This window comes from Myotis myotis, unplaced genomic scaffold, assembly GCF_014108235.1.
Source record: "Myotis myotis isolate mMyoMyo1 unplaced genomic scaffold, mMyoMyo1.p scaffold_m19_p_1, whole genome shotgun sequence".
NCBI lineage: Eukaryota > Metazoa > Chordata > Mammalia > Chiroptera > Vespertilionidae > Myotis > Myotis myotis.
The window spans coordinates 172,761,450-172,833,538 of NW_023416313.1; the positions used below are offsets into that span (position 1 = coordinate 172,761,450).

Sequence of the window (72,089 nt, forward strand, 5' to 3'; positions counted from 1 at the left end):
AAAAATAAAATAAAAAGACCACATGTTAAGACACTAAATAAGTCTTAACAAATTCAAAAATATTTAAATCATATCAAGCATCTTAGACCACAAGGGCATGAAACTGGAAGTCAACTATAATAAAAGCACTCAAAAACATTCAAACATCTGGAAGCTAAGCAGCATGTTATTAAACAATGAATGGATTACCAAGGAGATCAAGCAAGAAATCAAAAATTTCCTAGAAACAAATGAAAATGAACACACAGCAACCTAAAATCTATGGGACGTGTAAGCAGTCCTGAGAGAGAAGTTCATAGCATTATAGGCCTACCTCAAAAAACAAGAAAAGGCTCAAGTAAACAATCTAATCCTATAATTAAGTGAATTAGAAAGAAAACAACAAGAAGATCCCAGAGGAAGTAGAAGGAAGGATGTAATAAAGATCATAGTGGAAATAAATAAGCTAGAGACAAAAAAAAAAAAGATTAATAAACTCAAGAGCTGCTTCTTTGAAAAGATAAACAAGATTTATGAGCCTTTGCCAAACTCATGAAGAAACAGAGAGAAGACCCAAATAAATAAAATCAGAAATGAAAGAGAATTAACTGACATCACAGAAATACAAAGGATTGTAAGAAAATACAAGGAACAACTACATACCAAAACTCTGGACAACCTAGGTGAAATGGACAAATTCCTAGAAAATACACAACCTGCCAAAACTCAATCAGAAAGAATCAGAAAACCTAAATAGGCCAATAACAACTAATAGAGTTAAACCAGTAATCACAAAAATCCCAGCAAACAAAAGTTCTGGACCAGATAGGTTCACAGGGGAGTTTTACCAAACATTCAAAGAAGAACTAACACCAATCCTCCTCAAACAATTCCAGAAAATTCAAGAAGAGGGAAGACTTCCAAGCTCTTTTTATGAGGCCAACATTACCCTAATCCAGGGGTGGGCAAACTTTTTGACTCGAGGGCCACAATGGGTTCTTAAACTGGACTCAGAAGAAGGAGCTGCGGCCGTGTTTCCCGATGTTGCCATGTTAATACTGCTGCTGGTGAAGGAGCGGAGGGGAGAGCAAGAGAACCCTCCGCTCTTTCGGCTCCACGGGCCGGATAGAACAGCCGAACGGGCTGGATCCGGCCCGCGGGCCGTAGTTTGCCACGGCTGCCCTAATCCCAAAACCAGATAAAGATACTACAAAGAAAGAAAATAATAAACCACTATCCCTGATGACCATAGATACTAAAATACTCAACAAAGTATTAGCAAATTGGATTCAGCAATACACTAAAAGATCATACACCATAACCAAGTGGGATCTATTCTGGGGATGCAAGGTTGGTTCAATATTGGAAAATCAATAAACATAATACATCATATAAACAAAATGAAGGATAAAAATCACATGATCATATCAATAGATACAGAAAAGGCATTTGACAAAATCCAGCACCCATTTATGGTAAAAAACAAAAAACAAAAAAAAAAAACCTCTCAGCAAAGTAAGAATAGAGGAATCATACCCCAACATACTAAGGCAGGGGTGGGCAAACTTTTTGACTCGAGGGCCACAATGGGTTCTTAAACTGGACTGGAGGGCCGGAACAAAAGCATGGATGGAGTGTTTGTGTGAACTAATATAAATTCAAAGTAAACATCATTACATAAAAGGGTATGGTCTTTTTTTTTTTTAGTTTTATTCATTTCAAACGGGCCGGATCAGGCCCGCGGGCCGTAGTTTGCCCATGGCTGTACTAAGGCCATAGGTGACAGACTTACAGCCAACATCATATTCAATGGACAAAAACTAAAACCATTTCCCTTAATATCAGGAATAAGACAGAAATGTCTACTCTTATTCAATATAATACTGGAATTCCTAGCCACAGTGATCAAACAAGAAGGAAACATAAAAGGCATCCAAATGGAAGAGAAGAAGTAAAACTGTTATTTTATATATATAGTTCTCTTTTTTTATTGATTTCAGAGAGGAAGGAAGAGGGAGAAAGAAATAGAAACAACAGTGATGAAAGAGAACCATTGACTGGTTGCCACCCCCCCCCCACCCCCCCACTGGTTATTGAGCCTGCACCTGGGCATGTGCTCTTAACTGGAATTGAACCCGGGACCCTTCAGTCTGCAGGCTGACATTCTATCCACTGAGCCAAACTGGCTAGTGCTGAAAATGTTATTATTCACAGATATCATGATATTTTACATAGAAAACCCTAAAATTTCACTCAAAACTGCTAGATTTAATAAATTCTTTTGGCAAAGTAGCAGGATACAAAATTAACATCCAGAAATGGATGGCATTTTTATACACCAATAAAGATCTCTTGGAAAGAGAAACTAAAAATAATCCTATTTACCATTGCAACAACAACAAAAAATATAATACCTGGGAATATACTCAACCAAAGAGGTAAAAGACCTATTCTTGGAAAACTATAGGACATTGAAGGAGGAGATAGAGGGAGATACAAACAAGTGAAAGCATATACCATATTCATGGGTTGGAAGAATTAACATCATTAAAATGTCCATACTACCCAAAGCAATCTACAGATTCAACACAATCCCTATTAAAATACCAATGGCATATTTCACAAATTGAGAACAAATATTCCCAAAATTTATATGGGACCAAACAAACAAACAAAACACACACACAAATATCCTCAGCAGTCTTGAAAGAGAACAAAGTTGGAGGAATCACAATACCAGATATCAAGCTATATTACAAAGCCACTGGAATGAACACAGCCTGGAACTGGCACAAAAACACACACACAAAAAAACAACTGGCATATAGGCCAATGAAACAGAACAGAGACCCCAGAAATTGATCCATGCCAATATGGTCAACTAATAGTTGACAAAGAAGGCAAGAGCATACAGTGGAGTAAAGATAGTCTCTTCAATAAGTGGTTTGGGAAAATTGGACAGGTACATGTGAAAAAATGAAGCTAGACTACCAATTTAACCAATTTACATCATGCACAAGCATAAACTAAAATGGATGAGAGACTTGCCCTGGCTGGTATGGTTCAGTTGGTTGGCCATCAATCCATGGACCAAAAAGTTGCTGGTTTGATTCTCATCAGGGCACATGCCTGAGTTGTGGGCTCAATCCCATATATATAAAAAAATGTAAGCCATAAAACTATAAAAACCCTAGAAGAAAACATAGGTAGTAAAATCTCAGACATTTCACCAATACATCTCCTAGGGCAAGAGAAACAAAGGTAAAAAATACACAAATGTTACTACATCAAACTAAAAAGTTTCTGCACAGCAAAAGGAACCACCAACAAAATGAAAATGGAACCCACTGTATGAGAAAACATTATTTGCTAATGATATATCTGATGAGTTAATTCCCAAAATATACAAAGAACTCATACAACTCAACACCAGGAAGACAAACAATCCAATTAAATAATGGGCAAAGGATCTGAATAGTCACTTCTCCAAAGAGGAAATACAGATGACGAACTGACATGAAAAAATGCTCAATGTCACTAATCATTAGAGAAATTCAAATCAAAACAACAATGCGGTATCATCTTATACCTACAAGTACTGGTGAGGTTATGGCGAAAAGGAAGCCCTAGTATACAGTTGGTGGGAATGCAGACTGGTGCAGCCACTGTGAAAAACAATATGGAGTTTCCTCAAAAATTAAAATTGGAACCACCATTTGACCCAGTGATCCCATTTCTGGGAATAATATCCTCAGAATCCCGAAACACCAATCAGAAAGAATATATGCACCCCTTGCCAGAAGAAGAGAGAGAGCAAGATATTGAAAACCTATTTGAAGAAATAATGACAGAAAACTTCCCCTACCTGCTGAAAGAAATAGACTTACAAGTCCAGGAAGCGCAGAGAACCCCAAACAAAAGGAATCCAAAGAGGACCACACCAAGACACATCATAATTAAAATGCCAAGAGCAAAAGACAAAGAGAGAATCTTAAAAACAGCAAGAGAAAGAAAGTCAGGTACCTACAAGGGAGTACCCATACAACTGTCAGCTGATTTCTCAACAGAAACTTTGCAGGCCAGAAGGGAGTGGCAAGAAATATTCAGTGATGAATGCCAAGAACCTACAACCAAGATTACTTATCCAGCAAAGCTATCATTCAGAATTGAAGATCAGATTAAAGAGCTTCACAGATAAGGAAAAGCTAAAGGAGTTCATCACCACCAAACCAGTATTATATGAAATGCTGAAAGGTATCCTTTAAGAAGAGGAAGAAGAAGAAAAAGGTAAAAATATAAATTATGAACACCAAATATACATCTATCAATAAGTGAATCTGAAAATCAAGTGAATAATCTGATGAACAGAATGAACTGGTGATTATAATAGAATCAGGGGCATAGAAAGGGAGTGGACTGGCTATTCTTGGGGGGAAAGGAGTGCGGGGGATGCGGGAAGAGACTGGACAAAAATTGTGCACCTATGGATGAGGACAGTGGATGGGAGCGAGGGAGGAGGGTGGGGTGGGAACTGGGTGGAGGGGAGTTATGAGGGGAAAAAAGAGGAACAAATAATCTGAACAATAAAGATTTAATTAATTAAAAAAATAAAGAATTGTTCTCTTCCCACAGGCATATCTTAAATACAATAAAAACTATTGGCAATAATAAAAGAAAAAAAAAAGAAAAGAAAAACACCGGCGCTATTGACAGAAAATGTCTAAAGACCGACGTGCCTTTGAAGTTGAAAGAAGGCGGTGGCAATGACAAAATATATCTAGAGAACAGTCATTAACAAGTCCTACCAATACCGGTAGGAACTGCCTTCTCAGTGAAAATTGAGTACATGAGGATGCAATTCTCGAACATAGTTGTGGTAGAATGACTGTTCGATATGAATTTTGCCTAACACTAAATTTCTCAGATGAAAAACCATCTGATGGGAAATTTACTTGATGTTGTAGCAAAGGGAAAGTCTGTCCAAATGATATACATTTTCCAGATTACCCGGCATATTTAAAAAGATTAATGACAAACGAAGATTCTGATAGTAAAAATTTCATAAAAAATATTCGTTCCATAAATAGTTCTTTTGCTTTTGCTTCCATGGGTGCAAATATTGCATCGCCATCAGGATATGGGCCATACTGTTTTAGAATACACGGACAAGTTTATCACCGTACTGGAACTTTACATCCTTCGGATGGTGTTTCTTGGAAGTTTGCTCAACTCTATATTTTGGATACAGCCGAAGCTACAAGTAAAAGATTAGCAATGCCAGAAAACCAGGGCTGCTCAAAAAGACTCATGGTCAACATCAACAACCTCATGCATGAAGTAAATGAATTAACAAAATCATACAAGATGCTGCATTAGGTAGAAAAGAAAGCCCAATCTGAAGCAGCAGCAAAAGATATTGCTCCCACAGAAGTAACAATGGCAATTAAATATGATCATAACAGTGACCCAGGTAGATAGAATTCTCCTCGTGTAACCGAGGTTGCTGTCATATTCAGAAATGAAGATGGAGAACGTCCTTTTGAAAGGGACTTGCTCATTCATTGTAAACCAGATGCCAATAATCCAAATGCCACTAAAATGAAACAAATCAATAATCCTGTTTCCTACATTAGATGCAATGACATATCCTATTCTTTTTCCACATGGTGAAAAAGGCTGGGGAACAGATACTGCATTAAGACTCAGAGACAACAGTGTAATTGAGAATAATACTAGACAAAATGTAAGGACACGAGTCACACAAATGCAGTATTAAGGATTTCATCTCGGAACTCCCATTTGACCCTGTGATCCCACTTCTAGGAATATATCTCAAGAAACCAGAAACAACAATCAGAAAGGATATATGCACCCATATGTTCATAGCAGCACAATTCACCATAGCTAGAATCTGGAAACAGCCTAAGTGCCCATCAGTAGATGAATGGATTAGAAAACTGTGGTACATCTACACGATGGAATACTATGCTGCTGTAAAAAAGAAGGGACTCTTACCATTTGCAACGGCATGGATGGAACTAAAGAGCATTATGCTAAGTGAAATAAGCCAGTCAATGAAGGACAAATACCACATGATCTCACTCATTCATGGATAATAGAGACCATTATAAACTTTTGAACAATAATAGATACAGAGGCAGAGCAGCCTCAAACAGATTGTCAAACTGCAGCGGGAACGCCGGGGAGGGGCGGGGGGCAGGAGGGAGGGGGGTAAGAGATCAACCAAAGGACTTGTATGCAGGCATATAAGCATAACCAATGGACATAAGACACGGGGGGGGTAGGGGAGGCCAGGGGATTGTCAAGGGCGGGGGGAAAAAGGGACACATATGTAATACCCTTTGTAAGACTGTAAGCAATAAAAAAAAATAAAAAAAAGGATTTCATCTCTCTGTGTGGAACACATTCAATCCTATTTTAAATGCAGGAAAATTAACTCAACAGTTTATTGTGGATTCATATTAAAAAATAGAGGCCAATCGGATTAATTTCATCAAAGCAAACCAATCTAAGTTGGTTTGAAAAATATAGTGGTTGAAAAATATAGTGGTTTGATGGATTATCTCAAATCTAGATCTGAAAATGACAATGTGCCGATTGGTAAGATGATAATACTTCTATCATCTTCTGAGGGTAGTCCCAGAAATATGCAGCAGCGATATCAGGATGCTATGGCAATTGTAACAAAGTATGGCAAGCCCGATTTATTCATAACCATGACATGCAACCCCAAATGGGCAGATATTGCAAACAATTTACAACGCAGGCATAAAGTTGAAAACAGACCTGACTTGGTAGCCAGAGTTTTTAATATTAAGCGGAATGCTCTTTTAAATGATATCTGTAAATTCCATTTATTTGGCAAAGTAATAGCTAAAATTCCTATCATTGAATTTCAGAAACATGGACTGCCTCATGCTCACATATTATTGATATTAGATAGTGAGTCCAAATTACATTCCTCTAATTAATTCCCTTTCAATGTGCATGGATTTCATGCACTGGGCCACTGGTTAATTATAAAAATCGTGAAAAAAATGAGAGAAGTTATATGCCTGGAGTGTGACCCATCCACCATGACCTGCCCAATTAGGAATTTATGATCAGATCACCCTGTGAGGTTACTTTCTATAGAACCCCCCCTTTTTTAAACTCACAGTTATAGCTATAATCTTTAATCTTGATTAATAATAGAAATAGTGGCCTATTATAACAAAAAATTTCTAAAATATGTGGCATTAGTTTAGCATAATAGTCATGTAGGAATTAAGGAAGTATATAGTAGGCTGGATAACTGAAGATTCACATTAGGCAGTTGCTATACTGTTACCTACAATACTTTAGGAGGCAGATCAGTACAAGTACATAATTTATAGTGCTAAGGGTAGAGTAATGAAAGCAATATTTTTTTAAAAATATATTTTATTGATTTTTTTACAGAGAGGAAGGGAGAGAGATAGAGAGTTAGAAACATCGATGAGAGAGAAACATCGGTCAGCTGCCTCCTGCACATCCCCCACTGGGGATGTGCCTGCAACGCAGGTACATGCCCTTGACTGGAATCGAACCCGGGACCCCTCAGTCTGCAGGCCGACACTCTATCCACTGAGCCAAACCGGTTTCAGCCAGAAAGCAATATTAATAGTAGGTGTTGGTGACTTTTATAAAAGATTTTTTATTGACTTTTAGAGAGAGAGGGAAGGAGAGAGAAACATCAATGTGAGAGAGAAACATTGATCTGCTGCCTCCTGCACATTCTCTACTAGGGAGTGGGGCATCTGCCTTGACCAGAAATCCAACCGGTAACCTTTTGGTGCATGGGACAACGCCCAGCCAACTGAGTCACAGTGGCTAGGGCTGTTGGTGACTTTTTAAGTGTGATGTGCAAGGTACTACCAGAAAGAGATTAGCATAGAATAGAATTAACTGGTTTACAAACAGAAATGAAAGGGAATAGAGAAAGTCCCACATTTCGGGGCTTTGCAGGATTGGAAAACACATTACTTCCAAAGAGAGAGATGCCTTTAAAAGGCTTTGAGCAAAAAAGCCCTAGTAGGATTTCAACAAAATAACTCAGCTCTTAAGATAAGATCAGATTACACATGGGGTACCTGAGAGCAACTATTGTTGCATATAACCTCAAAGTAGTAGCTATTATTTTTTCCCCCAGCTTTACTGAGGTATAACTACCAAAATATTGATACACTTAAAGTATATACCATGATAATTTGAGATATATATCCATTGTGAAATGATTATCACAATCAGGGTAGTTAATACAGCCATCACCTCACATAGTTACTGTGTGTGTGTGTGTGTGTGTGTGTGTGTGTGTGTGTGTGTGTGTGTGGTGAGAAAGCTTAAAATCTACTCCCTTAGCAAATTTCAGATATACAATACAGTACATATTATGCTGTGCATTAGATTCTTAGGACTTAGTCATCTTGTAATTGAAAGCTTGTACCCTTTACCAGCATCTCCCCAAAGCAGCAGCTATTAAATTGAGAGAGAGAGATTTGGTAAAGAAAGTAGAGAAATAAGACAGCTTTTAGAACTATGTGCCCAGAGGGAATATTGTTGGTGCTTTAACCATTACTCTTGGATATTTATCCACCTTTCTGGGGTGCTCCCCTTGCACCAGGTTTCACTGGGCTTTTACATTCAACAGCCAGGATCTGCAGCTCTTCTTTAAAGAACTACACTTAGGTTATTGGAGTCACTTTGCCTGCCTTCACAGAGACTGGAAGTACCTGGGGATTTCTATGCCCTTAGGGCCAGCTCTTAACCAAGGACTGATAAATGCATGACTGTGAAAGCTCTAATTCCCCTGACTTAGAAGGGAACAACTTTGAGGCATACACTCCAGAATTCCCCTATAGAGTCAGGCTGACACTACCCTCTGGGTTTTGTGTAAAGTTGTACCCTTGCCTATGTGCATATTCAACTATTACTCAAGCTCCAAAGCCACCCTTCAGCTTTGTGATGCTTGTGTCTGGGAATCTTCAAACCAATTTTTTGCTTTGCCAGCTGCTCCCTGTTATGTTCTGCTAATAGAGAACACTAAAGGGAGACTGCAAGGCTGTAGGAGGAAGAAGGGATTGCTCCTTCCTGTTTACTTCTAATTGCTTTATGTTCCTAATGAGGAATAGTGAAGAAAAAAAATGAGTCACTATAGTAAAGCTGCTGAATTACTAAAATCAAGTAGATTGAGGCATGAGGAAACGATTCTGTTCTTGTTTTAACTAGCCTGGAAACTTTCCAATCCTATGTCAAAGCCTGGGTATACATCAAACCTCCATATAACCCTCTATTTACCCCCCAAAGGGGGTAAGTGGGCATCATCTAATCTGTTGAGAGCCTGAATAGAACAAAAAAAGGTAGAGGAAGGATGAATTTGTTCTCTCTGTTTGAGCTGGGACGTCCACTTTCTCCTGCCCTCAGATATCAATGCTCCTGATTGTTGGGCCTTTGGCTTCAGACCAGGACTTATACCACCAACTCCCCTGGTTCTCAGCCTTTGGATTTGTACTGAATTATACCACTGGCTTTCCTGGTTCTCTCTCTCTCTCTCTCTCTCTCTCTCTCTCTCTCTCTCTATATATATATATATATACATATGTGTGTATATATGTGTGTATATGTATATATATGGAGATTTATTATATATAATATATAAATATATAGAGAGAGGTTTATAATATTTTATATATGTAATTTTGCCTTTCTCATTCTTCTCACTTCCTAACAAGAGTGTATTGTACAGTTATTCTTCTTCACTTCTACCATTATATCTTGGGTATAAGTCTGGTGGGAGGAGTAGATTGCTTGTCTTTTTAGTTCAGAGGACATCAAACCAAGAGAATTCACATCTAGATCTGATGGAAAGATCTGTGCACCATCTGGGATTTTAAACAGATGTAATGACTCATGGGCCTTTAGGCTATATCCTTTGGAGATGGATTACTACTGTAAGGGAACAGGAGAAAAACTGATATTTGGGACTAGAAGAGTGGATCAAGGCAGAGACAATTACTTAATTTCCTCCTTTGAACATTTTCCATTCCTCTCCCATTCAAGTGGCAGTATATAATTGGTGCAGGTCAATGGAAGGTCATCAGAAGCAATTTACACCAATGCTTCTTGAAAGTGTGGTTCAGAGAACAGTATCATTCTATAACTTGTTTCTGGTCCATAACAAGGTAAATATAGCAAATCAAAGTGTTTAGAAACTTTTATAGAAATTTGACGTTCTACATTTTGATTGTCTTTTACAAAAGTAATAATCTGCAACAGGATGAAAGTCTTCTTTTTTTTTTTTATATGCCAGGGGAGAGCACAAATGCAGTCTCCTACTACCTCAAATTATGCAGTTGAGTTTCCCACAATTGGGGGAGACACAGGTGTCAGGACATCAGGAATGCAATGGATAAGGCTCACCCTGGGAAAAGCACCTTCATGATTATGGTATCTCCCCTGCCAGGTAAGTTTTGGAAGTTTTTTTTAAAGTGGTCCTTTGCTACAGATAGTTTGAGAAGTCATATTTGAACTTCTATCCTGACCTCTAAACCCTCAACATTTTTTCAAGATCTTTTTGTTCTTCAGTTGGCTAGGCACAGAGGATCCACCAGGGTATTTTGAAGGCCTAGAAGATGGTAGAAGTAACCTGGGTAGAACTAACCTGGGGCTTCTGAATGATGATGGAACAGAAACACCTCCCCCATCAAATACATCAATCTATACTAGACTATGAGGTGAGTAAGAAATAAACCTTAAAATGTTAAGTCACTGAGACTTTGGGGTTATTTGTTTGAGTAGCTAGTATTAGTTACCTAAATATATTGTTACTGAATTTTCCTATGACATTGACTTTAACCTCTTACTCATGATTCCTGAATTTAGATCTTCAGAGCACATCCCTCTGAAAAGCCTTAGAGTCATATATCCAATCACATACTCAATAATCCTATTTGGATGTTTTACAGGATCTAAAAAGTCAACATTTCTAAACCTTAATCTATTATGCTCCTACTTTTTTTCCTTCTCTATTCCATTTTGTTGATCCATATCGCCATCCCTCTGATTGTCCAACCCTGAAACATAGGTGTAATCTCAGTTCACCATAACCAGTCAACCCTGTACTAAGTTCTGATGATTCTATATTCTTTACATCTTCCTAAGCTATTTCCTTCACTTGATTTGTTCCTCTACTCTATCTCAAGTGAGAAGATCTTCTATTGTATACTCCTGGAATTACTTCCTCATAAAATCACCTTTTAAAAAGCAAATATAGCCGAAACTGGTTTGGCTCAGTGGATAGAGCATCGGCCTGCGGACTGAAAGGTCCCAAGTTCGATTCTGGTCAAGGGCATGTACCTGGGTTGCGGGCATATCCCCAGTAGGAGATGTGCAGGAGGCAGCTGATCGATGTTTCTCTCTCATCGATGTTTCTAACTCTCTATCTCTCTCCCTTACTCTCTGTAAAAAATCAATAAAATATATTTTTTTAAAAAAAGCAAATATAAGTATGTACTACCCATGCTTTAAAAATACATCATTTTTTTTTTACATAGTCCTTGAGATAAAATTCATGCACATTAACATAGTGTACTAATACTATGGGTTGGATATTTCAATCTCCATTCTACTCTCCTTCTAATTGGAGATTATCGGAAGCTAAAAGCTATATTCCCCATAAAGCCTTGCCACAAGAGTTGTAGATGTGGTTGGTTCTGCCAATCTGATGCACTACACTAAATTTGGAAGATGAAAATGAAGTAGAAGCTGTCTTCTGTTATTATAGCTACTATTGGCAAGCACGATTATGAAAATGTGAGTGTTAGAGGCAATTGCAGTGGAGTAGCTAAGTTCTGGTATCTACTCACCAGTTCCATGGATGTGAGAGCAATTGAGGCAACATCAATGGCAGCAGCAGCAGCTTCCTGACCCCTAGATCTCAGCTATGAAATCATAGCAATCCCTTGACTTCTATTCCTCCAGCCCTTCCACTAATATTTTATGTATTAAAAACCTTTCTAAAATACCTAAAGTAGTTTCTATTTCCTACATACACATTCTGACCAATTAACATAATATACAAGGCTTTTCATGATCTGGTCCCCATTTTTCTTTCTAATTTCATGATGCTCTTTCCCACTGTCACTCCATTCACATCCACCTCCATACATTGTAGCTGAGCCATGCTGACCTACTTTCAGATCTTCGAATGTGCTGTTTTCCTTATTCATGTTACCTGTCTTCAACTTTCTCATTTATTCAAGATTCAACTTGAACCTTACCAACTCTGGAAAGCCTTCGTAATATCTCTGCTCTCATCTGTGGGCTTGTAGTTGAAATTTCTCATTCTTTTTTCTTTTTTTTTGCCACATAGCATCTGAGTTCATTACATATGCTTGAGACAATCCCCATTCTTATGGGGCAGAGATTTCCACCTTTGTAGAAACTGGATATGCCAGGTTCTTGCTTTCCCACCTCCTTTGTGTTAGGTATGTGCACATGATCTAGGATCTGTCAATAGGACACATCTACTCCAGATTATGAATTAGAAGCTAATGGCATGAAAAAGCCTGTGGTGTGTGTGTCTGTGTGTGTGCGCACATTTGCATACCTTTGACAATGTGTGGCAGTAGAGAAGTCACCTTACCCAGTTTCTACAGTGCCAGTAATTGTAGCAACAGTGGTGTGGGCAGTGTGAGCTTGAGTGTTCATGCTACCTATATAATAAAAGAGAAACATGCAAATTAACCATCCCTCTGCTATGCTCAAGCCACACCCACAAGCCACTCCCACCACCCAATCAGGAGCAAGTATGCAAATTAACCCAACTAAGATGGCAGCAGCCAGGCCACAGAGCTGGAGCAAGCAGGAGGCTTAGGTTGCCCCTGGCGATGGTAAAAGCCAAGCTTCCCACCTGCCCTGGCTAGCCCTCGGCTCCACTCAAGGCTACAAAGTTTCAATTATAGAAGATAAATAAATCCCAGAAAAAAGAAAAAAGGAGAGGCTGGGAGCTTGAGTCGCCAGGGGGCATGGCCAGCCTGAAAACAGTCATCAGCCCCTCATCCAGGCTGGCCAGGCACCCCAGTGGGACTCCCCCAACCTGTAGGGGCTGTGGGCAGCCTGAAAATGGCCCTCAGCCCCTCACCTAGGCTTGCCACACCCCCATGGGGTGAGGGTCCCTGCTGGGGGGCTTGGCCAGCCTGAAAACGGCCCTCAGCCCCTCACTCAGGCTGGCCAGGCACCCCAGTGGGACCCTCACCCTGATCCAGGACACCCTTCAGGGAAAAACAACCAGCCCCCACCCGTGCACCAGGCCTCTATCCTATATAATTAAGAGCTAATATGCTAATTAGACTGGATGGCAGAACAACCTTCCAGAATGACCTTCCGGAATGAACAGTGGGCAGGTGGCAAGGCTGCAGCCAGGGCTGTGAGGGCCGAGGCAGCTGGGGCTGTGAGGGCCTACGCTTGCGCAAATTTCATGCATTGGGCCTCTAGTATAGGATAATATTCTATTATATATGTGTAATTAAAAGGTATAAATAAAACATCTTCTTTACCCATTCATCTGACCTTACCAACTCTGGCAAGCTTTCCTGATATCTCTGCCCCCATCCATGGGCTTGTAGTCGAAATTTCTCATTCTTAGTTTGGATACTTAGGTTGTTTTCATTTCTTGACTCTTGTCAATAATGCTGCAATAAACCTGAAAATGCATGTATCTTTTTGAGTTCGTGTTTTTTGTTTTCTTTGGATAGATCCCCAGAAGTGGAATTCTGGTTCATACAGTAGTTCTATTTGTAATTTTTTGAGGAACCTCCATACTTTTTTCCATAGTAGCTGTACTAATTTACATTCCCACCTAGTGCACAAGGGTCCCCTTTTCTCCACATCCTCAACAACACTTGTTTCTTATCTTTTTGACAATAGCCATTCTGAAACATGTAAGGTGATATCTCATGGTGGTTTTGATTTATATTTCCCTGATTACTAGTGACATTGAGCATCTTTTCATGTAGCTGTTGGCCCACGTGAAACTTGCCTGCTTTTTCAATATTAGTCCAAGATGGCTAGAATTGCAATTTATCAAGTATGAAAGTAGCATTTTAAATGACATATCCGGCAAGCAACACATATGTGAAGCTTCTAATTTTCATAGCACAAAGGAAGTAGTATTTAAAAAATGGGATAGCCCATGTTGCAAATATTTGAGAGCTAGAGTGAGATGGCCAAGTCATTTAAAGTGAGGTTCTCCATCAGTTCTGGAACATCTTTGGCCATTATTTCCTCAAGTATTGCCTCTGCTCCATTCCCTTCTTCCACTCCCTTTGGAACCCTGATTAAATGCCTCCATGTTTCCTAACTTTTTTTTCTCTATTTCCCATATTTTTCTAAAATACCTTCTAATTTGCTGTTGTATTTATCCGCTCATCCTAACTATTCATATATTGTAGCCATTTCTGTACAATATCGGTTCTTTTTCAAATTTGATCACTACCTTTTTGGAATATTCTGATATTTTAAGTTTGTACATCTGTTTCTTCTCCATACCAAGGCAACATTCCCTTTGCTCAGCTGGTTATGAGAGGGTAGGTATGTTTCAGGTTTCTTTTTACATCACTGAAGAAGAGGTCATGGTACGTTCCTACTTTGGTCAGGCCCTAGGTGTCAACTTTTGATTCCTCCATGCATGAGAGTGCTCAAACCAAAGCCCAAATGGGCCAAGATCAGCAAGTTCCCTCAGAGTGAAAGCAGCCTCTGCGCATCAGTGCTTATGTCTCTAGATTCTAGTGTTTTTTAAGATTTTGGCTCAGAATTTCCTTACTACCTTGACACCTCTACAAAGCTTTTATAAAATATAATAATTTTTCCAATATTTTAAGGTGTTATTTTTGCAGAAGGATCAAAAATAGAAATAAAATACATAACTTTAAAAGGAAGAGATGTTTTCTTTAATATGTGTGACTTCTTTTCATATCTGAATTATGCTAGCTGCACAGAGTTGGGAAGCAGCCCCTCCTCTTCACTTTTTTAGAAGAGTTTATGAAGTATTGGTATTAATTTTCTTTCTTAAGTGTTTGGTAGAATTCACCGGGGAAGCCCTTCCAGGCCTGGAGTTTTCTTTGTGGGATAGTTTTAAGTTATACATTCAATCCTATATAATAAAAGGCTAATATGCAAATCGACCAAATGGTGGAATGACCATTCGCTATGATGCATACTGACCATCGGGGCAGATGCTCAATGCAGGAGCTGCCCCCTGGTGGTCAGTGCACTCCCACAGGAGGAGTGCCGCTCAGTCAGAACCCGGCTCACGTCTGGCGAGTGCAGCAGAGGTGGTAGGAGCCTCTCCTGCCTCCAGGGCAGCGATAAGGACCCTGAGGAGTCCTGGATTGCTAGAGGGTGCAGGCCGGGCTGAGGGACCCAGGCCCCCCTCCTACCCCTCTCCCCCCCCCCCCAGTGCATGAATGTCATGCACCGGGCCTCTACTATCTTTAATAAATATACATATACTTAGTTTATTTATTTCTTCTAGGATGAGCTTTGGTAGTCTCTGTCTTTCAAGGAATCTATTTCATCTAAGTTGTCAGACTTATTGGCACGAAGTTGTTCATAGTATTCATTCTATTCTTTTAACATCTTAATAATCTGTATTGATATCTCTTTTCTCATTCTAGATATTGTTAATTTGTGTCTTCTCTCTTTTTTTCTTTTGCTAATCAGTCTGGCTAGAAGTTTATTAATTTTTTTTACTTAAAAAGACTTTTCATGGATTTCTACTATTATTTTCCCTTTTCTATTTCACTGATTTCTGCTTTGGTCTGTATTATTTCCTTTCTTCTGCTTATATTGGGTTTGTCTTTCTCTTTTGCCAATTTCTTATGGTAAAAGCTGATATCACTGAATTGAGACCTTCCTTCTTTTCTAACATAGGCATTTTGTGCTATAAATTTCTATATACAGATTTAGCTGCATGGAATAAATTTGATTTGTTGTGTTTCCATTTTCATTCGGTGCAAAATACTCTCCTTCAGTTCAAATCCTTCTTGATTTCTTCTTTGACACTTAGGTATTTAGAAATGTGATATTTAGTTTCCAAATATTTGGATATCATTAATTTCTCATTTTGGGGCTAGTTTTTTTTAAAATTAAGAGAGTTTATTTTATAAAACAATTTCAGGTTTTCAGAAAAATTGGGCAGGAAGCACAGAGTCCCCAAATAACATTTTTCTCCTTCATCCCAGTTTCCCCTATTATTAACATCATACGATACATTTGTTGCATTGTCTTCAGTTTACATTAGGGTTCATTCTGTGTTGCATAGTTCTAGAAGTTTTGACACATGCATAATGTTATGTATCCATTATTATAGTTTTCTATGGAACAGTTTCACTGGCCTAAAAATTCCCTGTGCTATACCTATTGATTCCTTCCCTCTCCCCCTCCCTAAATCCTTGCCAACCACTGATCTTTTATATATATATATATATATATTTCACTCTATTTATTTAGATCTTTTTTATGTCATTTTTTTAAATTAAATCTTTATTGTTCAGATTATTACAGTTGTTCCTCTTTTTCCCCCCATAGCTCTCCTCCACCCAGCTCCCACCCCACCCTCTGCCCTTACCCCCCCACTGTCCTCATCCATAGGTGTACAATTTTTGTCCAGTCTCTTCCTGCACCCCCATACCCCTTTGCCCCCAAGAATTGTCAGTCCACTCCCTTTCTATGCCCCTGGTTCTATTATATTCACCAGTTTACTCTGTTCATCAGATTTTTTATTCACTTGATTTTTGGATTCACTTGTTGATAGATATGTATTTGCTGTTCATAATTTTTATCTTTACCTTTTTCTTCTTCCTCTTCTTAAAGAATACCTTTCAGCATTTCATAAAATACTGGTTTGGTGGTGATGAACTCCTTTAGCTTTTTCTTATCAGTGAAGCTCTTTATCTGACCTTCAATTCAGAATGATAGCTTTGCTGGATAAAGTAATCTTGGTTGTAGGTTCTTGGCATTCATCACTTTGAATATTTCTTGCCACTCCCTTCTGGCCTGCATAGTTTTTGTTGAGAAATCAGCTGACAGTCGTATGGGTATTCCCTTGTAGGTGACTGACTGTTTTTCTCTTGCTGCTTTTAAGATTCTCTCTTTGTCTTTTGCCCTTGGCATTTTAATTATGATGTGTCTTGGTGTGGTCCTCTTTGGATTCCTTTTGTCTGGGGTTCTCCGCGCTTCCTGGACTTGTAAGTCTATTTCTTTCACCAGGTAGGGGAAGTTTTCTGTCATTATTTCTTCAAATAGGTTTTCAATATCTTGCTCTCTCTTCTTCTGGCACCCCTATAATTCGAATGTTGGTGCACTTGAAGTTGTCCCAGAGGCTCCTTACACTATCTTCATATTTTTGGATTCTTTTTTCTTTTCTGGTTGGGTATTTTTTGCTTCTTCTTATTTCAAATCTTTGACTTGATTCTTGGGATCCTCTTGTCTGCTATTGGATCTCTATATATTATTCTTTATTTCAGTCAGTGTATGCTTAATTTCTAGTTGGTCTTTTTTCATATCCTCCAGGGTCTCACTAAATTTATTGGTGGTTTCTAGAAAATTCTTGAAAAACCTTAAGAGTGTGGTTTTGAACTCTATATCCAGTTATTTGCTTTCCTCCATTTCTGTCATTTGTGACCTGTTTCTTTGTCTCCACATTTTTTACGCTTCCCTGTGTTGGTAGAGTGGCTTTGTGTGCTAGGTGTCCTATAGGGCCCAGTGGCGCACCCTCTCCAATTACCTGAGGTAGACATTCTTGGTGCACCCCTTTGTGGGCTTTGTGCACAGTCTTGTTGTAGTTAAGCTTGATTGTTGTAGGCATCACTGGGAGTAATTGACCTCCAGGCCAATTGGCTGTGAGAGTCAGCTATGTCCACGGTGGGAGAACTTCTGTGCTGAAGACACCCTTATGGGGCAAGACTTGCTTCAGTGGGGCTTTGGTGCTCCCTGAGTCTGCCCCCTGAGTGTGTCCCTTATGGATCTGAGGAGTTGTAATTGGATGGTCCCACTCTGACCACTGGGTACACGGGCTCTTGGATCTAAGGAGGTGCTAATTTAGCCTCTACCTGAGGCTACCCAGCAGGAGCTACAAGGAGATCTGCAGATTCCCCTTCCTTGTTTGGGGTTTGGAGGTGCCCAAATGAGGTCCAGCTTTGAAGCAATGCAAGCTGCTGTGGGGCCTTGGGCCTTCTCTTGGAAGTTCTGGGTCTGTCTGGCCCAGCTGCAGTTTGTTAAGTAATTTTCAGATTGCAAAGGGCCAGGGCATTCATATGCAAAAGCCTCTGCTGCAGTCTGGGTGGGGTGGGGTCTCAGGGAATCAACAGGGCGGAGCAAGCAGCTATGGCTGATCCTCGGCCCTGCCCTAAGGGGTCCCGTGTCTCAGCGTCCTGGTAATCGCTGCAAGCACTGCTGAGAGAAAGCCGCCCTCGAGTTCCGAGTTCTGTCCACTGCCAGACAGTCCAGTTTCTCCCCGTGAGTCTGGGTCCCCAGAGACTTCCCGGAACTGGAGTTCAGAGCAGTTGGGAGCTTGTGACTCCCTCCCGATTCAAAAAGACAGCTGCATCCTCAGTTGCCAGCCCTTGTCTCGTGCGGCTCCGTACCTCTGCACTGTACTTCCGCACCACACCTCCTCTGAGTCTCAGTGTGCTTTTCTCTTTCCTTCTAGTTGTAGAATTTCCACTCAGCCAGCCTTCCTGTAGTTCTGGATGATGTCCGTTTTGTCTTTTAGTTGTATTTTTGAATTTGTTGTGGGAGGCAGCAATTTCCAGTGTTTACCTATGCTGCCATCTTGGCTCTCTCTTCCCAACCACTGATCTTTTTATTGTCTCTATAGTTTTCCCTTTCTGAAATATTGTATAGTTGGAATCAGAGAATGTGTAGTCTTTTCAGACTGGCTCATTTTCCTCAGCAAGGTTCCTCCACATTTTTTCATGGCTTGATAGATCATTTCTTATTATTGAATAATATTCTATTTTTCTGGATATACCACAATTTGTTTATTCATTCACCATTCATTTGGTTGCTTCTAGTTTCTGGCAACTATGATGAAAGCTGCTATAAACATTCATGTTCAGGCTTCTGTGTGGACAATTTTTTAAATCATTTGGATAAATACCTGGACACTAAGAATATGATTTACTTGTCCAGGGTCTTATAGTTAGGGAATAACAAAACTGGAGTTTAAATCCAAACAATCTGATCCAGAGCTTGTCCCCTTAACCACTGTGCTAAACTGCCTTTCAATGTGCAATATAAGACAGGTAAACATAGTAAAGGAAGATTTCACAGATGATGGGGCTTGAGTCCAGAAACTTTCAATGTGGAGTATGGTGAGATGTTTCTTGGAAAACTATAGTGTGGGATCGTGAAGATGGTTGCATAGCAATGTGAATTGCTTAATGCCGCTGAGTTATAAACTTAAAAATAGTTATAATGGTAAATGTTATGTGTATTTTACTGAAATGTAAAAAAAGTATAGTGTGCATGTTGGTTCATGGGTGTGGGAATAAATTAATCTAACTGAAGTTAAAGTTTTATTGAGAGAATAAAAGGCAATAAAATTGGATATGTTAATTTACCACAAAATCAATATGAACTTTTAATTATAGTATAAGGTACTGAGGAATCATTGAAAATTTTAGAAGATGTGATAGACATGAAACCTGGAACTTAAAAGTGTTAGACTGTGCTGTATGAGAACTTTATTGAAGTGAAGACAAGGCTAGAGACAAGAGAACCAACTCAACTCAGCTTAGCTATGTTCATGTGTGTATTTTCTCATTTCCTTCAAAAGCAGTGTTATGAGGTGGGTATTATCAACTCCATTCTATAGTCAGTGAAGCTAAGGTTGATTCAAGTTTGTAGTACCACTATATAGTAAAAGTACAGTAATGTAAAACCAGATCTCTTAACTTCAAATGCACTGAGATTCATGGATAGCAGCAGTAACATGGACTTGGGAATAAATAGACCTTTGTCAGAATCCTGGCTTTGTCTTTTACCTATGTGGTTCTAGGAAGATTTTGTTTGTCTGAGCCTCAATTTTCTTGTCTTTGAAAGTGTGATAAAAATATCCATCTCCTAAAGATTACATTCTATGTATATAAAGTGACAAGCCTAGTACATAATACTCAAGAAGAGCTCAATAATTGTTCATTCACTTTCTTCCTCCTTAATTTCTGATGTTTTCCTGACATTTTTAATAGTATGCGTATATATGAATCATTAAATAATGTAATTGTCTAATGATATTTAAAACGTTTTATTTGTAAATTTAGAGGGCTTTTTGCATTGAGAAATGATAAATTTCCTCACATTAGTCTCTTTCTGGATAGTAGAAAAGCACATTTTACTAATTATAGGCACAAAATGCTAAAGAAAAATTATGAACATGGTTTGGAAACTCATGTACATATTTATTTAACACCATTTCATGTCTCTAAGAGAGCTTTTGGAAAGTTATTTAGAAAGCTGAAAAGTCCTTGAATACCAAGTGGTTTAACAGGAATTTTTTAATGAGTTAAGTGTAAATGAATAAAAAACACATGAATTCTATTTTCTATAAATAGCACATGGTTTTGAAAACTGAAAATGTACTTGGAAAAAATGTCTTCTGTGTATGATTGAATTAAAATTCTTAAAAAATAATGTCCCCCTTGCCAAATGAGGCAAGCCCCATTTGGATTCTAGAGTATTACCAGTTAAAGTTCTCTCTGTTTAGAAAGAAAATACTGACCACAGCATATCTTATATATTTGATTTTGTTGAAATACAATTATTTTAGGATGGTGTCCAAGCCTATATCTGATGAGACTTCTTGGCTATTTCCATTTTCACAGTGGGTAGAATTAAATAATTTTCTTTTTGGGCAAAAGTAAAAGCAATTGTTTTCATCAACTTAAATTATTTATATGGGAGCAACTCTAGGACTTCAGACATGAGAACAGTGGGTGGGAGCGAGGGGAGGATTGTTGGCAAAATGTGACATCACAATTTCCCAAGAAGAATAGTTTATTTTGTCACAAAGTCAGGAGAATTAATCAACTACATTTTCATCAAAATACCAAGACCTTTCACTAACAATGCCAAGAGTATAGGTATCTCCAAATATTTCAGTTCCATTCTGTATAAGCTCTCTCTCTCTCTCTCTCTCTCTCTCTCTCTCTCTCTCTCTCTCTCTCTCTCTCTCTCCCCTAAGAAGATAGCTACACATTTGAGATCCAGATGAGGCAATCATCATAATTTTAATGTGATCATTCTTCTGGATGAAACCATCTGATCCCTTCTTTTGGTATTTAGAAGTTTCTACTCATTTGAAGTAATGGAAATATTTTAGTTCCAGTCTGCATATAGCTTGCTCGCTCTCTCCTCCCTCTCCTCCTCCCTCTCCTCCCTCTCCTCCCTCCTCCCTCCTCTCTCCTCTCTCCTCCCTCCTCCCTCCTCTCTCCTCTCTCCTCTCTCCTCCCTCCTCTCCCTCTCCCTCCTCTTCCTCTCTCCTCTCTCCTCCCTCCTCTCTCCCCTCTCCCCTCTCTCCTCTCTCCTCTCTCCTCCCCATCCCCTCTCTCTTCTCTTCTCTCTCCTTTCTCCTCAAGATGGTAAAACTGACTACATTTTGTTAGCTGTAAAATGAATGCAGATAAAATTGCTTTGGGATAAAGCATATGTTTGCACACTGAATGAATCCTAATATATGACCAAGTAGACACTGATTAAAAGGACCAGGAGAACTGGCAGAGGGTAGACATACACATCAATGTAAGAAAGTCGAGAGTCCAGAGATAAACCCTCATACTTACAATCAATTGTTTTGCAACAAGTGTGTCAAGACAATTCAATAGGAAATAAACAGTCCTTTCAAAAACTAGTGCTGGAACAACTAGATATCTAAGTGTGAAAGAATGAAGTTGGACCCCTACTTTATACCACATACAAAATTTAACTCAAAACAGATTAAGGACCTAAATGGATCAAAGACCAACTCAAATGAGTCAATGCTAAACTATAAAACTATGAGTAGAAAACTAAGCATAAATCTGTATGACCTTAGATTTAGCAATGGTTTCTTAAATATGACACTAAAAGCACAAGCAAAAGAGAAAAAATAAAGTAGACTTTGTCAATATTAAAAACATCTGTGCTTCAAAGAACAAGAGAGTAAAAAGACAAAGCACAAAATAAGAGAAAAATTTGCAAATCATATTTCTGATAAAGGACTTCTATCTAATATAAATAGAGAGCTATTACACTTAATAATAAAAGATAAATAACCCAACTTAAAAGTTGGCAAGGATAAGAATAGACATTTTTTTCAAAGAAGATATACAAATAGATAATAAGCACATGAAAAGATATTCAAAGTCATTAGTCATTAGGGAAATGTAAATCCAAACCACATCATAATTACTAGGATGGATGTAGTTAAAAATACAGATAATTGCATTTCCTATCAAAATCCCAATGGCATTTTCCACATAACTAGAACAAGTAATTTTTAAATTTGTATGGAACCACAAAAGATCCTGAATATCCAGAACAATCTTGAAAAAGAAGAATAAAGCTGGAGGTATACTCCATGATTTGAAGCTATACTCCAAAGCTATAGTAATAAAAACAGTTTGATATTGGCATTAAAGCAGAGACACAGATCAATGGAACAGAATAGAGAGCCCAGAAATAAACCCATGCATATAAGGGCAGTTAATTTATGACAAAGGAGCCAAGAACATACAATGGGGAAAGGATAGTTTCTTCAATAAATGGTGTTGGGAAAATTGGACAGTCAAGTGTAAAAGAATGAAACTAGATCACTATCTCACATGGTACACAAAAATGAACTCAAAATGGATTAAATATTTGAACACAAGACCTGAACCCATAAAACTCTTAGAAGAAAACATAGGGGGATAAATTCCTTCACATCAGTCTTTGTGGATATGACTCCAAAGTCAAGGGAAACAAAATCAAAAATACAAAAATAGGACCAAATCAAACTAAAACACTTCTGCACAGTGGAGGAAACCATAAACAAAATAAAAAGGCAACTTCCTGAAGAGGAGAAAATATTTGCAAAGGGGTTAATACTCAAAATATATAAAGAACTCACACAAGTCAGCAAGAACAAAACAATCCAATTTAAAAATGGGCAGAAGGCCTAAATAGACATTTTTCCAAAGAAGATATGCAGATGACCAACCTGCATATGAAAAGGTGCCCAACATCACTAGTTACCAGGGAAATGCAAACCAAAACCACAATGATAGGTCACCTCACATTTATTAGAATGGCTATTATTAAAAAGACAAGAAATAAGTGTTGGTGGAGATATGGAGAAAAGGGAACTCATATGCACTGTTGGTGGGAATTTACTAAAGTGGTGTAGCCACTATGGGAAACAGTATTGAGATTCTTCAAAAAGTTAAGAATAGAATTACCATATGATTCAGCTATTCCATTTCTGGGTATTTATGTGAAGAATATTAAAACCCTACAGTAAAACCTCAATATAATGGACTAATATGGTCAAAGAGGTGTCCATTCATACCGAAAATCTCTTGTATAATAAAGTAGTTTCTCTGAATGTTTATGTTAAAAAACTGAGAAATTAGTTTACCTATTTTTACTTATGTAGACACATTTGTATAATGAAAATTAAGTATGTATGAAAAGTTTAATTTTACAGAAAATTTTTCTATATGTATTACAGTCATTTTAAATTTACACTGAATAAGTCCAGTAAATATGTCACCAGTCATCAGGAGTAAACAAATGCACATGGGTGGGGCATGGCTTAGTGTAAGTGGGAGCATCAGCCAGCCTATTAAAACTGTTGCAAAAAGTCATGCCACATGACAATAGGACCAATTATCACATGGCATGTGGTGTGATCACATGCTAATCATTTGCCAAACATTGTTTACGAGTGGTAACCCTTGGTTTTAAATATGTAGATTATAGTTGTAGAAATTATTACAATTTTTTTCAACATATGGCCTATTTGTTAAAATGTGTTAAAAATAACAATGAATTGATAATAAAAACATAACCTATTAATTTAATTATAAGCAAATCTTGGTTAAAAGCATTTAAAAATTAACAAAGTGTTAATTTTCACATATGACATATGGACTAGAAATTTTATCCATTAAATCCAAGGTCCATTAAATCAAGGTCCTTAAAATCGAGGGTTTACTGTAATTTGAAAAGATATATGTACTCCTGTATTCATTGCAGCATTATTTACAGCTAGTGGCCTGGTGCACAAAAATTCATGCACATTAAAAGAGGATTAATTAGAAAAAATATTTTAATATTGCTATTTGCCCTTTCTCTATAAAAGAAGTGTCAGAGATGAAAAAGAATTAGTAAAATGTATATGAAAATCTTCCTCCTGTCAGAGTCTGGGGCATGCCATGGGACCCAGAGTCAAGTCCCCGCCCACCCATGGTGCCTCAAAATCACACGAGACCCAGACCCAGCCCGCCCCACCCCCATTGGGTGAGATCCAGACCCAGCTGGCCCCACCCTTGTCAAGCCCTGCTGGGAGGTGAGGCACAGCCTCAGGTCCCCTGTCAAGCCCTGCTGAGTGGGGGGCGCAGCCTCAGGGCCCCATCAAGACCCGCTGGGCTGGGGGGTGCAGCCTCAGGTCCCCCTGTGCACCCTCAGGTCCCCTGGGCCGGTGCTGGGGCAAGGGGCACAGCGCACGGCCTGAGGTTCCTTGGCCTAGCTCCAGGGCAGGTGGCCTGGCCTGAGGTCCCCCATCAAGTCCCACTGGATGGGGGGCGCAGCCTCAGGGCCCCTGTCAAGCCCCACTAGATGGGAGGTGCAGCCTCAAGTCCCCTGGCCTGATGCCAGGGTGGGGAGTGCGGCCTGAGGTCCCTTGTCACCCTGTCAGGCGGGGTGCACAGCATGAGGTCCTCGGGCCCGGCGCCGGGGCGGGCATGCGGCCTGAGGTCCCCTGACCTGGTGCTGGGGCAGGTGGCGCAGCCTGAGGTCCCCTGTCATGCCTCACTGAGTGGGGAGCACAGCCTCAGGTCCCCTGCCTTGGCCCAGCGCCACACAGCCCCAGGTCCCTGCTGATTGCTCGTTAAGGCTCATTACGGGAACTTGGCCTCTGCTGTGGGAGCAGCCATCTTGTGTTATGGAAACCTCGCCTCCACTGTGGGCGTCGCCATCTTTGTGATGGCTTGATGGTCAATTTGCATATTCCCTCTTTATTAGATAGGATAGCCAAAATATGGAAACAACCTAAGTGCCCATCAATGGGTGAATGGATAAAAAAGATGTTATATAAGTGTGAGGTAAAATTAGGTTTACATTTGTTCATATGGAAAATAATACAATAATTTAAAAATAATAATAGTAAAATAAACTGTGTTTCGTGTACTCACAACCATAAACCTACCTTTACCCCAGCCTGTATATAAACAATGGAATACTACTCAGTCATTAAAAAGAAGAAAATCTTGCCATTTACAAAAACCTGGATGGACCTTGAAGGTCCATCTGAGCACAATAAGTTAGAATTAGTATGATATCACATGTATGTTGAATCTAAAAACAAAAAAATGAACAAAAACAAAACAAAACAAACTCACAGATACAGATAACACACTGGCAGTTACCAGAGGGAAAGAGGGCAAAATGGATGAGAGGGATTAATTATATGGGAAGGATAGTAACTAGACTTAATATAGTAATAACTTTGTATACCTGAAATATATATAATGTATACCAATTTTACCACAATAAAAATTTTAAATAAAAACTCAAAAAAACATAAAAATGCAGATAATAACAATTGTTGGCAAGGATGTAGATACATTGGGTCCCTTATACACTCTTGGTGGGAATTCAAAATGGTGTATTTTTTTTTAAACAATCTGATCATTCTTCAAAAGTTTAAACATAGAGTTACCATATGGCTATATGGCCCATTGATTCCACTACTGAATATATACGTAAGAAAAATGAAAACATATGTCCACAAAAACACTTGTACATGAATGTTCATAGCAGCATTATTTATTATTAGACGCCCGGTGCACGAAATTTGTGCATGGGGTGGGGGGTGGTCCCCTCAGCCCAGCCTGCACCCTCTCTAATCTGGGACCCCTCAGGGGATGTCCAGGAGTCAGGCATCCCTCTCACAATCCTGGACTGCTGGCTCCTAACTGCTCACCTGCCTGCCTGTCTGGTTGCCCCCAACTGCGTCCCCCCCAGCCAGCCTAGTTGCCCCTTACTGCTTCCCCTGCCAGCTTAATCGCCCCCACTGACCCCCCGTCCAGCATGGTTGCCCCCAACTACACCCCCCCCCCCGCCGGCCTCGTCACCCCTAACTGTCCCCCTTGCTGACCTGGCTGCCTCTTACTGCCCCCCCTACTGGCTTGGTCACCACCAACTTCCCCCTCTCTGCCAGCCCGGTCAACCCCAACTGACCCTCCTGCCTGCCTGGTCGCCCCACGCAGCCTGCTTTTTCAGTCATTGGGCTGTCCCTCACTAACCCCCCTGCCGGCCTGGTCGCCCCACGCAGCCTGCTTGTTCAGTTGTTTGGTCATCTCTCACTAACCCCCCTGCTGGCCTGGTCGTAGGCAGCCATCTTGTGAGGGTGTGAGGGTTAATTTGCATATCACCTCTTTATTATATAGGACGACCAAAAAAGTGGAAACAGCCTAAATGTCCATCAACTGATAGAATGGATATATAAAATGTGGTATATCCATACAATGAAATATTATTTGGCAAAATAAAAAGAAATGAAGTAGTGATACATACTAAAACATTGGATAATCCTTGAAAATATTATGCTAAGTGAAAGAAGCCAGTCACAAAAGACCACATATTTTATGATTCCATTTATATGATATGGCTAAAATAGGCAAACTCATAGAAACAGAAATTAGAATGGTTGCTGAGATCTGGGATAGTTGAGAAAAAAAATGGGGTAGGAGTTACTGCTAAAGGATATAGATTTTCTTTTGAATATTCTAGAATATTTGTATTTATTTAGAATATTCTGATGAGACTATTCTAAAATTGATTGTGTTGCTAGATGCATAATTCTGTGAATATACTAAAACAAGTGAATTGCACACTTTTTAAGCGGGTGAATTGTGTGGCATGTGCATTTTATCTCAATAAGGCTATTCCCCTCCCTCCCAAGAAAGAGCCAGAAACAATAAGTAGAAATACTGGTGATTGTTTCCCTTAAAATATTTTTAAATAACTTATGCCTAAACTACTATATGTATGTATGTTGAATTTCAGGTTACAGGGTTGAGAGAAGGAAGGTAGATGGTCCCTAAATGTTTGACTATAATAGTCTTCTCTCTTTTTTGAATTTCTTCTTTTCTTAGTGTGCTAGTTAGACTATAAAACTAATTTTAAAATTAATTATATAATATGTTAATTCATCTGACATATACATTCCTTTACCTAGCATATGCCAGACACTCTTTTTGGTGCTAGAGATGCAGAGGTGAATAGGACAACTTCCCTGCTGTCAGCTTACATTTTACTATGGGGAATAGAATGTGGTTGTTAGGAGGGAAGGCCTCTTCAAGGAAGTGATATTTGACCAGAGACCTAGATAACATAAAAATCTGGAGGAAGAGAGTATGAGGTAGAAGATGAAGGTCCTGAGTTGGGAGGAAGCTTAGTATATTAGAGCAGTGGTTCTCCCACCAGAGCATGCATTGGAATCAACTGGAAAGTGTTCAAACTTTGCTGGTTCCACATACAGAATATCTAATTCAGTAAGCCTGAGATAGGGCCCATTAATTTGCCTTTCTAGCAAGTTCCCAAGTGATACTGAGGATGCTGGTTGGGGAGCACACTTTGAGAACCACTGTGGTAGGAAAACAGCAAAGAAACTAATGTGGCTGGAGAAATTTGAGGAATTGAAAGAACGGTAGGCAATAGTGTGCCAAAGTCAGCTTATACTAGTTCACAAGAGACTAGAAATGTGCTTCTCTTCCCACTTTGTATTCAGTGATGTTCCATTATTAGCTTGACATCAGCCCTGGTAGGAGTATTTACACCCCAGAAATTGGCAAACACAACAAATCAAGGATCCCACTATTGGTGGTAGGGACGAGGTCAAAGATATAGGCAGGTGTCAGAACTTGAAGAGTTTTGTATTCCATGATAAGGAATCCTATATAATAAAAGGCTAATATGCAAATACTAGTAGACCGGAGGAACAACCAGAACAACTGGTTGCTATAACGTGTGCTGACCACCAGGGGGCGTGTGCAGAACATGGTGGGCTTTGTCCATGGTGGGATGGTGAAGCGGTTGAGCAGGGGTGCCAGACCAAGGCAGGGCGCCGGTCGCTGTCATCGGGGCGAGCCTCTGGTGGTTACTGAACATTCTTTGCTCCTGTGCACACTGCGGTCATGCCTGGCACATGTACCTGCTGCTGGCACAGGCCCCGCTCGCACCCACTGCCAGTGCTCAGTGATGGTCCCAATCACTTGGCGCCATCAGCGGGTGTGAGCAGCGGCTGCCCGCCCAATTGCCGCTGAGGGCTTCTCTACCTCCCCCTGCTCCTGAGGGGGTGATCAGGGCAGCAGATGCTGCTCGCACTTGCTGATGGCGCTGGCCCAGCTCGCACCCACTGCTGGTGCTGGCCCCAATTGCTCCACGCTGTCAGCAGATGCAAGTGGGGCCTGCACCATCAGCATGTGGGAGTGGCGAAGGGAGCAGGGCTGCAGACAGACAGGGGCTGGGGGCCATGGCAGGAGGGGCTGGTCGGGGCATGGAGGATGGGCTGAGACCTGCCCCTGTGCCCACTGCAGCCTTGCGGCCCACAGTTCCTTTCAAGGTGCACAAATTCGTGCACTGGGCTCCTAGTTTGGATACAAGAATAATGGCAATGTAAAGGAGACATGGCTTGGTGTGTTTTAAACAGAATATTCTGGCTGCTGACTGGGGTATAAATTATAGAGAGTAAGCTTGTACCCTCCAAATTCAATCTCTCCTTCTTCTTGGGTGCAATTAGCTACTCAGCTAAAGGCTACATTTCTCAGCCTTCCTTGCAGCTGCATGTGGATAGATGCCTAAGTATGTGCCAATGGGATGTGAGTAAAATGATGTGTGAAAATTTTTGAATCACTAAGTAAAAAAGAAATCCTTGCCCTGAATGTCCATGCTTTCCCCTCCTGAAAGCCAGAACCCAGACACAGCAATGGCCCCGAATAGCTGACTCTGCAAATGATGGCAATACCCAAGGAAATGGAGAAGCAATGACCTAGAAGTAGCCCTGGTCGCTGAATCGCTATAAGAGCAGAACTCCCCACAGACCTGTAAGAGAGAAAGAAAAGTTTTTCTTTAAGCAGGAAGCCATGGGATTGTTGGGCCTCTTTATTACAGCTGCCTAGTCTTCTCCTTACAGCAGAAGACATTACTAGGGAAGCAGGGGGGATATTTAGAAGACTATTATAATAGCCCAGTCAAGAGATTGCAGGGCCTTGAATTAGGGTGTGTGTGAGCTGGGCCTTTTGCTCTCCCACCTGTTCCTCTCCCTTCCATTTCTCTGCTGGCCGATCTCTACATTCTGCCTTTTCCAAATTCCTTGTCAACTGGCTTCTGGGTGGCTATAGGCACTGTTTGGAGATGGGAGGCCACGAAAAGGAAAGCCCGGCCATTTCTCTCTCTCTCTCTCTCTCTCTCTCTCTCTCTCTCTCTCTCTCTCTCTCTCTCTCTCTCTTTTCTCTCTCCCTCAGGCAGCATCTCTGAAAGGAATGGAATGGCTCCAGCTCTTGCTATATGGTATCACCATGGGTCCAGCCGCCTCTGAGTGGTCATGACCCCTCTTCCTTTTGTCCGCCCAGCCTGGACATGGCGGCAGCTTTCTAAAGCTGTTAATCTCTGGGTTTCCTTGCCAGACCATTGGCTTCTCACTTCTTAAACCATTTGTGTAATCAATTCCCTGCATTAAATTCCCCCTGTTTTAAATGATTGCTATTTTCCTGGGTGAGCCTGAATAAGAGGTAGTGGTGGATTGGTGAGAAGTGTTGGAATCAGGGTATATTTTGAGGTAGAAATGACAGGGCTGATGAGGGATTGGATATGAGGTATGAGGGAAGTTGAGAGTTCAAAACGGAACATTTCCCTGCAATCCCCTCACTAAACTGCTTGTCAGTTTTCCCTGACTCAGAAAACTACACCATCATTTACTCAGTCTCAAACAAAAACCTAGGCCTCATCTTTTATTCATTGGATTCTGCATCCAGTCCATCATAAGTTTTATCCCAGCTTTTGTGATATATGGGGACTTGTCTGGATTTGTAAGAATCTATGTACACCTCATCACACCTCGTGAAAAAACTTTGACTGGAAATAGAGCCAAATTCAGACATACATGCTAATTTTAAAAATTCTAGTCAACTTTACAAAGACTGAGCTTTGAGAAAGAAATGAGATTCTGCATGGAGACTAGACAGCCTGGCCCCTGGACCACTGCCAAGGCAGCTTCAAGGAGTGTAGGCAAGTACGGCAGCCCAGGCTTTGCTATGTCTGTTGGGAACCAGAGCATTTTTAGGTATGCCACACGTGGGAGCTAAAGAATGCCGGAGATCCTAGGAAAATGCCAAGGGATCATCCATTCCAGGGCTGAGGCTCATAAAGTGTCTTTTTTCCTCTGATTGGAGACTACTGAGGATAAATCTCTGGGATGAAGAAAGACTTCCTTAGGTATTAGCTGTGTGACCTAGGACAAGGTTGTTAACTTCTCTGAGCTTCCATTTGCTAATCTATCAAAAACATGGAAAGCATTACCTGCCTTGCAGGATTATTTTGAGTATTGAATCATGTGATAGGCCTTAGAATGCAGCACATAGCATGCGTTCATATTCATTTTTCTTCCCTTCCACTACTCCCATGCCAGTAACATTGTAGAGTAAATTTACCATAACTATCTGTAACTTAGTATACTCTCAGTTAGTAACTGCGGGTCTTGCCCACATGTGGTCCCCAGATCAAAACTGAGCTGTGGTTTGAGTCATAATTAAGGTAAAATGTTTTCTTTGCAGAATTTCATTGCCAACATGTTTAAGTTTGTGGAGAAAATACTTGTGGGTATTGGGATAGGGTACAAAGCTTCTGGGAAGAAAGGCAAAACATTGTCATTATCTATGTTCAGTGCAAGGCGAAAGCAACTGTAAGTCTAAGGACCATGATCTCATTAGGGCCTCGTGAGCATCTTTGTTTTGTTTCTCTTGATTTCTTGGATTGTCTAATAAAAGTGGCCATGTATCCTGAAGACAACATATTTACTTGCATCATAATAAAATAAGCTTCCTTTTGCTTTTTAAAATAAGTTTTTTAAAGCTTAAAACACTTTGTACAGCTGATTTTAAAGCATTTCCTATACTAAAAACCTTGATTCTCCAACTTATGAAGCCATTCTATACAAAGTCTGTTTGTAAAACAAAACAAAACCCTTAAAATGATGAGAGCATGGTGGTTTTGTTTTATTTATTCTATGTTCTGACATTCTTTTTCAAATTTATAGCAATAAGCATGTATTAATTTTTGCTCTGCAAAGAAATTCAGTTCTAAAATATCAAACATGGCAACTGTATGATTACTGGATTCTTTCTGCTCAAGAGCTGGCCTGCTCTGTTGATAGCCAAAATGAAATTAAAAAATTAAAATCAGTTACTTCCTCACATAAGTATCTATAATGGTTAATTTTATGTGTCAACTTAGGCCATTGTACCCAGATATTTGGTCAGACACCAGTCTAGAAGTTGCTTTGAAGGTATTTTTTTTTAGATGAGATTAAATTTCTAAACTTTGAGTAAAGCAGATTACCCTTCATAAGGGGGGGTGAGCCTTATCCAGTCCATTGAAGGCCTTAAGAGAAAAAGACTGAGATTCCCCAAGGGAAACACTAAACCAAGCACAAAAGTAGTAAAAACATTTTGCCAGATAAAACATTTTAGAACTTATAACAATTTCTATTTTATGACTAGCTTTCCATTGATATCAACATTGCCACCACATTTTTTTTTCTTACAAGGACTATTATAAAAATTTCACTGATATGAAAATTTTCTCATTTTCCTTTTTTATTTTTTAATAGCTTAATAGAGATATAATACCATTCAAGTCAACTGAGAGGGCGAGGGCTACGCCCTCCATCTTACCCCGGATCCTCCATTTTTGGGCAGCAGCCATTAGCCATGTGTTCAGCAAGGAGCTTCTTCCCAGAAACCCAAGCCTCTGCTCTTTAAACTAACCAATGACGATCAAGGGAAGTGCAAGCCATAGACACAACCACATCCTGTGTAACAAGACCCCGACTTGCACCTGGCCAATCGGCAGGGCCCACAGTCCTCTCTCCTCCCCTTACTCCAACCCCCCTATAAAACCCCTCTTCCCACAGAGCTAGCTCTCTCTCTGCCCCAGCCGCTGTGTCGGCGAGTGTGGGGGGAGCTCAAGCTAGCTTAAATAAAGACTCTCTGCTTTTGCATCGGACGCGGCGCTCCCTGGTGGTCTTTTGGGGATCCTGAAATCTGGGCTTAACATCAACCATTTAATGTACACAATTCAATAATGTTTTAAATGTATTCAGAGTTGTATAGCCATCACTAAAATCAATTAGAACATTTTCATTGACCCCCAAAGAAACCTTGTATCCTTTAACAGTCACCTTCATCCTGCTCCCCACTGTTCAGCCTTAGATAGACATTAATCTATCTTCTGCCTGTATGGATTTGCCTATTCTGGCATTCTATATAAATGAAAGCATTCAATATGTAGTCACTTGTGACTGGCTTCTTTCACTTAGCATAATGCTTTCAAGGTTCATCCATGTGTTAGTTCATCCATGTATCAGTATTTTATTTCTTTTTATTGCAAAATTGCTGGAAGCCAATTCCAGCATGACAGCAGGGCTGAATCTGGAGTGGCAAGGGCATTTCCCCAAACCTGAAAAGGATGTATTAAATTGATTGTTTGCTGCCAGACAGCTCAGGGCATCTTAATTTACAAGTTATTGCCTCCTACTGGCCAAACACCTGAATAGCCGTAGGCTAATTCTTCCCATTCTGACAATGGACTGTGTATACTAAACCATACCCCTTTGAAGTGTATATCTCTGCCTCGCCTCAGGACAATTTGTGTTAATAAAAAGCATGGGGTCCTGAGACGAGGAGAACTTAGTTTCTTTAGCTAGGCTCTTCTGACCGCCAATGCCTTTCAAAATTATGCTTCGTCTCTGGACTCTTGATTAAGTTACACACAGCCCCTGCTCCAGACTTCCTGAACCCTTCTTAATGCCAGAACAAGAACCCCGGCACAAAATGATATTCCTTCGTGTGGCTATTTTATTTAGCCATTGCATTAGTTAATGGACATTTGGGTTGTTTCCACTTTTTGGCTTCCATCATTTCTCTTTTTCCTTCCCTTTCCTTCTTCCCTCCCTCCCTCCCTTCCTCCCTCTCTCCCTCCCTTCCTTTCTCCCCTCCTTCCTTATCTTCCTTCACCTGAGGATATGTGTGGTGTGTGTTTTTTTGTTTGTTTGTTTTGTTTTTTACTTTTTAGAGAGACAGAGAAATATTGATGTGAGAAACATCAATGTGAGAGAGAAACATCTATCAGTTGCCTCCTGTATGTGCTCCAACCTGGAATTGAACTTGTAACATTTTGGTGTATGGGACAACTCTCCAATCAACTGAGTCACTCAGCCAGGGCTCTCTTTTTGCTGATCTTAATGCAAAAATGTGACCTGACTAAAAGCCAAACAAGAAGAAAAAAACACATTCAGTTGAATGGTCACTGAATAAATGAGTTCTCAGAAAACAATACTCAGTATGGACATGATTCCTGTTAACTAATCATTTCCAAAGCCATAACTATTAATGAAATGCCTTTCAAAAATACCTTCTTATTGCAAGTATTTGTGTCTAAGTGCTTCTGTTTATGGGACAAGAAATTGAAATGACTGTGTTGGCAGCACAGCCCCAGTTGTATAAGCCAAGGGATTAAGAGTACTTTTGAGAAGGAGAAACAATGTGTTCTCTGTGGCTTTGGAAATGATGGTAGATTTTACATAATGTATGGAAGATTATATTATATCCTTATGAGAGCGCAATCACTACAGCATTTCTTTCAGGGGATCATTTCTAATTTACAAATGTATTTTTTTACAGTAGAATCCTTGCTGGGCTTAGATTATATTGAATGTCCACATTTCCCTGTGAACTTATTTGTATAAGCCCATTTCTAAAAATGAAATGACTGGATAATTCTGACCCCGAGTAACAACTATCCATGCCAGCCTGGGACAGGAAAGCTTAAATCTAATCCTGACATCACTCTTCTTATAACATAAGTGCTGTTGATATTGCAAAATCCTAAGGTGGTGCTCCTTTTAATTACCTTTAAACTAGTATGGCCAGGACTGCTTCACAGAATGTAAAAGGAACAGAGTCTAGGGTAGGATTACATAGAGCAGAAGTATGCTCTACAAAAAACAATAAAGATAACTGGACTTCGTGTGGAATGTAAGACTTAAAAATTCCACAAAGTAAGGAAAGGAAGCAAGAATTTACTAATAGCATTTAAAAAGATTTTGCCTTCTTACCAGTAAGTGCTCTCTTTTGGTTTGATTTGCCCACAGACATGTTTACAGTAGTCCCCTCTTACCTGCTACAGATACATTCCGAGACTCCAGGTGATGCCTGAAACCAAGGAGAGTACTGACCCCTATATGTACTATGTTTTTTCCTGTACATAAATAGCTATGCTAATCTTTAAACTGCTCTTGCTCTTTGTGGCCATTATTTGTTTTTTTAAAAATATATTTTATTGATTTTTTACAGCGAGGAAGGGAGAGGGATAGAGAATTAGAAACATCGATGAGAGAGAAACATCGATCAGCTGCCTCCTGCACACCCCCTACTGGGGATGTGCCCGCAACCAAGGTGCATGCCCTTGACTGGAATCAAACCTGGGACCCTTCGGTCCGCAGGCCAACGCTCTATCCACTGAGCCAAACCAGTCAGGGCTGTGGCCATTATTAAGGGTTGTTTGAACATAAGCCCTGCAATATTGTGCTGGTCAATCTGATAACCAAGACGGCTTCTAAGTGATTAACGAGTGGGTAGCGTTAGACAACATGGAGATACTGGACAAAGGGATGATTCTTGTCCTGGGCGGGACAGAGAAGGACAGTGTGAGATTTCATCATGGTACTGAGAATGGCATGCAATTTAAGACTTATAAATTATTTCTGGAATTTTCCACTTAATATTTTCAGACTGCCATTGACTGCAGTAACAGAACCCATGGAAAGCAAAACCCCCGATAAGAGGGACTACTGTATATAATTTTAACTATTAATAAAATGTGAGTAGTAACTTCACTTGCATTCTTTTGACAAAAGTCTCCAGCTAGATCAAATTGTTAGTGGGCAATGTTTATCTTGCTGTTCAATATTTACCTTGGGTGTTCCTTAATTTCCATTTCCTGTTTCCTTTCTCGGTGTTCCCCTAGAAACATTTTTTAAAGTGATATACACAAAGATGGTAATGACAACTTACTTATTTTCAAAGAAATATAGACATATTAAAAGAGGGCACAGTAACACAAAGAAATAGTTACTGATGCAATTTTACATACGCCTATAGATCAGAGGTATCTTCCAGGGCCTTCCTGAATCCACACTGATTTTTCCACAGTAAAGCAGGCTATGCTTACAGATACACCAACATAAAAAATCGACTTGTAGAACTGCATAATGAATATGTTTAGCTGAAGGAAGGGGAATTCTTAGATCATAATCCCAGTAACAGCCAGGAACAACTATTTTCTTTCAAATCTGAAACTTGTTGGAAAGATTGGATGATAGAGAAGACACTGATGGTTCTGATCATAGAATCAGAGGACATGAAGATGTTGCATGCAATATACACAACCAGTAATGGACCAGCCAGGGCTCTTTCTGTGAGTGGCGCTGCTTTCTGATGCTATCCCATCATAATACAAAACAAACAAACAAACCAAAAACCAAACCAAAGAAAAAACTAGATCACCTTCTTACACCATACACAAGAATAAACTAAACATAGATTAAAGACTTCAATGTAAGACTTGAAACCATAAAAATCCTAGAAGACATAGACAGTATAATCTTGCACATTTCTAGTAACAATATTTTTTCTGATATATTGCCTCAGGCAAGAGAAACAAAAGAAATAGGACTACATCAAACTAAAAACTTTTTGCACAGCAAAGGAAACCATCAACAAAATGAAAAGACATCTCACTGAATGGGAAAACATATTCACCGATACATCTGACAAGGGGTTAATATCAAAATTATAAGGAACTTATAAAAGTCAACACCAAAAAACCCCAACAATTCAATTAAGAAATGGGCAAAGGACCTGAAAAGACACTTCTCTAAGGAGGACAGACAGATGGCCAATAGACATATGAAAGAATGCTCAAGGTCACTAATCATCAGAAAAAATGCAAATTAAAACCACAGTGGAATATCACCTCACCCTGTTAGAATGGCTATCATCAATAAATCAACAACAAGTATTGGTGAGGATGTGGAGGAAAGGGAACCCTTATGCACTGTTGGTGAGATGCTGATTGATGCAGTCACTGTGGAAAGCAGTATGGCGTTTCCTCAAAAAATAAAAAATTAAACTGCCTTATGACCCAGCAATTCCTCTTAGGGAATATATCTGAAGAAACCCGAAACACTAATTCCAAAGAATATATACACCTCTATGTTCATTGCAGCGTTATTTACAATGGCTAGGATTTGGAAACAGCCCAAGTGTCCATCAGTAGATGAGGGGATTAAAAAGCTGTGGTACATTTACACAATGGAATACTGCTCAGCCATAAAAAAGGAAATCTTACCTTTTGTAACAGCATGGATGGACCTGGAGAGTATTATGCTAAGTGAAATAATCCAGTCAGAGAAAGACCAGTACCATATGATTTCACTTATATGTGGAATTTAATGAACAAAATTAAGGAGTGGAGACAGACTCATGGATTCAGAGGACAAACTGACAGCTGTCAGAAGGGAGGGGGTTGGGGGCTGGGTGAGAGGGTGAGAATGCTGAGGGTATTAAAAAAAGAATAAAAAGAAAGACTCATGGACACAGACAACAGTATGGTGATTGCCAGAGGGGTGGGTAGGGATTGGATGAAAAAGGTGAAGGGGATTAAGAAATACAATTTGTTAGTTATAGAATAGTTACATGGGGATGTAAAGTACAGCATAGGGAATATAGTGAATAATATTCTAATAACTCTGTATGGTGTCAGATGGATGAGAGATTTATCAGGAGGATCGCTTAGTAAGTTATATAATGTCTAATCACTGGCATGCACACCTGAAACTAATATAATATTGCATTTCAACTGTAATTGAAAAATAAAAAAGAAATGCAAACTAGGATTCCATATGAAACCCTAAGCCACAAATAGATAGAAGGGCTGCCAAAAGCAGTAAAGATCAAACAGGATGTGGGAGGAAGCAAAAAGGGAATACAAGTCCCTGAGAAAGCTGGCACAACCCCAAGATGAGGAACATGCCCAAGACACAGAGCTAAAAATCCTCCTATGTCATATAGGGAAAGGGGTGTGGGGTGGCGACAAAAGCATCCATCCATACACTCATTTGGTTCTGAGAAGCGGTGACAGGACTGAAAAAGAACTCATAAAATGCCATATTTTTTAAAAATATATTTTATTGATTTTTTTACAGAGAGGAAGGGAGAGAGATAGAGAGCTAGAAACATTGATGAGAGAGAAACATCGATCAGCTGCCTCCTGCACATCTCCTACTGGGGATATGCCCGCAACCCAGGTACATGCCCTTGACCGGAATCGAACCTGGGACCCTTCAGTCCGCAGGCCGACGCTCTATCCACTGAGCCAAACCGGTTTCGACATAAAATGCCATATTTTAAGAAACAGTCTGGCCTGCTGGCGTGGCTCAGTAGTTGAGTGTCAACCTATGAGCCAGGAGGTCATGGTTGGATTCCTGGTTAGGGCACATGCTTAGGTTGTGGGCTCAATCCCCAGTAGGGGGCGTGTAGGAGGCAGCCCATCATTCATTCTCTCTCATCATTGATGTTTCTATCTCTCTCTCACTTTCTCTTCCTCTCTGAAATCAATAAAAATACACTGTATACCTTATGAGATGTGACTGAAGAAAAAATTAAAAGCTTAAATAGTCCTGCAACTATTAAAGCAATTATTGAAAAAAACACCTTCCAACAAAGATTAGATTAGGTAATATGAGCAGTTATAAGGATATATATTTCTGGAGATCAGGAGAAAGGTCAGGACTAATACATCCTATATGATAAAAGCCCAGTGACCAAAACGGCAGAATGACCAGAACGACCAGAGACCAGAAAGGCCGCTACCCCTTGCCCTGGCCAGCCCCATCTGCCAGCAGGGACCCCTACCCTGATCCAGGGCCCCCATCAGGGCAGGTCCGCCAGCCCTCACCAGTGCACCGGGCCTCTATCCTATATAATAAAAGGATTGCGAATTGACCCTAATGGTGGAACAACCAGAACGACGGCTTGACCAGTCACAATGAGGCGCACTGACCGCCTTGTGGTTTCTTCCCCTGGCTGGCAGGCTCCGATCACCTGATGGTGAACAGGGAATCAGGGGTGGGGGGTGGGGGATGCGGGTGGTGCCAGGTCAAGGCCCCTGCCCCACCCGTCCCCACATACACAGAGGGGCAACCCATGGCAGTGGTGGGGATGGCAAGCGGGCAGGAACGGCCAACCTCTTGGTCCCTTTCCCTGGCTGTCAGGCTCCGATCGTCCAATGGCGAACCGGGAACTGGGGTGGGTGGCGATAGGGGGCGGGGCCAGCTGCAGGCAGCCAGGGAAGATTACCCTGATTGCAGGCCAGGCCTAGGGACTTCTAGTGCGCTGGGCCCAGACTGTATGTATAAAAGCCCAGTGACCGTTAGAGCAGAACAACCTGAATGACCAGATGCACACTGACTACCAAGGAGCAGATGCTTAATGCAGGAGCTGCCCCCTGGTGGTCAGTGCACTCCCACAGTGGGAGTGCCGCTCAGTCAGAAGCTGGACTCAGGGTTGGCGAGCACAGCGGTGGTGGCGGGAGCCTCTCTTGCCTCCGCAGCAGCACTAAGGAGTGGCGAGCCAAGCTGTAAGGAGCGAGCAGGTGGGCGGTTAGGAGCAAGGGGTCCTGGATTGATTGCAAGAGGGCACAGGCTGGGCTGAGGGACACCTCCCACCCCCATGCACATATTTCGTGCATCGGGCCTCTATTGTTAATATATTATCAGAGAACATCTAAAATAAAACACATCTATTGTAAGAACTGGCAATAAATGAACAAATAAATAAACTTCAAATATGTAAATCAACAAAAGCTATTGCTGTTCTGAAAGGCCCAACTAGCAACTTGCCCTGCCTAAGCCGCTCACATGCTGACGTGCCAGGACTGTTGTTTGGGGCAGAAGCTGCCCTATCAAATCTGTCATAAATCACAACTTCTCACTTCTGCCAGGAAAGAACACCTTTGCCCTGGCTGGTGTTACTCACTAGTTAGAGTGTCAGCCCATGGACCGAAGGGTTGCGGGTTTGATTCCAGGTCAACAGCACATACCTGAGTTTCAGGTTTGATCCCTGGCCCCAGTTGGTTGGGGGCTTGTGCCTTCTCTCTCTCTTTCCTTCCTTCCCTCCCTCTCTCCCTCCCTCCCTTCCATTATCTCTAAAAAATCAATGGAAAAAATATCCTTGGGCGAGGATTAACAACGAAAAAGAACACATTTATAGGTGGCATTTATGGAAATGAATGAACTGCAATACAGAAAATAAGGAAATGGAGTGGAAAGGAGACAATTGTAAAGTTATGGGGGCGTGAAAGTACTAGTACCAAAGATTTTGAGGTATTTACTTTCCCCATTTCCAGCTTATGCTACATATATTTTCAGAACTTGTCCCCATCTTTATTTTCAACAGGGCTCAATCATTTCTTAGACACCATTTTTAGGGTACAGGATGAAGTTAGTGGCTGAAGTTTGGCTGCACAAAGAGAGCTCAAGCCTCTTTCTATATGTAAATGTCTCTTCCTTCAGTCCCAGCACTGTAAAAAAGTAATCTCACTGAACCACTTGAGCATTCAAAAGGAATTTCAACCACTCACCTGGATACAAGCCAGAGGCTCATTTGTTCAAATCGAATAACCACCAACTAAATATATTTTCTCATCATGGAGAGCAACTACAGATTCATTTTGGCCTAAAGTAAAGATAATTGAATAAAAAAAATAAATTAACAACAAAAAAAACCTATAGCTAAACCAATAACCCTAAAGATAAATGGGCAAAAAATATGAACAGTTTACATAAAGGGAAGTATAAGTGGCTCTAAAACATATAAAAGATGTATAATTTCATAATGAGAAAGGCAAATTAAAATTAAACTGAAATATCATGGTTAACCCATCAAATTGGAAAAGATCACAAAGCTTGGTAACACTATGTATTAGTGAGAGTATTAAAATGCATTTTCATATGTAACCAACAGGAACTTAAATTAGTACAATCTCTATGTAGAGTAATTTAGCAACATTTATCAAAATTATAAGCACATATACTCTTAGAATAAATAATTCTACCTCTAGGAATTTATCCTATTGATTACTTACATATGTACAAAGTGACCTATGTACAAGACAAGTCATTACAGCATTATTTGTAATAGCAAAAGACTGGAAACAACTTAAGGGTTCATCAATGTGATTCATCCATTCAATGGACTACCATGCTGCTGAAAGATGGGTAAATTTATTATTGATATGGTTTAATTCCAAGATATAGTTTAGTGAAAAAGAACACAAGCTTTAGAATATATAGAACATTATCACTTATATAAAAACTATATGTACATTTGCTCATATATACATTGGAGAATATATAAGATGTTGCTAATATTAGTTACCTCTGAGGAGGGGAACTAGGTGGCTAGATAGGAGTTAAAGAGAATGTATTGTATACTCTTGTACTTTCAGAATTTTGAAACATGAATTCATTACCTAGTTATACATACATACTTACATACATACATACACATACATCACACACACACACACACACACACACACACACAAAACAATGTGTGATTCTGTTGTTTATGTTCAATTTCTTTTCTGGGGAATCTGTGAATCCCCATGAGTGGCTGAGGGAAGGGCCCTCTGCACTGCCTCTTCTTTAACCAACCACTTTTGGGTTATTTACTACTTTCTTCTGATTCTTATACTATTTATATTCCCATGATATCCTGAGTGAGAATAGTGCTTCCTTACAGCAGGGCTTTTAAGATTTCAAATAATCCTTATGCTTATTCACATGCAAACACTCAAAAATTCATACTTTAAACAGAAGTCTTCATTGACCTCTAACTATATGTTTATTACATTTTCTATTTGTTTTAGTCTGCCAAATTAGAAATACTTCCCTTCTTTCATATTTTTCCCTTTTAAAAAAAATCCTAACCCAAGGACATTCTTTTATTTACTTTAGAGAGAGAGGAAAGGAGAGGGAGGAAGAGAGAGAGAGAGAGAGAGAGAGAGAGAGAGAGAGAGAGAGAGAGAGAGAGAGACATCAATCTGTTTCCTCCCATATGTGCTCAGACATCAAACCCACAACCTTTCAATGTATGGGATGACACTCCAACCAACTGAACTACCTGGCCAGGAACTTTTCTTATATTTTAATTCTTTTATAACAATGAGAAATTTAGTACTATCAAAAACAAAAACTGGTAAAAATGATTAATATGCACTGTTGTTTTCTATCAAAGCCAATATGCAAACAAGAATTATATTTAGCCATACATTTTCAACCGTTTGCCTAAAGGAGGGAAACTTCAGGAGTCCAAGCAGTCAGGGCTCTGAGTTTATGGGGCTTGCTCATGACTGCAAATGGACTACGGAGGTTGTTTCATAAACCAATAGGTAATCCCTGCAGGGTGTTTCTAGGTTATTGCTCTAGCAAATTGGAGTGATATCCTGACCCCCCTACATTAAAAAATATACATAATCTTTCATGAAGTAGAGATTGTAGCTTTCTTATGAAATTTAGTTACAATCTCCTCATGTCCTGTTAAGCCTGCACCAATGGCAAAGTGCCATTAGACCTGTCCAGGCTAAAGCCTATTTGACATTAAAACAAAAGTTTCTGTGTAAGTAGATTAGGGAAACAAAATGAAGCAAACCAGATTTCTAAACAAGAGGTCTTTAAGCATGGAATTTGCATATATTATTCCCTCCATGCAAACATGCAGATATTGCTCAGAGAGCTTTGACCTACCATGCTTAAAAACAATGGTTACAATATTAGTACCCACTTTTCCATAGCTGCTGCCAAAGGAATTTCAGGCCCCATTAGAGATTTTCACAGTAATTCCCTCTCCTCACTCTCCAATATCCTTTCTCTAAATGCTACTTGGAACTTTGTTTTGCTTCCTGATGGCAAGTTTCTGCTTTATATAATCCTTGTCTGTTTCTTTGTTGACACTTTTCCCTCTCAGCTTCTGGCTAAAAGAGTATCTTCCAGGTCAAATTGATAAAGGATTTTTAAGAGAGAGAGAGAGAGAGAGAGAGAGAGAGAGAGAGAGAGAGAGAGAGAGAGAGAGAGAGAGATATGGATTTGTTGTTCCACTTATTTATTCAGTCATTGGGTGATTCTTGTATATATGCCCTGAACAGGGATCGAACTCACAACCTTGGAGTATCAGGACAACACTCTAACCAACTGAGCTACCCAGCCAGGGCGAAATTTGATGAAGGATTAAACACTGTAAAGAAGTAATGGAGTCTATGTTGTACCCTGTAACACTATCAAATACCCTCTATTCCACTTGGCTGTAGCCATCTATGGTATCATAATTAAATTGTTTTAAGTGTGTTAATGTTCTACAATTAGTCATCTGTTTTTTGAGTCGTATTGTTTTCCACTTTGATTTAATGTTTTTAAGTCTATGTCTGCATTTTGCTTATGAAAAAGTGTACTTATTATTATCCATTATTACCTTAAAAATTTACTCAGTGGAGGTGAGATAGAGTGGATGGTGTTCCTCTCATACTTAGACTAACACTTGGGAAGGCCTCATCACTTTTCTGACCACTCTGAGGTACTAGAAAGATCTATGTCATTTTAAACATAGATGTGGTTTCAGTTTGGAAATTAGAATATCCATATTTAGAAATAATCACAATTCTTAACTTCATTTAATGTTCATACCTGCATATTATTAAAGCTGGGAAAATAAGTATTTTAATAGCCTTTGCAAGTAATTGTGGATATGCTTCTTAGATACTATGCCAAAACTCGACAATTAAGTTTTCAAAATGTTAGTTGCAATATGGAATCTGAAATCATATAAATGAACATTCATACTGCTATATTAAAGTCCATTCACTTATCTTGAACTCTGAATGGATCTTTAACCTATGCATGATTTTTGGAATCTTTAATCATGCATTGATCATTTGGTGAACATGATTTTACTGAGGTATGTAGATTTTTCAAATGTTGACATATTTCAAAATGAAGCAACCAGATTCTCAAACAAGGGGTCTTTAAGCATGGAATTTGCATATTTTATTCCCTATATGAGATTTCATATAGGGCATTCCACATATGGCATTTCAAGTCATATCAGTTTTCTTCATTGTAAATCTCATCAGAAAAATCTTTAAATATTGAGAAGCTGTCAAATTCACGTTGGTATATATGTTTTCCAAAATTCTACTTTTTTTGAAAGCTCAAATTTTATTATTGGCAACAAATACTTTCAATTGTTTTCCTTGAAATGACAGGTTCACGTCATTCGTTTTTGGGAAAATGTCCACCATAAATGCAAATCTGACTAATCATAGATTGTCTATCAGGTGTTCTTTCAAGTAAAAATGGTGTTCCATGAAAAAAGCTGCTAATTCAGCTCACAACTCAACTGCCTAAATGTTTTTCCTCAGACCAGGATGACATCTTGAAGTAAACAGCTCTCCAAAATCACAAATCAAGATCTTCGTCTCCAACATAAAAACTTTATTCCTTTTGCCTTTCTGTGACTTGGTTTTTCTCTCTGTTAATGCAGGGGAAGGCACTGCTCCTTAACTCTGGCAACCATGGCCAAATCTACTGCTAAGGCCATCGCTGCACAACAAAAGTCCCTAGATTTTCTTGCTAAGGTGATTTTTTAGATAATAGAATTGCTTTAGATTGTCAATTGGCTGAACAAGGAGGAGCCTGTGCCATAGCAAATACCTCCTGCTGTACCGGATCAACACACACAAAGTTAAAAAATGAGGCATTGGCTAAAAGAGATTGGTGCCCATTCAGGTATTTTCTTTGGTTTATTTGGTACCAGCTGGTCTGGTTCCTGGGAGCCCTGGCTAAGGAGTTTGCTGCAGTCTCTTTGTAGTCATCATTGTGGTCGCCCTGGTAATCTCTCAAAGGTCTTATGTGCATGTTCACAGCTATCAGATGGTCTCACTGCTCTTGGAGAAACAGAATCAAGATGAGCATCAAAAAACAATTCTTCCACAGATCTGACACTACAACCTATGAATTTCTCATTGAGACAAGAGGAACTTAACTCTGATGGTGACTAAAAGTGTCACTAATACCCAATTTTTGCTCAATCTCTCATGTATGAGAGGATGACCTGAGAGGGGAATTGCCATAAGACTGAGGTGGCTCTAATGCCACGGTGGCCTATGTAGGCAAACCAAAATCTAAAATGCCTCAAGGTTATGAAATCCAAACGCTAAGGACAACCAGTCACAAACAGCCAAATATGCTTTACGTTATAAGCAATCAAACAGTTCCTTACTTGCTTCTGCCTTTTCTTTCTAGAAGTCTCACCCTAAGCTCCTGACAGTGGAGTGCTCCTAACTACTTCTGGTTTCGCACTGCCTGATTTCAACTGATTTTTGCTCAAATAAACTCTTAAAATGAAAAACAGAAAAAGAAAACAGAGAGCCCAGGAGTGAGGAGGAGCCCCATACTGAAAAGATGAATTGAGGAGAATGTATATCCATATTCAGAAATAATTATAATTCTTTACTTCATTGAATGTCCACACCTGCTTTCAATATAAGCATCAGTATACACATGCTATATTAGTTTCCTGTTGCTGCTATAACAAATTACAACAACTCAGTGGCTTAAAGCAAACAAACTTATTAACTTACAGTTCTGTAGGTCAAAAGTCCATCATGGGATTCAATGGGCTAATCAAGGAGTTAGTAGGGGTGTGTTCCTTTCTAACGGCCCTAATGATGAATCTGTTTCCTTACCTTTTTCAGCTTCTTGAAGGTACCTGCATTCTTGGGCTCATGACACTCTCCCCCGCCTTCAAAGCCTATCATATCACACCTCTCTGACCTACTTCCATCATCACATCTCTCTCTGTCTGATTGCAGCTGGGACAGGTTCTCTGATATTAAGAATTTGTGATTAGATTGGGCCCGCCTTGATAATCCAGGATAATTCCCCATCTCCAGGTGTGTAGCCTAATCACATCTGCAACGTCCCTATACCAATTGTTCAAGCCAGCATCATCTCTCACCTGCATCTCACCTGGATTATTGGAATAGCCTTCTATTTGGTCTGCATTGTTCTAATCTTGTCCACTATAAAAAATTATCTTCACAGCAAAATAAAAAGTTGTATTTTGCACATGTTAAGTTTAATACACCTGTTAGAAAATCAATAGGATTTCAAATAGTCTTCTAGCACACAGATGAATCGTCAGTCTGGAGCTCAGGGAAGGCTTTTGACTGGAGATATAAAATTAGGAGACAAACCATGTAGAAGGCATTTAGAACTAAAGGTGTGGGGAAAATAACCAAAGGAGGCAGTGTAGCTAGTGAGGAGGCTGAGAACTGACCCCTCCTAGGGCATTTCAACAAGGAGCGAATGAGTAAAGACTTCTAGTCTACCAGTGGAAATAGTAGGAAAACCAGCAGCTATAGCTTTCTGGGAGTCAAATGAAGAAAGTATTTTAGGAAAAATAAATTAATCAGCTGTGTCAGATGCCGCCAAAAAGTTAAACAATATGCAGACTGAATATGAGGACCGCCAATGAATTTAGAAAGACAAAAAAGTAGTGATCTCAACAAAAGCAGTTTGAGAGGAGGACTAGGTACCAACGCCTGATTGGAGTATGTGGCATCTGTGGAAATAGAGCACTCAGATCAGCTGCTGCAGGGAGCAGAGTTGATGGCGGCCCCAACTACATCCACCACATATGCATAACAGGTGAGAAAACTGAAGTTCAAGAAGCTTAAGTGAGCCCTGGCCAGTGCCTCAGTGTTTAGAGCATCCACCCACACACGAAAGGGTCAGGGGTTCAATTCCCAGTCAAGGCCGGTCAATTGTCAAGAGCACGTAACTGGGTCAGGGCACATGCAGGAGGCAACCGATCAATGTGTCTTTCTTACATCAATATTTCTCTCTCTCATTTCCTCCCTTCCACTCTCTCAAAAATACCAAAGGAAAAATATTCTCTATTGAGGATTAATACACACACACACACACACACACACACACACATAGCTTAAGTGAATTTCCAGGGTGTTCATGAGTAGGAAAGAGTAGAACTGAGAGTTTAAATTGTGTCTGCTGATTCCAGCATTCACTTTATTACCACATCTTTCTGCCTCTAGAAAACACCAAGGGGGATGACCCAGGGGTGAGCAAACTTTTTGACTCGAGGACCACAATGGGTTCTTAAACTGGACCCGAGGGCCGGAACAAAAGCATGGATGGAGTGTTTGTGTGAACTACTATAAATTCAAAGTAAACATCATTACGTGAAAGGGTACGGTCTTTTATTTCAATAGTTTTATTCATTTCAAACGGGCCGGATCCGGCCCGCAGGCCGTAGTTTGCCCACGGCTGGATGACCACACCAGGGGTGGGTGTCAGTGTCGGGAGGACTGGAGTTCATGTTCGGGAGCTCAGGTCTATTCAGTAGACACAACCAGAGTTAAAAATTAAACGGAATGCCAGGCGGTCCATCGGACTGATCTCACTCTGAAGACACTAGCTGTCAAGACAGGATCCAAGCGTATGGCAACAAAGCGCATGCTGGGACACATTCCGACCAGAACAAAGAGACTCAAAGCTGACAGTAGGAGCAAAGAGTCAGAATCCTTGAGCCCCAGGAGCAGAGCTGCCGGCATTTTTACAGGCTGCAGTTGGAAGGGTATCATTAAGGGTTCCGAGTTAGCAGGGATGTGGGCGTGTTAGAATTCAAAGATAACTTTAAGGCTCCTGTCACTGGAGAACAAATGGATGCACTCAAATAAGAACATTAACAGAGGAACAGGGTGGGGAGAGGAGGTTGTGATAGAGGCAGATAACTAATTTTACTTCATATCTGATGATTTCCGGGATAGGGAAGATTCCCCTCTTGATCTAAGGAAATAATATATAATTGAGATAATGAAGAGGCAGAACTGGTGCCATTTCTATAAGTTATAGAAAGGAGAGGGATGGAGAAGAAGAGGCGTACATAGGCCCTGGAAATCAGGAAGGGACAGGTCTTTTTTTTTTTTTTTTTTTTTTTAATTCCTTGATTACAATGGTGAATAATACATCTTTCCTGGCTTGTTTAAGCTTTAGAAAGCTTCATTTTTACGTCCTCTTTTTGCAAAAATAATTTCTGCCTTTTTCATTATAGGAATACAAATAGCAATAGTTCTCACTTCGCATTACACAGCCTTCCTGTACTTAAAAGCCTGTCAGTTTGACCAACCCGTCTTTCTCCTTCCCCGCTTATCTTTCTCCCCTTCTTCTCTCTTTTTTCTCCTCCTTTCATTCCCTTCCTCTCTGTCTCTGTTTCTGCCTCTGCCTCTCCTCCTCTCTTATAAGCATGTTCTAAAATGTATGTTAGCCCCATAGTTTTCTTCATAAACTCTTATCTTCCTCATGAAAGGAGGATCATTCATCACTGATGTATAGTGAAGGGCAAGAGAGAAAAACATCTCTAGATCCACCATAAAAGAGCAATACCACATTGATGTTTATAGACAGGAATTGATGTTGAGAGGAAGCTGACCTCTGCAATCCAGATGTCTATAGCTTTGTCTGGACTTTCATTGGTGCTCCATGTTTCAGAACTCTAGGCAGGATGTATGAAGAATGACCAAAGAGAAGAACCAAAATAAATAGAATATAGGTGCAAAAAAGCATCCTTCAGTTGAGATTGTTCACTAACCATATAAACATTTTCTCTCACCCAGTTCTCATCTCTGCTCCCCAAATATAATTGAAATCCCCTCACCCTCCGAACAGAAGAAACATTCTAGTCATACAGGCAATCCCTATCTTTAGATACTCTATATTTAGCTACTGCATTTGTCTTAGGTTCTTCTACTTTAGATTTTATGCAGTTAACATCCATTGTCTTAATTTGTTATGTACTGAATTAATCACTTTCCATTTAACATCTCCCCACCACCCTCCCCACCCCACCCCCACTCCCTGTGCTCTGGATAAGCTTTCTACAGTATGCTACACAAGGGCAGAGTATTATTTATCTCTGTGATCTGTCACAGAACAGAATCTCCCCCAAAAGTAGGATGGATAGATGAATGAGTAGATGAATGGATGAATTACTTTCCATTTATCCTCTATTCTCTACCTATTAGTGCCTCACCTCAAATAATCCCTCTTTCATGAAGCTATTCTTGAGTTTATCCTCCAGATATTCACCCTCAGTTATTTGAACACTTAAGGACTTTGTCTCCTAAGACACTTATATTAACCCATTTTATATTTTTGTTTTACCATCTTCTGTTTTGTTTTAGTCTTCCATAGAGAGGCCTTTTGTCTCATTCATCTTTATATTCCTGTTGTACCTAGCACAGAGCTTACACACAATATATGATCAATAAATATTTTTAATGTAATTTAAATGAGAGTAATTTGATTTTCATAATACCTTGCAAGAAAGGCAGGACTGACATTATTATCATCATCATTTTATTGATTAAGAGACTGAGGTTTAGAGAAGTTAATGATGATCGTCCAACTGGCCACAGTCACCCAATTGGCCAAAAAACTGGCCAGCAGGAGAGCACCGGACTAAAGAAGAACCAGCTTTTACCAGTACCTTTTCCTGACTCTGTATGCATTAAATGTATCTGCTTTTAAACAGCCTTTAAAAGGAACATGCTGGGTCATAAAAACAAAAAACTTCTGCATGTAGGAATAGAATAAGGTCTTTAAATATACTTTCCTGCTTTGATCTTTCCTTTAGTAGGGCATATGTCATATTTTCCTTTTAATCAGTATACATCCATCACCATACACCATCTTACCCAGATGTCTTATGTGTCTAAAGTCTGTTCTCACGTTCTAATGTCACGATTGCCCACCTGTCCAAGCCCTATTGCCTTAGAATTACATAATTGCTGAGATTCTTTAATTGCTCTTTCTGCCATATGGGTCCCTCCACCTTCTAGTCAGTTCTCCACAGCAATGCTAACAAATTTTTAAAAAATATTATTATCTACATACTGCCAGTACTACCCCCAGTATTTCTAAATGGCTGTCCTCTGATTTCAGAATAAGATAAAAATCTTCAGCTTGAAACGTAATCTTCTCACAACCTTGTCACCAATCTCTTTTCCAGCCTTTTCTTGTTCTACCCCTCCAAGGAGCCTTCCATTTTGCAAGCTCAGATTCTCCACACATGACATGTGTTTCCTCCCCTCTTAGTCATGCCATTTCTCCTACTTCAAATGTCTTCTCCTTTTTTCACCTTTTATCTTCAAAGCACAGCTCAAAAGCTATGTTCATTCTAAAGTTTTACCATATACATCATCCTTTAGTTGTCATTCTTTCCTCTGAATTCCTTTAACATTTTCTACATGTAACTCGACTATCTTCTAAGGCACATATATTCACTGGTAAATCTTTAACTCATCCCAAACTAAAACCCCCACCCATCTATAATAATAAAGGCGTAATATGCAAATCGACCAAACGGCCAAATAGTGGAACGACTGTCTGGACGACCTTACAGATGAAGCCAGGGCTGCGAGGGCCAAGGCAGCATCTGGGGCGGCTGCGAGGGCCAAGTCCTTTGCACGAATTTCGTGCACTGGGCCTCTAGTTAATAATAATTCTCCTTTCCCACACCCCCTTTAGCCACTGGGTTGTTGTTTTTTAATCTCTTGTGATTATAATATGCACTATCGTTGAGAAACTCTAATTTATAGGTCAGTACACCCCACCCTCGTACCACTGAGGCTTAGAACTCATGGCTTACTGCTCTAGGCCGAAGGTGGTGGCATTCTGATAGCAAGCTTTCCTAAATTTTTCAGTGGAGCAGTTGACTGTGTACCTGGCACCTCAAGTTTCTGGTGTTATGCAGGTATCTCTCTCTCTCTCTCTCTCTCTCTCTCTCTCTCTCTCTCTCTCTCTCTCTCCTTCTCTTTTGGTGTTCATAGCAGTGAGGGACTCAAGCTCTGTTTCTCAGTTTACTCTCTGGGTCTTGTGCCCTATTTGTCAGGATTTTGGTCCAGAACATGTTTAGCTCTGCTTTTTAAAAACAGATCTGAAAAAATTTCTGGAATGACTTGGATTTGCATCTTAATGGCCACCTTCTCCAGTATATTCATTTCTGGAAAAGTGGAGGAAGCTTTTTAAAATTTATTTTTATTTTTGTGTGGTAGTCATTCTACATCATTCACTGCCCACAAGGTGTCAGTCAAGTGGCCATTTATGAACTTAAAGAAACTGTATGGGGCTGAGCATTTTAGAAGACACTATATTTTTTATAGTGGGAAAAGTGAACAAATCTCAAGCTTTCAGTTTCAGAATAATGAACTGTCATTTTTTAGCTGCTGAAATATTTAGAATTATGATTTTATTCAACGCTCTTCTATTGTAATGTGTAACTTGGTGTGGATGAGGAGAAATATAGAAGGGTGAAATAGACTTTCTTAAAATTTTGAAAATATAATGCTAAAGCCTACTTTCTCTCATGTTTGAAATTGAGGCAACACCATAGGTTAAAGGAAAGTAGAGAACAAAAAGGAGTGATGAGCAAGGTGCTATTATTTGGACATTTTATCATTCATTTACTTATTGAACACCTGCTATTGTGTCCATACTAGATACTAAGAGGGGTTCAAAAATGAAAGCACGTGGTTCTACCCTCAGGAGCTTACTATCTAATGTGTAAGAGACAAAATAAGCAGTTAACAAAGTAAAATTAAATGCAAAAAAGAGGGGGATATGAAAGAGGTAGAAATCAAGAGGAAAAAGGAAGACCCACTTCAATTGTGTGAATCAGGAAAGACTTGGTGGTAGACATAAAATTTGAGCAAAGTCTCTGACAGCAGATAAGATTTAGACATGTCATTGATGTAGGAAGGTCTATCCAGTGTTCAGAAATAGTATTAACAAAAGGAAGGATAGATAGAGTCTGGCTGGGACACAATTACTTGGGTGAAATAGCTAGAGACAAGCATAGATTGGGGGCTTTTCTCACTAGGCTACAGGAAACCATTAATGTTTCTATCTAGATGAGTGTCATAATTAGAGTTGTGTTTCAGGTAAATGAATTTGACCACAGTGTGATGGTTGAATTGGAATAGGGAAGATTAGAGACAGGGATATTGCAACACCAGACTGCCTTTTAAAATTCACACCCTTACTCTGACATGAGTGACAGCCTGATAGAGGAGAAAAATCACTGGACTTGAAGTCAGAAAGCATTCTCTGGCTGCTACACCTCTTACTAGCTGTGACCTTGGGCATATTATTTAATATCTGTTCCATCAGGTTTTCTAAGTGAAATTAACACCTATCTTGTAGAATTACTTTGGTAAATGAGATAAGCCCCCAAACACAATGCCTTGCACATAAGTGCTCAATGAATGTTTGTTTCCCTTCTTTTCTGCCTAATTCAGATCTCAAAGGAGTTTATTTCTATGATTATCTGTTAATATTGCTTGAATTAGTGAACACCCACTTAGTTCATTTCAGTATTTTAGATGATGCTAAAGTCTCTGACACAGAAGGCAACATTACATCACATTTACATTTGGGAGAGTAAAATTACAATCAGGAAATGAACAGGAACTTTGGGTTCTCAAGATAGTCTGAGTTTATTCAACATTCATTTAATCAGTGTTTCTTGAGTCCCTGCATGGGGCTGTGACTATGCAAGAAGATACAAAGTAGACACATCTTAGTCCTGCTCTGAAGAAGTTCATAGTCAAGTGTCAGAGCTATATCAATATACAGATAATTTTAAAGGTTTATGATATGTGGTAGAAGTTTATACAAAGTATTATGGGAACACACAAGAAGACATAACTATCTAAGTTTGCAGAGGTAACGTAAATCTTCACAGGAAGCAATCCCTTCAGATGAATCCTGGAGTGTTGCAGTCCATCTGCCTCACAGGTAGAAGAGCATACCAGGCAGTGGAAATACGGTGTAAAAATATAAAGAAGGGAGGGATTGCATTTGGCTGCATTTAACTGAAAATTAAAAATAACAGTGGTTTGCTTGGCTGGCATGAGCATCAACCTATGAACTGGGAGGTTATGGTTCGATTCCCAATAGGGCACATGCCCAGGTTGTGGGCTCCATCCTTATTGTGGGGTGTGCAGGAGGCAGTCAATCAACGATTCGCTTTCATCATTGATGTTTCTATCTCTCCCTCTCCTTTCCTTTCTGAAATCAATAAAAAATATTTAAAAAAATAACAGTGGTTTAAACACAGGTGAAATTTATTTATTTTTCCTACATACTAGGAAATGCTGGCCATGGTTAGTGACTCAAGGATGTCAGACCCTAGGTCTTTGAAATTCTTTTGCTATTTATTCCAAAGGAAGCTGAGAGATAAAGGTTTTCTTCTTTTTTATTTTATTCTTTTTAAGCTGGGCACAAATTTACCCCAACAAAATAAAAATCCTGTTAAAAGGGAGAAAGGGAAGACTATAGAAAACTAATGCTGTTTGCTATGGCGTTTTTAGGGGGCTGCAAATGGTGTAGCTGGATGACGGCACTTCAGAGAGGACTAATAGATCAGGCTAGAAATGCAAGCAGAACTGAACCACGGGAAGAACTAAAAGTTTATTTGTACAATTTTTTTTCATGAGAAAATATGTCCCAAGTTCCATGATAAGATATTAGGAACATGTGGCTGGTTAGGACACAGCAGTAGGAAAGGAAAGTTCTTTATTCCAATCGCATTTTGGCCAGTCAATTGATTAGAAACCTCCCAAATGCTACAAATGTCGCCAAGGGCAGGGTTCCAGCAGGAAATACTGGCTGTTTCACATGTGCTGCATAAGGTTCTTTTTTCTCCCATGCTTTGCTAATGATAAAAGTCACCCCTGCCAATAACATTTATTTTCCTTTTGTCCTCCTATTCCTTTTCTTCTTTTACACCAGTGTGTGGCCCAGTGACTTCATTTCTTCTCCATCTTAATGAGCTTTCAACAAGATTCCACAACCCTGACTGAAAGCCAGGCAGACCCATATCTAGGCTCCACGGTTTCTGAGACTTAATTTTGTTTTTATATTTTTCAACTTTCCATCATTCTGTCACATTGATGCAAGTCCTCTCTCCCTCTTCCTGGGAGCTTTCAGCAGCTGCTCTTTGAGCATGCTCCCCTACCCCCTCAACTCCTTCCTTTCCTGAGCACACTTATCCTCTCTTGAATAAGGAAAGGTCAGGAAAGTGTTTAGTTACCTGTAGGGTTAAGTGCTTTCTAATATCTAACTGAACCCCTCCTACTACCAATTTAGACCTATATCCTATATTGTTGATATAAGTAATGTTTTGATGATCCTTTTTCTCATCTCAAAAGTAACTCCTGTTCATCTGTAAAACACACACACACACACACACACACACACACACACACACACACACAGACACACAGCACTTTAAAAATACGTATCACCCAAAAAAGAACTGGGACTCACCCATCATCCAATCATCCGGAAATACCCACTATGAATACTTTGGTACGTGTACTTTCTTTTCAGCTCTTCTGTTATGCATATGGATTGTGTACACTTTTTCCCCCCACTTGTGAGCATTTAATGACCTTCCCTCCACGTGGCTTCAAGCTGCCAGGTCACAGGCTCCCCCAACACCCTTGATCTCCTCAGCTCGTCTGGCCTTCATGATGACAGGCTGCTTTGGGAGCTTTCCTTCCCCAGCACTTTGTAGTAGCACAATTGCACTGCATCAATGACAGGAGCGGCTCCAGTCTTGTGTTTGGCAGCATTTACCCAGGTCTGCTCATTGACCAAAGCCCACAGTTTATCAAGGTTGACCATTGGGCAGAAGCTCTGGTTCCTCTTTAAGTGGTGATGCCTTGTACTAACTTTCCCAAAGTAGCCGGGTGATATTTGTTTACGTTGATCCTGTGATGATGCAAGCCACCAGCGTTACCTCGGCTTCCTATGCTTGCTGATGTGGCCGTGGCTGTGGCTCACATGGCACCAAAGTTTCTGAGTCTTCCTCAGTCTGGATGGCATGTCTGTGGCCAAGATGAAAAAGGGAGGCCTCTGTAAAGTCTCGCCTGTGTACATTTTTGATGGTATCATTCTGTGCATATTAGTTTGAACTTGTGAACTCTTTCCTCAAGGTACACAAACAGTTCCCTCCTCTTGGAGTTATATAACACTCTTTACTAAATCACCTTTTACTGTTCACATTAAAATGATATCAACAAGCGGAGATTCTGGTCCAGATGATGGCATAGGTAAATGGGGTACTCACATCCTCCACAACCACATCAAAATTACAACTAAACTACAGAACAACCATCATTCAGAATTGCCTGAGATCTAGCTGAGCAGAAGTCCTACAACTAAGGATATAAAGAAGAAGCCACATCAGAACTGGTAGGAGGGGCAGAGACGCAGAAAGGGCTGGTCTCACAACCATGGGTTATCTCACCTGAGGAGCAAGGGGTCCCAGACCCACACCAGACACCAAGCCCAGGGTCCCAGTGCCAGGAATATAAGTCCCATAAATTTGGTTGTAAAAACCAGTGGGGGTCGTGGCTGAGTGAGATGGAGGCTGCTGGAGTCCCATGCATTCCTCTTCATAGGCCTGCATATGGCCTTACTCAGAGTCACTCCCTCTGAGCTCCAGTCCTAGACAGCAGTTCCAAAGACACCAGGGACATACAGGGAGAAACTGAATTGCTTGGCATCAGGGAAATACCTGGAGGGGAAGCTTTCTCACAGACTGAGGTGCTGGCATTGTTCCTTTGCTGAGCCCTCCCTCCACAGAGCCAGAGGTGGGTGCCAAATCTCAGTCTCCATCACTATTCACCTTGCCCTGGTGATTCCCTGTAACCCCTGCCCCACCCAACTTGTGGGCCCACCCAAACCATGTCCAGTGGTTTTTCCATACAAATGGCCTATCTTTCCTCATGCTTTAGACTTTCCTAAAATCTCTCAAACATGGAGCATTCGGCCTCAGCATGCCCCTTATCTCTTGCTAAGTGGCACCCGGTTTTGATTCACTGCTTGGCCTCTCCTGGGCACCTCCAAGACCAGAACAAGTAGCAACTATCTGTGTAGCTCATGACAAGTGGCCCTGGACAGGGCACAGGTGGTGGCTGACCTTGGCCGGCACCTCCTGGGAGGCCCCAGAGCCAGTGCACCCAGTGAACAGCTTCAGATCATGCCAGAGCATCACCCAATCACCTCCATAAGCAATACATCCAAGGGGCAGACTCAGTGGGTACCAGAACCCTGCCCAAGTAACTTCTGCTCCCTGGAGTCAGCCCCTCCACAGCTAATCCTCCACTGTGGTTGCAGCTAATCCTTGTAGGTACTCCTGGGGTAAATCCCTGCCATTGAGGTGCCAATAGCATTCAAGGCTCAACTAAAACAGGAGGGTGTACACAGATAGGGGTGCACACCAGGGGCACACCTGAAGTGCCCAGCTTGGGTGATTGGGCAGGCTGTGCCACTGGACCCTCCAGGACACCTACTACATAAGGTCAATCTGCTAAGTCCAGGAGAGTTGCAGCTCTACCTAATACATAGAAACAAACACAGCCCAAATGAGGAGACAAAGAAACATATCCCGAATGAAAGAACAAAACAAATCTTCATAAAATAACTAAATAAAATGGAGACAAGTAATCTATCAGATGGAGAGTTCAAAACACTGGTTGTAAGAATGCTCAATGAACTTAGGGGAAGAGTAGATGAACTTAGTGAAAACTTTAACAAAGAGATAAAAAACGATAAAAACAGAGATAGAAACAGAAAAAGAACTGGTCACAAATGAAGAATACATTAACTGAAATGACAAATACATTACAGTGAAACAACAGTGGATAGAGCGTATATACTTATATGAATAAGTATATATATATATATATATATATACTTTTTTTTTTAATATATATTTTATTGATTTTTTACAGAGAGGAAGGGAGAGAGATAGAGAGTTAGAAACATCGATGAGAGAGAAACATCGATTAGCTGCCTCCTGCACATCTCCTACTGGGGATGTGCCCGCAACCCAGGTACATGCCCTTGACCGGAATCGAACCTGGGACCTTTCAGTCCGCAGGCCGACGCTCTATCCGCTGAGCCAAACCGGTTTCGGCTATACTTTATATATATATACTTTATTTCATACTTTACATAATGTTTTCTACAATGTGTTTTTCACCTAACAATATATCTAAGCTATCTTCCCATGTCTGGGTGCATAGCAATACACAGGAATATAAAATGGATGCCTAGAATTTCATATAATATATGAACCACAATTTACTTAAATTGTTTCTAATTGATGAGCATTTGGGTATTTTTTTTTCTATAACAACATTGCAATTGTGTCTCCATCTTTCTGTACTTGTGTAAAGAATATCTTTTCAATAAATTTTTAGAAGTATAATGGCTTGATCAAAGGGAGTAAATATTGAAAAATTTTATCACTTTTGCTAAATTACTCTCCAAGAACAATATACCAGTTCATAGTACTACCAATGGTATGTAAGAGTAACTGCTTACATATATTCTTGACAATTCTGGATATTCTCAACCTTTTTCAACTTGGCATTTTAACAAGATTTTTATTTATTTATTTATTTTTAAATATATTTTATTGATTTTTTACAGAGAGGAAGGGAGAGGGATAGAGAGTTAGAAACATCGATGAGAGAGAAACATCGATCAGCTGCCTCCTGCACACCCCCTACTGGGGATGTGCCCTCAACCAAGGTACATGCCCTTGACCGGAATCAAACCTGGGACCCTTGAGTCCACAGGCCGACGCTCTATCCGCTGAGCCAAACCGGTTAAGGCAAGATTTTTAAATGTATACTTAGCTCTAGGTATAATATGTATTTCTTTAATTATTAGTGAGGTTAAATAGCTTTTACTATTTTTATTACCCATGTGCATTTATCTTAATATAAACTTTTCCTTTAAATTCTTTGTACATTTTTCTATTGGGTTATTAGTCATTTTTTATTGAATTGTTCAATTTTTCTGTACATTGAAGAAATTAGGCCTTTGCTCTATTATTTGCTCTGTTTGACTTTTAAAAGTCTCTTTCTAGTTTTATTGTTTTCCTAATGGAAATTTTAAATTTATATGTATATTTTACTTTATGGTTTGAGTTTTATGTGAATCTTTGAAGAGCCTTCCTTACTCTGAGATGATAAAAAAAAGCATTCACTATGTTTTAGCAAGTGTTTCATACTGGTTTTTATTATACTGAGGCACCATACTTTATTTAAACAATCCTCTGTTATTAGACCTTTATGTTGTTTTCCATTTTCTGAAGGTCACGTCCTCTTGTTTTGTCTTGGACTCCCTCAGAGACTGAAAAACAATAGTTCTATGTATTGTTTACAGAGTCTTTATGTAAATAAGTAAAAGTTTTTCTCCTCTGGTTTCAATAATTTCAACTAATTTAACCACATTTCATTTCATTTTTGGGTTCATTTTTGTGACTCTTCTCTCAGAATGTCCCTGCCATTTCACATGTACATTGAAATGCCAGTGCCCAAACTTGGCATAATACTTGAAGGGCGTGACCAATTCTAAGTTTAGCAAAGGGATACTTTCCTAGCTCTTGGATGTCATAGACCTATTAATATATTTCACTATCACAGTTGGCTTTATAAAAACAGCCACACTATATTGCTGACTCATTCTCAGCTGGTGGTTCCAGGCTATCAAATCCATAAGACTAGAAACAATGTCTACGTGTTAGATGGAAGCAAAAAAGATTCAAAAGGATCCTGGAGTTTTTGAACACTGGGGCAAAGATGAAACTTAGGGAGAAATAAAAAGTTTTACATTTAATGTTTTGGGTTTTTTTTTAAAGTCCTGAGTACAGGATAGGGATGATTTCACTTAATATACTGAAACATTTTAGTTTACTGTAAACTTAATATCAACAACAATGTGAAACAGCTGCCAAAAAGTTTAATGCATTTTTGACAGGAAAAAAAAATTGATGTCTGACTGTTCACAGCCTTTCTCTTCCCTCCTTCAATCAAGGGAAGTTCTTTCTTGGCAAGGTCAGCTCCTTGGTCTTTTTAAGAGATTGGTGGAGTGGGTAAGAGGAAATAAATTTCATCAAACCTCTTTAGGAAAAAAAATCTATTGGAAAAGTTGGAGAGTTGCTGAGGACAAGAAGAGGCACTAAGACAGGCAAAGCCAATAAGCACTGGCTAAGAAAGAGTTTGGAAAGCTTATAAAAAAGAGAAAAGGAAAGAAATTGGATTAGCTGCTGTGTTGTGACAGGGAGGTTTTTTAGATGAGGAAAGAGGTTTTAAAGGAAGTGTTGTCATGTGTTATGAATATCGAGTCACTTTGTGTGTGTTCTAAGTGACTTAAGTAAAATTTAAACATTTTTCCATTTATTTTTAGATGTCTAAAATGTGTGTCGTTGGGCGGAACTTTGAACTGAGAAACTGTGGTAACAGAATATCTGAACTGTATACAGTTTGCAAAATCTTATGTTCCATAAACAGAACTATGGTGTTCACCATAATAAAGATGACAATCATGTCATTTGGTCATCTTCAGCCCTGGGTATCACATTTGCACAAGCTCTGGGTATCACATTTTGCTAGGGCTGCCATAACCAAGTACCACAGAATGAGTGGCTTAAACAACAGAAATCTATTTTCTCACAATTCTGAAGTCTAGAAGTCCAAGATCAAGGAGTTGACAAGATTGTTTTCCTCTGAGGCATCCCTCCTTGGTTTGTAGATGGCCATCTTCTACTGTCTTCCTAAGGCCCTCCCTCTGTGTATCTGTGTGGATGGTATCTCCTCTTTCTATGAGACCAGTCATATTGGATTAAAGCCCACCATAATGGACTCATTTGAAGTTTATTATTTCATTAAGACCTTATTTGCAAATACAATCATATTCTGAGGTACTGGGGTTAAGACTTCAACAAGGATACACAATTCAGACTAAATCACCGAATTACTGACCAATGCAATCTTTATTCTCATTTTCAGATCCCTTTGAATTTTATTGCTGGTTGTTCAGCACTCTTACCACATTCTTATAATCTATAAACAACCTGAATAGTCTCAACTTCTTCATTAAATTATTGTTAAAATTAGTAAATTCACCTGGCTGATACATAATATACAGAAATACATAATATTTCTGTTTTGCTCAAAAGTATTTAGAATCTGGTAGTTTGTTAGATATGTACAAAATGATACCTAAGTTGGTCCTTTGCATATTATGTATATAATATCCAAACACACACACAAACAAACAAAAACAAAACAACAATCTCCTTTTCTGCAAAAGCAAGTGGGTCAGAAAATCTGCAAAGTCTCTTCCAGTCCTGAAATCTTACAATTCTGATTCAAGGATAATAAAAGTATAATATGTTGTTAAATATAACTTTTAAATATTGGTTATGTGTTATAAATTGGGCATGTAGGAAAGGTAGAGATCAAGTTAGGAATTGTAAAAGGTTTTCTTAAAATATGAATGGACAATTTAAAATAGCTCGGAGGAGAATCTTTTAAGTCTGATTGCTAACCTAGCGGTAGGCCTTCAGAATCATAATAACTTTTTATTTTATTTTAATATTTATTGTTGAAAGATTACATAGGTCCTCCTTTTCCCCCAAATGAACCTCTTCCAGCCTGCTCCTGTCCTCCCCCCCACTCCAGGCCCTCACCACCCCATTGTCTGTGTTCACAGGTTATGCATATATGCATGCAAGTTCATTGGTTGATCTCTTCTGACCCACCCTCCTCTCCATGCCCCCTGAGGTTCAACAGTCTGTTCCTGCTTCTAGGACTCTGGGTCTATTTTTGAACATCAGTTTATTTGGTTCCATAATAACTCTTAATGATGGCAATTCAGATTCCCAGTTTCATATTGTTTCTATAACCACTATTTTCTCTCATAGTTGTATATGCTTCTAAACTGTTTGAAGACAACTGACCATGTACACTCATGCCTTGTGTATATTTCGTATCTCTTTAAAGCTGCATGGAAAAATATATTTCCCATTTCCTTTACTTTCATTTTATTCTATAGTTTTTGTTTTTTTGCAGAAATAGGAGCACTTAATCACCATTAACTGATTGTCCATGTATTTAGGCATAGAAGAATAGATAATAAACTTCTGCAGTACACAGATAAATATCTGAGTTTGACAGTTTTTACATTATATTTATTCATAGTTCCCAAACTCATGAAGAAATCTATTCATATACTTTTCAACAAGCCAGGATTACATAGTGGATCTGCCAATCCCTAAAATTAGTTTTTTAAAATACCTTGTACAAGTCAGAAAATATGGCTCATCTTCTTGAAGGTTGAAGACAGGCTAATATTTTACTTTTCTTTAAAAAATAAGATAAGGGCTGACTTTCAGGCAAAAGTTGTGAAAATGTAGCAGTCATACTTAGAGCTTGGCTTTCTACAGTGAATAATTACACTTTGAAAGACTTTCATATAGTACTGAGGCTCATTTCTGACATTAAGTTAAAATCACTTTAGCATGAATAATTTTTAAATAAAACATTTTCTGAGGGAGGAAAAGAACCATATTGGATTTTATCTGGTTATTAAATCCGAACAGTGCTTTGTATCAAGAAAGTGGATATTGTGCCCAGCATTATTAACATATTCTATTTAGAAAAATGACATTGTTATTCATATGAAAACAGATGTCTGTCTAGATAAAGTTAAATGCCTTCACAGGCTTCAACATGTGTACATGAAATTACATAAATTAATTACAGTTCAAGCAAGGACTTGACTGCTCTTCTGCTATAAAGGGAGTGTTTGAGTTATCTACTGCTGCATAACGAACCACCCCAAAATTTAATGGCTTAAAATAAAGCTTGGCAAACTTTTTCTGTAAAGGGCCAAATAGATATTTTTAGACTTTGTAGACCATACAATCCCTGTCACAACTACTCAAACTACTGTTTTAACTCAAAAGCAACCATAGACAATATGTAAAAAAATGGGTGTGGCCTTGTTCCAATAAAACTTTATTTACAAAGAGGCAGTGAGCCAGATTTGGCCCACAGGTCATAGATTGTTGACTCCTGCTTTCTTAAAGCTTATAATTCTATGGTTGGTATTTTGGACAGGGCTCTCAATGGGGATGACGTGCCTCTGCTCTCCTTGGTTGGATGGGTTGACATGTGTCTATTGGCAAATCAGCTGGTGCAGAATGGTCATGAATAGTCTCACATGTCTGGCAGTTGACTGCGGCTTTTGGCTGGGCACCTCCGATTGCCTCCACATCGGCCTCTGTAGCAGGCTGCCTAGGGGGTTCTCACATGGCAGCTGCTTTCAGTGGGACTAAAGTAGAGGCATCACGACTTCTCTGAGGCCTCAGCCAGGAAGTCTCACAATGTCGCTTCACCATATTCTATTGGTCAAAGTCACAAGGCAGACCCAGATTCAACAGACTCTACCTCTCGATGGGAGAAGTTGCAAAGAATTTGTGGCCATTCAAAATTCACTATGGGGAGTAAATTCTGTCAAAACACAGTGCTGTTAATTCCTCTAAGACTTTTACCAACGAGTGTCTGATGTTGAAAACCTCATTATTGTGGTCACAATTCTCACTGTAAATCACATAGCCACAACTTAAACAAGAAATAAGAAATAATCAACATTTCCATTCAAACTATTTTGAAGTTTTTGTGAAAAGAAAGCAGCTATAAAAGTAAAAGAAATATTTTAAAGACTCAGAGTGGAATGACCTCATTTTAATTTTTAAATTAGATGCCTGGTCAAGAGGGTCATTTGAAGAGGATATAGTGGGAGAGAATGTCGAAGGTAGTTAAGTAGGGATGGTTAGATCTGATTCTTGGAAGTGAAAAGATTATTGCCTTTGGAATGACTCCTTTTATTCTAGGAAACTTCCCTCAGTGGGCCTTTAGTTATATTTGACTAAGATAAGTCCAAGCTTCTCCTCTGTAAAATTACACTTTTTAACTTTGTAATTAAAATATATTTTATGGAGAGGTTCTTTATCTCATTCTTCATCAAATTTAATGCACTGGTTTTAGCACTGACTGTGGTTTTTTCACCCTTCAATTAATTATTATTATTATTACTAGAGGCCTGATGCACGAATTTGTGCATGGGTGGGGGTCCCTTGGCCTGGCCGGGGATGGGGCCAATGGGGGCAGAGGGAGGTTGGCTCGCCAGGGGTAGGGGCCATGGGAAGTTCTGATCGGGCTGATCAGAGCTGGTCAGCCAGTGGGGAGGGACTGTGGGAGGTTGGCTGGCTGTGGGAGGTTGGCTGTGGGAGCGCATTGACCACCAGGGGGCAATTCCTGCATTGAGCGTTTTCCCCCTGGTGGTCAGTGCATATCATGGCAACTGGTCGTTCAGTTGCTTAGGCTTTTATACATTAGATGGTTGTCAAATAGTGATTTTCTAAAATTCCATCATTTTTTCTACATTTACTAATTATAAGGAAAATCTTTCTCCTTTATTTCTATATTTATATCAATATAGATTCATGAATCCTATTCAATTCAATTTTATGATTCATACTACTGTTACTTATTTTGATGATCAGATTGTCCCAAAGTTGGCCAGTGGGAGCCTCCAGAAGCTGGCTTTTTTGTCCTTTTAACATCTTCATTATTTTTTAATGCTTCCTTTCTTTCTGACACAAGATATTCCAGCCTCATCTTGTACATTCCCTGCCTCTACTCTACCTTCCTTTAAATGGAGAATGGAATTTAGAAACCAAGATCTGGATGCTAAATGTGCTCATTGCTATTGGGATATTGCTGTTTCCAGGCTCTCACAGTAGACAAAGCTAGTGAGTGTATGTATATACATATGTATTTATACATACATTTACAATCATATCTATTTTCCATCTAAGTACCCACCTATGGAAATCCATGAGTTCATTGATACTGTTGATCCCAAAACACAAGATTCATTCTAGTTTTCTCATTCGTACTTGCCTTTTCCAACAATGAGAATCTGGGCAACCATTATTTTCAATATACCGCTGACCCTTGAACAACACAGGTTTGAACTCTGCAGGTCCATTTATGTAATTGTGTTGTTGTTTTTTGTTTTTGTTTTTGTTTTTTTTCAATAAGTATACAGTCAGCCCTCCATATCTCTGAGCTTCACATCCATGGATTCAACCAAACATGGACTGAAAACAGAATTTTCCATCCACAGTTAGGAAACTGTAGGTGTGAAGGGCCAACTATGCATTATTCTACTTCATTTTATATAACGAACTTGAGCATCTACAAATTTTGGTGTGCTCAGGAGTCTTGGAACAAATCCTCCATGGATATTAAGGGACTGTAGTTATGTTTTGGGGGAGTCAAAAGTTTTAGACAGATTTTCAACTGTACAGGGGCTCGGTGCCCATAACCCCCATATTCTTCAAGGGTCAACTGGATTCACATGTTTGTTTAATAGCCCTGTGTGTGACCACTTTCCCATTGCTGCTGCCATCCCTCCATGTGAACACCCTTCTCATGCCACTCACGCTCTGACACCTTGGTCCAGAATGTCACCTCCCCACATGGATACCCTGTCACACTGCTCAGGCTCTAATTGTACACCAGCCCACCACAACCACTGCTCATCCCGCTGTTCCCAGCTGCCTACACAGACTTTTGGGCTAAACCTTGAAGGAAGGAAATAATGAGTGTAGTTTCTTGATTTTTTTTCTCGCTTTTATTTGGATTAGGACCTATAAAAATTATATTTGTATAACTGCAATACAAAGCTTCAAAAACAGCTTTTGTGTGGCTAAACCTACAAATAACTAAGTATCATCACAACATGTATTACCAGTGAATTAGTTGTTACAATATTGCTATCACTGGTTAATCTACAACATTCTTTTTAATAGTTCTGTTGTTTGGATGCTATGGTGTTTAGACTCGCAGATAAATGATCTGCCACTGTAATTATTTTCATAGCTCTTACCTCCTTTTACTTAGGAATGATAATCAATAGTCCTTGCCATGCCCACATCCCTCTTGTAAAAGTAGCCTATTAAATTCTTAATATTACATAATTGTAATCCTTACAAGAGTCAACACTGATTAGACACTGACCGAAAGGCCATCAATCTATGATTTGACCAGAATACAGTTCTGCCTATAACAGATGCTGTTGGTTCCCTGCCTGTATCCCCCTCCATAGTCCCTGATCCACATTAGGCTGACAGCATCCTGCTGTAAACACCTGCCACTTTCTACCTAAGGGAAATAGGGCAGGCTGAATGTACATGGGATAACCCCGCAGGAATCAACCCTCAGCCAATGACAGATGGGAATTAAATGACAAATACCCAACTTCTTTGCCTCTTATTGGGATAACTCTGCAGAATATTCTACACGGTCTCCCAGAGTTTCCCCTTGGCACATTTGCCCATCACAGTAACCTGTTCAACAATGAATCCTTTACTGGCTTTCTTCCCTTCCTTGTCTCAATTCCCCACTTGCCTAAAAGCGCTTCCAGGGACCACCTCCCCAGTTAACTACCAGCTCTCACATTCTTGCCTCCAAGTCAACTTCTGTGGAAACCCAACCTAAGAAACTGCTCAAATGTCATGATCGTTATTAGTAGAACCAAAGAGATATATTTTCTTAGATATTTAAACTGGAAGTAAAGTCATCCACCACGTAATGATACTTTCTGAGTAATGTGTCGTTAGGCAGTTTTGTCAAACATAATTGTGTGAACATCATAGAATGCACACATACAAATGTAAATGTTATAGCCTACTGCTTATCTGAGCTACTGTTCTGTAGGGGGTGTGGTTCTATGCCAAGTAACCTCACAGGGTGATCTTTAGGCAAGTAAGTAAAAAGCTAGGAAAATTCCTTGGCAAGTGGAATGGGGAAACTGAGACAGATATCTAAACAAGGCCAAGCAATTTATAGCCAGCTAATAAACCGCAAGGTCTTATCTTCCCTAACCAAGGGCACTTAGGATCAAATGTTTTACACATTCCAGACCGAGCTGTGGCAGGCCCACCGGGTTTCTTTCCAATGACATTCTTTGAAGGTGAAACTGACCAGAGAATGACCCTGATCCCTCTATATGCTCATTTTGATGTATCAGCATATGAAAGAACACACCTGGGAAGTAGATGAATGTTCTGATTGAGTCCTCCCCTAAATTTCCTGCCTTTAGAAAGCAGATAAAAACCCTTGACCACGCCTATGCCTTCCCCCTACCTTCTTTTCTCAGGTGTGCATCTTTGCTTTTTTTTTTTTCTCCCAAGCTCTAAAGCAGTGGTTCTCAACCTGTGGGTCGCAACCCCTTTGGGGATCGAACGACTCTTTCACAGGGGTCGCCTAAGACCATCGGAAAACACATATATAATTACATATTGTTTTTGTGATTAATCACTATGCCTTAATTATGTTCAATTTGTAACAATGAAATTTGGGGTCACCACAACATGAGGAACTGTATTAAAGGATCAAGGCATTAGGAAGGTTGAGAACCACCGCTCTAAAGGTTCTCAGGAGACTTGAAACCAGGGCAGTAGCAGGTAGCAGTAGCTTGTCCCAGGCTAACCCCCTGCACCTGTTCCAAGGGCCCTCCTTTCACTTCTGTACCTTGTTTCCTGAGCCCGCACCATCCAGCGTGGCTCACTTCTGTTACTGTGACTTCCTTTACTGCCTCTGGGCAGCTCAGCCTAGGCTCACTCCTGTTGCTGTGATCTTGCCTCTTCCATCTTAAGCCCTTCCTTTGTTTCACTGTCCTCAGCTTTAATAAACATGCTCTCAAAATCACCTGGACTTATATCATGAAATCTTTCCTGCAGGAAGTCAAGAACCCACACATTCCAGACCATGCCAGGGTAGACCCACCCTTCCTGGTAACAATCTCATAAATTCCTAACTGGGCAGGTCATGGTGGGTAGTCACACTCCAGGCATATACCTTCTTTAGTACAAGGTTCATCTTTGCCTTAAGCACGCCCTGTCCATTGTTTCTGCGCAACTAGGTTAACACAGTTTTGAAATGCCTCTTTTCAGACACCCTCCTTCTAAAGCATAACCACCCTCAAAAGAGCACATAATCTTAACTACCCTCAAATCTAATCCTCGCCTTGCTTTCTCCCACTTTCATGTGCATAAAATAAGCTGCAAACTGTTGTTTCTTTGAAGCATTTATCTCAGACTGTTGAGATCTTGCTTCCAGGTGTATCCTCTCTTTCACTCAAATACATGTTTATAAAAATTCAGACATTCAGCTGAAGACAAAAGAAGATGTTGGGGTTGGGGGAATCAATTATGGGAGGTTATCAGGAAAAGCACAGAAAACAAGGGTAAGGTTACTATGCAGATTTAGTCTTTGTCTTCTGCCTTGATAAGCGTTTCTAGAGATAAGGTCACCCCCTTCTCCTTGGTGCAGCAAGAGAGACACCCTCATAAAAGAAGATTTTCCTTACAAATGTAAATGCATTTTACAAAGGGTGCCTTCTACTTGGTTTTCAGCTTTTCCCACATCTGCTGTTTCTTAAAACTAACCAGCCTAAGTATGTTTTCATAGATGCAAAAAAGACAATAGACAGGCTCAGTTAAGGTAACAATTGACCTCTGTCAGGGAAGATACTGGCCTAGGACATGACTACCCTCCATGACTCGCTTTTAGTTAGGAGTTTTAATTTCAGACCATCCTATGTAGTTACTTTAGGTCTCTGAGTTTGTAAGGCTGCTCAGGCCTCCCCTGAGCTTGCATGTTTTGTATGCGGCCCCTTTTTCATCCATAGTGCATAGGAAAAAATATAGCATACATAGGACTTGGTACTACCCACTATTTCAGGCTTCCATAGGGGGTCTTGAAACATATCCTCCATGGATGGGGGCGGGGGTGGGGGATGCTACTGTACTTTTTTGTAATAGGAAGTGTGTTAGAGATATATAGCCAAGTGTGAAAGGTGATTTGTCCCAAAGCCTTTAATAAACATATTTGAGTAAATTTAAGTGTCTTCTGGCCAATTTCACTTGGATGTCTTAAAAAGAACTAAAAGTAATCTGAAATTAAGACTGAACCTCTCAAAGCTGGTTTTCTTTTAATACCCCTATCAGTAATACTCCTATCAGTAATGTCACCACCATTTATCCGATTTATGTGTAAGTCAGAAACTTCTTTGTCTTCACTTCATCCATATCCAATTAATCACCAAGTTGTGTTTATTTTACTTTCTAAATGTCTCTTGGATCTTTCTGCTTATTCCCAACTCTGCTGCCACTTCCTTTGTTCAAGCTATCATCATGCTGGACTATTATTCCAACCTACAAATTGGTCTTCCCTGTGTGTATTCTTGTTCCCAGCCATTTCATTTTAATCTATTTCTATCCTGAAGGCCAACATGTATGTGTGTGTGTGTGTGTGTGTGTGTGTGTGTGTGTGTGTGAATGTAATCTGTTTATGTTACTTCCTCTATTCTTATCCTGCTTAAAATTCTTCAAAAGTCTATTGGACATCTGATGATTTCTGTCCAGAAAGTTCCCCCCCTCCCTATGGTAGATACCCTAAATTTATTTTAGGAAACCACTTTCCCAAGTGGTTTAAGATTACACCAACCTCTAACTCCAGAGTTAAGGATGCCTTAACTGGCATACTCTCCTCTAACCACAGAGATTGTTTTAGAGAAGGCCAAGTAACCAATACCTAAATCACTGAAAGTACTGCATTCCCCAGCCAAAAGAATTGGTTCAAGGTGGGCATTAATTTGAGCAAATCCAATCAGGGACATTGGCTCTTGTGACCAAGATGAGAGCCAGACTGAAGATTAAGCTAGAAAAAGGATGAGAGGAGAATCAAGTGACCCCAGAGAACCAGAGCTGGGGCATGAAAACATCCTCCTCCTATGGATAAAGCTGTGCTTGGATAGTGTCTGACCTCTGAACTTTACCACTGCATAAGCCAAAGATCTGGGGGTGGGTGAGGGTGGGTGATAAGGTACGTTAGACAGGATTTTCCATCACTTGCAGCTGAAAGATTCTTAGCTAATATCTATCCAAGCTAATGTACAGCATTGCACATGGAATATAGGCAAAAGTCCTTAATACAACTTGAAGTACATTTACATTTGCTACCTGGGTTCAAGCCACAGAGGCTGACCTTTAACCTCTGTTCATGCCATTCCTTCTTCCTGAAATCCTCTTGGCCTTTCACATACCCAGTGTTATGCTTCTTATCCTACTTATTCTTTAACTCAGTTCAAGTGCCTTTCATGGGTCTTCAAACAGACCAGATCCTTGTTAATCATTCTCAAAGCATGAAATACAGTGAGTTTTGCTACTTGGAAGTATAGAAATTACACATTTATTTGTGAAATTCTCTCATAAAAGTCTGTCTCTCTCACTTAACTATAAGCTACATATGGGAAACTCTCTTTTTCCTCACTAATTACAGTTCCTGGGACATAGTTAGTGCTTTATTTCTGCTGTTGTTGAATAAATTAATTAAAGAAGTCAAGGAGAGGGAAACATTCTCTTAGCACAGTAAGTTTCAGTTAACTTCACACTTTCTCAAATAACTTGGATTGCATTTGAAAAAAAGCAGAAAGTCACAGTGAGTATCAGTAGTTCCTGTTCAAAATGAAAATGGGTTAGTAAAATTTATTTTAAAGCTATGGTGGGAGGAATTATCCTGGTCATACCCAAGCAATTTCTAAAAATGAGAAATTTTAAAATTAGATATATCAGAAACATACCATTTTATCTAGAGAATAAATTAAGTACTAAGTTAACATCCTTATAAGTTAAAAAAGATAAATTTGTTTTTTAACTTAACTCAACCAAAGGGGGCAGAATTCTACCAATATATTAAATTAGAAGTAGATGGAATGATTTGGGAAAAACAGGATTTCTGGCAGAGTCATTCCTCTAGATTAAAGCTGCAACAAAAAAACTGATGTTTGCAATTTCATTTCAATGTTGGATCAAGTTTCAACAGTCACTTTCTCTCAGCTATTGGAAAAAGAGTTTGGAATGATTTTGTTATAGTACAAATTGGTTTTACATTATGGCCAAAAAAAACTATTTTAAATGAATTTCAGTTTTAAGAAGTTATATTTCTGCATCAAATTTTCTTTCCTGGTGTTCCATCCTCACACCACAGAAAACAGATGTGTATAGAAAGGTTAAGCTAACCATATTGTTACTCTAATGAGAGTTTCATAAATAAAACAAAATTTATTATATAGTTAGTGGAACAACAGTTTGTGTTGTTTTCAATAATGGTCAAATGAAAATATACCATCAGTCAATCTGGACTTTGAATGAGCTATCTATCTATATAAAAGCCTAAGCGACCATTCATTCTACCGGTAGCTATGACATGCACTGACCACCAGGGGGCAGACGCTCAATGCACAGGCATGGAAACACGGAACAGACTGATGAATCTCAGAGGGAAGGGGGAGGGGGGAGGGTGAGAAGAGATTAACCAAAGATCTTATATGCATACTAGAGGCCCAGTGCATGAATTTGTGCACCGGTGGGGTCCCTCAGCCTAGCCTGTGGGGTTTGGGCCGAAACTGGCAGTCCAACATCCCTGGAGGGGTTCCGGATTGCAAAAGGGCACAGGCCAGGCTGAGGGACCCCACCAATGCAGGAATCCATGCACCAGGCCTCTGGTGATTTCATAATTAAGGACACCTAGAAAATTAATATCATAATTCTTATACCTCTAAATTTATTTTTCCTTCGACCTGAAATGCCTTCACTTCTCATTTCTGTCTAATCCAAATTCTCCTCAGTTTTTAACAACACACCAAATTCACACCTTACAACCTTATTATTCTGGGTTGGTTTGCTGTTGTTGTTTATACTCCTAGATTACTGTGTGGGAATCACTGGACTCCCAACTATCAATCCAAGGACTACATTTTGTGTTTCCCAAATCACCTGGAAAACATAAAGTACATCTTCTAAACTCTTCTCCCACTTCTAAGATTTGACTCAGTAAATCAGGGAATCTAAGGTATCTTTTAAATTTTTAAACATTCTTTGTACATCCATGTCTACAGCAGCATTGTTCACAATAGCTGAAAGATGGAAGCAACTAAGTATTATCCATCCACGATGAATGGATAAACAAAATGTGGTATATACATACAATGGAATATTATTCAATCTTATAGTAATGCAATCTAATATATGCTACAAGGTGAATGACCCTTATATTGTACATTTTTTTACTTTCATGGGCTAGTAATAAAATCCTAATGTGTGACTCAGATCCCTCAGCTCAGGAATGTGGGTTTTTGTTCACAGCATCAGTTTAGCCACTGAAACAAGTAGAGGTACTAGTTAAGCATTAGGGGAACTTAGAATGGATAGTATATGAGGTGTTGTGGAGGAGGGCCAGTTGTGGCAAATGTTTTCTCCCATTCTTTTAAGTTGTCTTTTCACTTTCTTGACAGTGTTGTATGAAACATAAAATTTTTTTAATTTTGATGAAGTCCAATTTTTCTTTTCTTCTTTGGTTACTTATGCTTTTCGTGTCATATCTAAGAAACCACTGTCTGATTCAAGGTCACAAAGGTTTAAACCTATATTTTCTCCTAAGAATTGTATAGTTTTCATTCTTATATTTAGGTCTTTGATTCTATGTGAGTTCATTTTTTTATATGAGGTAGGTGTATAACTTCATTCTTTTGCATATGGATATCCATTTCTCTCAGCACCATTTCCTGAAGAGACACGTCTTACCCCATTAAATTGTCCTGGCACCCTTGTTGAAAATCAAATGCCCATGAATACATGGTTTTATTTATGGACTCTCAATTCTATATATCTATCCTTATGCCAACCCATAATTATTTTTACTAACTAGAATGCCTATTTTTCCAGTGCGATGGGTAACATTCTGTTATTCATGCAGTCATTTACCAAATGTTTCTAAGTACCTTCTCTATGTCAGGCACTGTGTAGGTTTTTAGGGATTAGGGGAAATATTGTCATTTAGAATAAAAGATAAATCTCCTTGGATGTATTTCCTCACACACAGCTCCCTAGGAATAGTTCATTTTAATCTGTAGACCTATGAACTAAAGAGACAAAGTATCTTTTCTGCATATTCCCAACATACAGTAATGGGACAGGCCCAAATAACTATGATAGACTGCTGGAGGCAAAGACCAAAAAGTAGTTAACATATTAAGTGTGAGAAGTCTGTCAGAAGGCTGATGGACTTTGATATTCAGCAATGTCTGAGAATCAGCATAATATTATCTGCTGCTGGCTGAATGGCTGAAGACACTCCCGTAACCTGATAATCCTTTATTGTTTACCAAACCTTACCATTGATGTCTGTTTGCTTTGCTAAAGGACAAATGTATATTCTAGTAAATAAAAAGCTATGGGTCTGGAGATTCAGGGAGCCACTCCACTAGAGAGAAGGTTTCTGCCTGGTTCCCCATGCCTTCTAAATTTATATTTCTTGTCTAGTGTATCTGTTTATGTTGCAGTCCCTTCTCAAGA

The 72,089-nt window shown here is 39.6% G+C and overlaps 1 non-coding gene across 1 annotated transcript; it reads right to left on the reverse strand.

Annotated features, from left to right (window-relative positions):
- Positions 1-10,324: 10,324 nt before the first annotated feature.
- Positions 10,325-10,488, reverse strand: LOC118661936. The gene has a single exon (XR_004969537.1). It is a non-coding gene; the product is annotated as a U1 spliceosomal RNA (small nuclear RNA).
- Positions 10,489-72,089: the final 61,601 nt, after the last annotated feature.